The 68,067-nt window shown below is 33.9% G+C and overlaps 1 protein-coding gene across 1 annotated transcript; it reads right to left on the reverse strand.

The window, feature by feature from the left end:
- Positions 1–16,072: 16,072 nt before the first annotated feature.
- On the reverse strand, positions 16,073–60,301 carry LOC129808307 (protein bowel). Its single transcript, XM_055858146.1, has 3 exons — positions 59,851–60,301; positions 46,635–47,441; positions 16,073–18,275 (listed from the first exon to the last, which is right to left on the reverse strand). Exons 2-3 carry the CDS (start codon positions 47,429–47,431, stop codon positions 17,168–17,170), a joined length of 1,905 nt encoding a protein of 634 aa, XP_055714121.1. The 5' UTR covers positions 47,432–47,441; positions 59,851–60,301; the 3' UTR covers positions 16,073–17,167.
- Between the last annotated feature and the right edge of the window lie 7,766 nt (positions 60,302–68,067).

The raw sequence follows: 68,067 nt of genomic DNA on the forward strand, positions 1-68,067 counted from the left end.
ATTAAAGGCACGAAGGCTACGAATTTTTCATCCGAAATAGCTTTCACTGATCCCTTGCACATCCAAGTTCTAAAGGATTTTATAGAAAGATATATAGATAGATAGATAGATAGATAAATAAAATAAAAAAAATATTAAAAAATATTGTAATGAATATTAAAAAAAAAAATTAAGAAAATATTGTAAAAAATATAGTTCTCTTTTTAAAATATTTTCTGTATAGAAAATAACATTACTTTTTAGCAACTTGTTTTCTGTTGGAAATTATTCTATTGAGCCCAAACATAAGTAGATTTTGATTCTGCAATAGTGTCTTGGATAAAAGCAAAAAGAACAGTTTTAGAACGAAAAATGTTTAGAATATCCTAAGACCGACAATCTTTCCGTACAAAAGTAGATCTTGAAAAAATCGAAAATCTATTTGAAGATCCAAAAAAGAGACTTTCTTACATCTTAATACTTTCGCAAGGTAGCTGCAGTACATCCTGTTCGAATTTCGAAGTGCTCAAGTGTCAAAATGTGACGGTCTTCACATTGTTTGTGAGGAAAAAACAGAACAACGACGTTTAATGTTCTTGTCCCAGTATTTAATCACTCCATAATCACTGAGTAACTCTTTTGCCAGCTATTTAGTGTGATATGTGATAAATTTTCCTCACCTTGTTCGAAAATTAAGTATGAAAATTCGAAATTGAATTTGAATTCTTTGAACATCACCGAACTTTTTTGCAAATAGAGTTTTATTTACCTTGTATCCAAGACACTATTGGAGGATCAAAATCTACTTCTGTTTGGGCTCACTCAGCGATTACGGAGTGATTAAATAAATGGGACAGAATCTATAAATGTCGTTGCTTTGTGTTTTTCCTCACAACAAAGTGAATACCAACACATTTTGACAATTGAGCACTTCGAAATTCGAACAGGATCAGGAAGTAAGAATGTCTCTTTTTTTGGTTCATAAAATAGATCGTCGAATTTTTCAAGATCTACTTCTGAATGATATCATTCAAACTCTTCCACCATTTTTCGGGTGAAAGGCATTTTGGAACATTTGAGACACAAACCATTTTTCGGATGAAAGCTTTACGGGTACGCTCATATACCTCTTTTGAATGGATTTCAGATTGCTTCTGGGCAGTTGATGGGAAATGAGTCTCCTATGAGCCTACAAAAGACAAAATATCCGTGTTTCATATTAATATTTAGGATAGGTTTCCTTTTAATAGAAAACTTCTTCAAACGTTGCGATAAGAATAAAGAAAAGTTTTGTAGAAATATTGTTTTCGCATTTTTTTTTTCAATTTTTGGTCATTCTTGATCCACTTTTATTCATTTACTAAAATCACTTTTGTTATGAATTATCTGTTTAGAATTAATCTGTGTTAAGAAAAGCGTCCTGTGATAACTTCTGAGAGAATATCCAAACCAGATACTGGAATATAAAGACTGAGAATTAATATATCCGGCGAAAAAGGATCCTTTTTCCTGATATCACTTCTTTATTCACGAGATAATTAACTAATTCTTCTTTTACACAATTTATAAAAGCAAATAATAACTAAATTAAAAAGATAATTGTAGATTTTTTAGATACCAACTTCAATTGATGTTCGCACGAGGTCTTGACAATGAATGACTTCTAATGACTTGACTTGTGATGATTGACTAACTGTCAACTCGATTGACAGCGACTATACAGTAGAGCCTCGCTATAGGCCATATTAGGTTCCAGATTTGACACTTGGGTCGAAATATTAGTCCATGTAATTTTTTAAAATTATCAACGACTTTTAGAATTGAAATTGCTAGACGGCTTCCACTTTCTTTGCGGTTGTGGTACTTGTCCTCGCTCTCTTCATTATGGATCACAATTATCACAACTACTCAATAAAGTTTGCCAAAAATAATAAAATAATTATGAAAACATTGCATGCCGCGTACTAAAAAACATAACCTAACTTAAAATCAGTGTTTTGAAATCAACGATCGATAAATTGTGGGCTATAGAGCGATGGCCTATAGCGGGGTTCTACTGTACTAAAATTTAGTACCAAATTCCAGCAGATGCGTATGATGTTCGTCACCACACTTTTTAAATGAAATAATCAATCTTTTAATTATTCAAAATGTTTTTAAAATTATATTCCTTTCTTACACTTATATTGCTAATTAATAGGTTTTCTATCTACCATATCCATCATATCCATCTACATGTACTAAAAATATTATACATGAACTTTAGGAATTAGACTTTTTTCTTAATTAATTGAAGCACTCTAAATAGATCAAAAATACAAAAGAACTTGAAAACAATTTTTATTTGGATCAATAATGCTATTACAATGAATAATGAGCATGTTTTTTTTAGCAGTTCACTGTTCTCAAGTGTTTCTGCATTATCGATTTTTCTTTGAGTTGGTTCCTGTCTTGACTGTTTTCTTCAATCCACGTCATCACAATCACAAGAAAGAAAAGTCAATTTTGCAGAAGCACTTGAAAGCAGTGAAGTGCTAAATAAGCTCGATAATTTTTCATTTGAATAGCACCATTTAAATGTTTTAAAGAAACTTAAATTTGAGAAAAATAGTTAAATGAAGGTTCAAGGAATGGATGATGACTATGCTTGGGTGAAGTCCTTAAGATCTATCTTTCCCCAAACGTACGTTTTTTCCGGTTCATAGAGAGAAATAATAAAATTAAAACAAAAATATTGTATATATATCTCGCATTAGTAGTATATTATTTAATTAAAATTAGAAAAATTGTCTATTGCGTAATCAAATAAAAATTACCTTATTATTTTACGAAGTTCTAATAATTTTAATATTATATACAAAAAGTAGTTTTTTTTAATCAGTACATTTTCTGAAGGAAAAGAAGAACATTGAATATTGAGTTGGGAGTATAATTCTCTCTTTGTACTAAATCCCAGAATAGGTTCATTTTTTTTTAGTACTCGTTATTTTAAAATACTCATTTAGCAAGTGTCCGAATATGCTCTATGCCAAATTTAGATAAATCTTGCACTGTATTGGGACTTAATTTTTTTATAGTACATGTATGTACTAAATAAAGTACTACTATTTTTATAATCCCCACAGTTGCCTAATCAGTATTTCAAATATTTCATCACTTCTTGCTCTACGAGTACTAAAAAATCACTACAAGTCTGACGTTTAGTACAAATAAAATCTACATATTACAAAAATATATTTAGTACTGTACTCAACGTATAATTTTATTTCGATGTACTCACTCTACTGTAGCATTTCTTGCTTCTTTTTTTTTTAATAATATTAATGCTGAGACGCACTTGCTTTGCTCTAGGATAGACATTTCTTGATCTATTCGCTTAGCTATTCATGGCGTGATTTTTTCCATGACAATCCACCAGAAGATCTTGATAGAAATATATTAATATGGGTTTTTTTTCGTTCTATCCTCCCGGAGTCATATTCTCATCGAAATACTTAAGATAAGTGATCTAGAAGAGTTCCGAGATGACTCCATGTGAAAGAAGTGATCTGGACAGCGCGAGTCCGAGGGAAGATCGATTGGAGATTGATGGGGTCAAAGTATTGGAAGCCACCTCATGAGATAGCGCTGGCACTTCAAAGACGCCCCAAGAGATGCCTGGCAGATGAATAATTGCCAATTGAATTGCAGAGCGTTTGTCAATGTTGCCCATGTTGGGAGATTCATGAGTAGATTTCCCAAACACTTTATAAGTTCCTCCAAAAAAAGCTATTCCCGCGACTCAATTAGTCAACTCTTGACACACTCTCCCGTCTTATTTGCTATGCAAAGTGGCATCTGGGGAAGTTTCATTGCTGCGGACTAAGGTGGAGTTCTTAGAAATATTGCTCTCCCTCTGATTTCGGCGCTGACCACAACAATAGCGCAAACAAAAGTGTTAAGCACGTCGCTCTTGATTGCTCATCATGATTGTCTTTATTATCGGCCCAGTGCGTGATTATTGCTAGGTTTTTGGGAGTGTTGATGGTTTATTTTTGGGTGAAATTCTTCAGAAGTTGCAGCTTTTTGTGGTGCTATGGGTTTATCCAAAAAAGCAGAAATTATTGCAATGACACGGAAATTTAGCCATTTGTTGCTAAAAAATAAAGAAATTTTTCATTTTTAAAATAAACCATAAAAACAAATATTACGGAACTTTCAATTAAAGTTTAAAAGGAAAATACATTTGAGGCACAAAAACAGTTGAATATAACCAAAAATTCTGGGCAAACAGCTTTCTTTGGAATGTATATCACAATTTGATAATAAAAAAAATATTTAGAGAAATTAAGAAAATAGTATATATGTTATATTAAATATTATTACAAATTTATGTACTCCATAAAAAAAATAAAAAAATAATAAAATATTTTTAAAATTAATAACTCAGAACTATTAAAATCAATACAGAACTTTAGAATTTCAGTTTTCTAGGAATTTTCGGAATTCATGACCAAAATTCTAGATTTAAATTTTTTTTATTTTGCAATCCTAAATTCTCCGAAAAAAACTTAGAATGTTTCCAAAAGGTCTCTTTACAGTTCTAGATTTTGAAATTTTTGAATTTAGAAATCCGTAAATTCTACATTTTTAAATCTAAAAATTTTTAAATTCTCAAAACTCAATAACTCTCAAAAACCTCTCAAAACTCTCAATTCCTTATTTAGAAATATTGGAATCCAGAATTTTAAAACTAAAGAAATATATTAATTTTGTAGTATAGGATTTGAAATTCTTCAAATTCTTAAAATTTACTAAGATTTGCAGTGGACAGAAAAACTTAGACCTTCCAGTTACATCTCATCAGACCGAAATTCTTTCAAAATTTACTGTAAGATGTCGATGGCCGCATGTGAAGGGCGGTAAAACGAAAACATGAAATTAAAATAAACTAAATAAACTGAACTGAGATAAAATTCATCATCATCATCATAATTCTTAACCGCTTATCCCTATTGGGGTCACGGGCTTAGGATATCTAGGTTATCAGCCCACGTCAGCCGATCCTCCATTACTTCACGAAGGTGCTAACGGTCAATCCCAAGGCGCCCCAAGCCCCAAGGCAAGATCCTGAATTTGATTCAGTCACCTTGGACTAGGTCTGCCCAGAGGTAAGCGCCTCCCTACAATGGCTTGCATAGCTTTTCTGGGGAATCCATCGAACTAAAATTCTTAACACCTAATATTTAGAATATTAAATTTTGGAATCAACAAATTATAAAAATCTAGATTTTGGAATTTAAAAATCTAGAAGGTCTTAAATCCGAAATTTAGTAATCTTGAATTTCTAAAAGTTTTAAATACGGAATTTAATAATTAAAATTTTAAAATATCAAAATTTGATTTGAAAATTTAGAAAAAAAATGAGATTTGTTATTCAGAAATCTGTAAAATTCAAAATACGAAATTTAGAATACTTGAAATTCTAAAATAGTCTCATACATTTTTTTTCATAGATAGATGCAGAATTGATTTCATAGATGCAGAATTGAAAATTCAAAAAAAGATATTTTTTAATTTAGTAAGTAATTCCAAAATCAAAAATAAGAAATCTAAAAGTTCTAAAATTCGAAATTTAGTAATCTTAATATTCTAAAATTGGAAAATTCTGAGTTTAAAGTAAAAAAAAATTAATTGAAAAATACAGGATTAAAAATTTTGAAAATAATGAAATTTGGAATTTACAAATCTTGTAATTCCAAATTCCTATGTTTAGAAATATTGTAAATCTAATTTTGATATCTTAATTTTTGAAATCTAGAAATTCTACAATAAAAAATTTAGAAATCGTAAATTTCAAAATATTGAATTCTATATGAATTCCAAAATCGGAATTTTAGAAATCTTGAAATTCTAAAATTGGAAAATTCTGAATTTAAAGTTAAAAAACATTAAAATTTAAAAATATAGGATTAAAATTTAAAAATAATGAAATTTGGAAGTTACAGATCTTCTAATTCCAAATTTCTATGTTTGGAAATATTCTAAGTCGAATTTTGATATCGTAATTTTCGAAATCTAGAAATTCTACAATGAAGAATTTAGAAATCGTAAATTTGAAAATATTGAATTCTATATGAATTCCAAAATCGGGATTTTACAAATTTTCAAATTCTAAAATTCATAACCTGGAAATTATACATTCTAAAATCAGGAATTTAGGAATCTAGAAATCTGATATGGTATTCTACATGTGGTAAAATTAATTAAAAACGTATATCATAAGCAATAAACATATTTTTCTGATTAGACATTCAATATAAAAGAATTGTACCCATTTTATTCCTTTGCAAATTATTTAATTATCCCAAAAGAGATTACCAGTCAATGGCCTTTCTACACAACCAAGAAAATGAGTGAGATCTCTCTGTCTTGAAATATAATTCTCAAGAGAGATCATTTGTCTAAATCTAACTCTTTAGTGTAAGAAGTTCAATATTTCTCATATGCCATTGGGCCAGGGAAAATTGATCATAATTTCCTCCACATGAATAACACAAAATACCCCTCTAGAGCTACACTAATCTCAGCATTATTGAGAAATGATTCCGATATTGGAGTTTTGAGGAACAGCGTGAAACTTGTAATTCGAAGTGTGGCTATTATTTTTCCCTCCTGAACTTCTTGAATGCGGGCGCGGGAGCTTTGTGGAATTGAATCGTGGGATATAGAACAGCGGGTGTAATTTGATTGGGAGAGCTGATGTGCGGTTAATAATTTTCATTCCAATATTAAAAAAAAACCAGATGTTTGTTTGAGGAATTAGCTGAGAAGACAATTAAAAATCTATTTCGATCACTTTCATCGATATCATGCGGTGAGTATCTCGCAGGTTTTTTCCTTTGGAGTGTTTAGCATTAAATTTTAAACACCTCTTGAGACAGGTATTTCTCCCCAAAACTAACTGTGCGGAATTTGGCAGAAAAGAGGTTGAAATTTGTCTCAGGAGGTCGACCACCCAAAATGACCCCAAAGAGACAAAATGACAAGATATTAGTCTTTTTCTTGCACTTGAGAGAAATCCACCCGGAGTGTCCTAAGACTAATGGATGGGCATTTATTAAGAAACTGGTTCAATTCTTCAAGGCATTAAACTCCGCCTGAGATAGAGATTCAATCAAAATCACACGCTGAGGGGGCAAAAAATGTGATTAATGCTTCGCTGTACGCGCTTTTCAAACCGCGATATCTTCGACTCTGTCTTTCAAGTTCTGTCACGATTACCAAAAGTTAAGTTAAAGCCAATGATAGTTGTTGATTAGCTTATTGTGGGTGAGATTCTTAATGTGTGCCATAGATGGTACGTGCTTAAGATGTGCTGTACTACTCTGACTTAAAAATGCTGATTCAAATTTGAGAAAAAATTCAATAAAATAACTTAAATTCAGTTCAGTTCAAAACCGATTGGAACCAGTTCTGTTTTATCAGAAAATCCAAGACCTTTCTAATGAGCCAAAACGTGACCCCATTCGCTTGATAAATGCGCTCTCTAGAGGCTTTTTAACCGTTGTCCTTGAACAACCGTTATTGCACACTGATTCAACGGTATTTTCGCACATGGTCAAATGGTTTTGGTGGTGAAGACGAGGTGTAGGGGGAAATTAGGGACGTGTTAACGATCCTTGAGTCGACTTATGGGGGGCTCACCCGAAGGTCCCAAGTCGCTATCTCTAACCGTTTGGCCTCTAGAGCTGGCGACAGCCGGACGAAAAAACACACATACGGGCATTTCTCAGAAATCGTCTGTTACGAGAAGATATGTTGAGAAAAGTAGTTCCCAGGGGGTGGAAGGTGGAAGTTTTGGAGGGTGAAAAAATGGATGGATTGTACGTACTGCTCTCTCCATGGAGTTCGAGCAGTAAAAAAACTACAATAATAAAAAATTAAATAAATTATACATTAGAGCAGAAGTGTGCAAGAATCGTTTGAAACTGAACAAACGTCAAATGAAACTTGTACGTCAATGGTCAAAACGCTACCTGAACAAACTTATTTTGACATTTATTCGGTTTTGACGGTTCTTGCACACCTCTGGATTAGACCGTTCAGTGCTTTTCTAAACGGTTAAATCTCATGAGAAATAAGTCTGTGTAAATATTCAAATTTCTGATTTTTTGGGATCATTACAGTTTAATATCGATTTAGATTAGTTCATATAACATTAAAAAAAACTATCTCGGAAGTGAAAAATTATAAGGAGTGGGTTATGTCAATGTTTTAAGTTTCGACTTTACATAATTCAAGACGGCATTTAACCGTTTACATGTGTTTATGGACAAAATGTTTAGCTGGACATGGACAATCGGAAAATAATTAAAAAGGATTAGGCAAATTAGGCAAACAGGAACGTTGAAGGGGAGGGAGAAAAGATATTTGACTTGAGATTATGGGATTTTAGTAGAGGTCATTGAAGTCCGGAAGTTAATATCTATTACCGTTTGAATTTTATATCGCAAGACTAGGAAATCGAGAAAGACATTATTTTTAAAGTAAATATATTTCCGATATTTTAGCGATTCATTACCGATAGTGATCGATGTATTCGGGTTTGAAATTTCAAGAGCTTTAAAATAAATCAAAATTTGACCAAATTGATTGAAAAATAGGCTCTCTCTCTCTAGGACAGTTAGACTTTGACACTTTGATCTTGCATAATTCAAAATGGGGGCTTAATCAGTTAAAGGTATCTATGGAAGAAATTGCCAGCATAGGAGTAACTACCAAACATATCCTAAAATCTATAAAAAAAAAGCTTTGACAAATTTTGAGATAAATCGAAAAAACATGTTTTTGGAAGACTTGGATAGGGTAATGGGTGGTTTAGATAAGTTAGTCCGCTGGGAAACATTCACTTGTATGGGTTAGTGACAGGGGTTGCAAAAGTCTGGAAGTCGATATCTCTTATCATTTGGAATCCAGCATACAACAGCGAAGGGATCTTCCATTGATTTATTTTTGTTGGTAAACGATAAGACGGTAGTGGCTGAAATGTAGAATTGGTTGATCAAGAATGATTGTCGATGTAAAAATAATATGTAAATTTATAATACACAAATTATATAATATTACAAAAAATTGAAAAAAAAATCATTTGAAATTTTTAGAATATTAAAAATTCAGTTGAGATATTAAATACAAAATTTTTAAGATATCAATAAGTGTGGTGAATCTTTTCACAAAAATCCAAAACTATCCTAACTGGTATCATCCTAAATTAAAAATATCAACATTAAAAGTCTAAATAAAATGCATAGGGTTTAAAGATAAATTTTCAGAATGTTTTAGCTCAATCACACGACGCAAAGATTACAATATAGATGAAATAATAAGAATCTCACCTAAAATATCTCTTGGCTAATGTAGTTCTCAATCAAAGTCAATTCTTGGCTATGACATTACACATCAAGAGCCACTCTTACCATACCAGACATCCTCCTTTTTCCACCCAAAATCCCTCAAACCAAAACTTTCCTTCCATCAAGTCTTGGTGCTCGAGACTGATATTTGCCGATCCAATAAAGAATTTTTTTTACCTACCTATACGCAGCTCCTACGAGCTTTAACAATAATTACTGACTCATACAAGATACAAGGCGTAGAGTGCTGAAGAAGAAATAGCGAAAAAAATTAATTACAGCCTCTCAGAAATGCAAGAAAAATCCAAAAGAATTCCCACGCAGCAAATTCTGTGGCAGAAGAAAAGTTTTATTGCTACATTTATTGGAATTTGATTCGTGCGATGATTGATGGAAGTCTTGGACTCATTCTCATTGTTGAGGTTGGGTGGTCAATGGTTTAGTTGTGGGTGGAAATGTTTATTCGTCAATTGTTCACTACTCTTTTCGCCTCCGGGATTGAGGCTTTCACTCCACCAAAACTCTTCATGTCAGACTCTTGAAGGAAATAGCACAGATTTCTGGTTTGAAATAAGAGAAGTCACTTAGCCATCATTACCTTTACCATGATGTTAATGTGATTCTAAATGGAAGGTGTTAGATTCTTGAGAAGCCATCTTCAAATGGAATTTTACGCTGAATGAGTTTGTAAGAGATAAAACCAAAGATTTTCATTGGGTTGGTTGAGTTAAATCTTGATTGATTTTACTATATATATTGTCGTTTATATTATCAAATGTCGTAAGATTATTTTCAGGGTTATTTTAATGGATGGTGAGGCAATAAAGACCTTATGCGCTCTTTTTAATTTTTATTCTGTACAACAAATAAAATATTCTCTACATTAAATCTCATATAAAAGGTTTTTGAGAAATTTTGGTACATATTAAAGGATTTTTTCATGCAAAAGAAACTTACATGAAATAATGAAGGAAGATACACGTAATGTTATATCATTGCACTTGACTTGCAATGGAATGAATGGCTCCTGGACATACTCCTGAAAGCCAAAATTCCGAACATCAAAATTCCGAAAGTCGAAATCCCGTACGAAAAAATGCCGAGAGCCAAAATACCGAATTATTAGAAGTGTTATGGTTAGGCTTATTTGTTGTACCCGTGCTACCTGAAGACAAAAGGAAATTATCTTAGCTTTAAGAAAATATTGCACACCTTCCGCATAACTTCGTCCCTTTCATGATTTTGACTGTTCGGAATTTTGATCCGTTTGGGATTTTGGGTTTTCATGCCTTCGCCACACCTTTTAGCTCGGTATAATTTCATGAAATCGAAATTCGCGTCCTTTTCCTTCTCAGAATATTTGCATAAGTCTATCCTACTCTTTCGGTCTCGAAATTAAATTAAACTAAATTTAATTTGATGTGATGTTCAAAATAAGAAGAAGAGTGTGAAAGAGTTGGATAGACATATGCAAAGTTTTTAAGAAAGAAAGAGATATGAATTTGAACTTTGTGAAATTTTCCTGATCTAAAAGGTGTGCTGGAGCCATCAAGAATTTGATTCATTCGGAATTTTGGTTTTCGAGATTTATATTTACCATTTAGGATTTTGGCTTACGGTGTTTTTGCTCACATCAAGAATAAATAGCTCGGGTGTTTCTTGATTGTTCTCTGCAATATTCTTTTGCAGATTGCCAAAATCCTAAGAAACAAAATATTTCCAAAATCGTTTTAGAGATCTGATGAAGGGATAATCGTATTCCCAAAGCATTGTACCGAATTACAGCAATATATCTTGCTGTAATTCTAAGTTCTAGCTCATCTCTTACCTTGAAACTTAGTTCATCTTTCCTGAAGTAATTACGTTATAACACCTCAAAAGCGTTTTTAAATTAAAGTAAGTACATATTTTTATACTATATTCAATTAACGAAAGAAATTCGATTTCCCTCTTCAATATTAAACAGGTTTATGGTCTTAAAAACTCCAAAATATTTCGAAGCTTCCAAAGTATTTCAAAAGTTTGAAGTTAGTCAGAAAAATTAGAGTTCTGATCCTTTTCAAGTCCTTATCATTCTTACTTTTAGGTTCTCTTAATCAGGAGTATAAGTTTTAGTTCATAGTTTCCAAAAAAAAAAATAATAATAATCCTAAATTTAAACCGTTAATTGAAATAAATTTATCAAATCAAGAGTTATTTTGATTATTGCAAGAATATTTTTTTCAAAGCAGTCTTCAAAAATCGAGTCCTTACAACTAATTCAAAAAAATAAAGAACAGATTTAGAACATATATATCAAACGTTTTTGTATCCTTGCATGGTTAAATGAAATAACTCTTTGATTTATATTAAAAATGGTTCTCTAAAAATTATATTTTCTATTCCTTATCGTTTGGACTATCGGAATTAAAATTTTGGTAGAACGAATCGAAAATAGAAACCGCAGAAAACTGAAAGGTTCCGGCATTGGTCAGTAATAAATTTACTAAACGAATTCGATTTAAGTGAAAAATATTCTTCGAAAAGATCAAGCTTAAGAACTTACTAAATTGTAGTACTGTATTAAACACTTGCGAATTTATACTTACCGACAAATAAGAACTAGGGGAAACTGGGGCACCACCAAACACGGGGTAACACCAAACACTAATTTTTATTTTTAAACTACTTGGACTATCTCGACCATTTCTTCAGTGGACATGGACAAGCATCCCTGTAATGCCTAGAAATTTCTGTAAGTCTTGTCCTCTGAAGTCGAATATCTGATTAAAAAATCGCAGTGTTTGGTGCTACCCCGTGTTTGGTGGTGCTCCAGTTTCCCCTATATTTCTCAATAAAACTTTAAATTAAATATTTCGTTCTACTGATCATTTTATATACCTACAATTCATTTAGTTTTCTAATCAATGTTACTGACGTATGTGTACTCACCTTTTAGAAAGAAAAGTATTACAATAAATGATACTTATCTCTGAGCTGCCTTTTCTTGAACTTGATACCTTCTTCGCTCAGGTAGAAGTGTGATCATTGGTATCTTAGTATACATAGTCAACTGCTTGCAAAAAGAATAATAAACTATAAAATTATTCTGCATTTGACGTGGAGAAATGACCAGCCTCTGGCTCTAACCAATTTTTTGGCAAATCGACTGACATCTCAGTTTTTGTCGCCCTGACTCCATCCGCCTAATTAATGACTACCATTGATGGCGGAATTGTGGACGATTTGTAATTTTTTTAACCTCTACCTGGATGTCGTATTTTATGGGCAGAAGTTAATCTGGATGAAACGGACGATGTGCCAAAGAGATTTTTGCAGTAAATACCCCAGAGATTTCCCACTCGATTCACTCCATAATCCCCGCTGTTACCAAATTAATCCATTCCATAAATTATGGGATCTTATGCAGATGTGGGGGACGTCAGTGAAGAAAATTCCCAGGAGATACTTTTCTCAGAATGGACACTTTTCTTTTTGCTGGATTGGGGCTGTCCAAGTCTCTCTTAGAGTTAATTTATCATCTTTAGGGTCTGCCGAGGGTCTTTTTGTTTGGATTTTTCACCTCCTTCAAATAACAAAAAAATCTCATCCCTGGATGCTGGTTGTCGCGCCTTGGCGTAATACTCTGGTGGCTGAACTTTGAGGTATTTTGAAATCTGGCTGAGGCATCTCCCAAATCGACTTTCGAGGTAAGATGCCAGAGACAGAGGAAGAAAAAAACAAAGATAATCCGATTATGGTAATAAAAAAACCTGTTGGGTCAGGTGAAGTCGTCATCCTCAGTGTTTTCGGGCGAAGAAGAGTCCCCGAGACTCGATTAATACTCCAATGGTTAGGTGAGACACATCTTAGGGCTCTGCTAGCTTGGCCGGGAAAACCATCCCAAGTAGCAAATATCATGTAGAAGACTTTCATAAATTGGGGATTCTTAGAGTTCTCAAACTATTTTTTTAAATTTAGCCATAGCTCCCATTCGACCAAACCGATTTTATTCTTCGTACAGAAGGAGTTAAATTCCTTGACATGTCCAATTCTCAAGAACTAGTGAGGTTTGTAGAACCATCTGGGTAACACATGGTCAGATATACTCATATTGGCTTAATTCGATACATTTGGTAAGTACATTTGGCTGTTCTACAAGATCTTAAATTAAGTACTTCTTAAGTGCTTAAAACTGCTACAGTAGAACCCCGCTATAGATCATCGCTGTATAGTCCACAATTTATCGACCGTTGATTTCAAAGCACTGATTTTAAGTTAGGTTATGTTTTTTAGTACGCAACATGCAATGTTGTCATTTGGCAAACTTAATTGAGTAATTGTGATAATTGTGACCGATAATGAAGAGAGCGAGGACAAGTACCACAATCGCAAAGAAAGTAAAAGCCGTCGAGCAATTTCAATACTAAAAATCATTGACAAAAAAATGACATGGACTATAGTTCAACCCAAGTGTCAAATCTAGAACCAAATATGGCCTATAGCGAGGCTCTACTGTAGGTACTTTTAGCAGAAATTCTCATTTTAATTTCAGGTACCATCCCCATAAGTACTGACCCAGAAAATAAGACCTTAAAAATATTCTACGAAAATTAGGCCCTTTTAGAGAGGCTAAGGGAATCACTCATAAAGATTGACTGATAAACGTTCTGGTTTACATAAAGCTACTTCAAAGTTTTTGGAAACAATACCTTAGGTATAGTCATATTCAGGCCATGAGAGGGAAACTTCTTAGAGAGGATTTGAATTCATAAAAGAAGAGCGTCAAACACGGAACGGACTTATACGAGCTTCAGACCTAAGGCTTAGCCATATGGCTTAACTGCTTTAATTTCTTATCAATCACGACTTTTTGGAAAAATTTAACTTAAGATTGGAATTATTAAAAATAATGATCTATTATCTTCTCAAAACCAATACAATTGCTCGCTATTTAAGATTTTGAGACCTTTGGGAACTGTGCTAAACCTTCTAGTCTGAAGACCGCTTTAGTTAAAGATGGTAGATTTTTATTCAAAATTTTATTTGTAAACGTCGCGTCGCATAACCAATCCTGAATAACTTCCTATGTATTCCGGAATAGTGAAGATTAAGTCAAACCTACGCCTAAGTCGGAAATCATTTAGGCAATAAGTGCTCACAAATGAATAAAGGGACCCTGGTCAAAATTCAGATGGTCAGATTCCCGAAAGCCAAAATTTCGGAAAGGCCAAAGTCCCGAACGCCAAAATTCCGAATGCTAAAATCACAAAAAAAAACAACCGTAAACCCGAATAGCCAAAATACCCAATGCGCCAAAATCCTAAAATTTAATATCCCAAATGGTCCACAATCTTTCAATCCAAAATTTTAAATTGCCAAAATCTTGAATGGGCCAAAAATCCTAAAAGCCAAAATACTGCTATATTCTGAATGGGTCAGTTATGAACAGCCACCGTTCCAAAGAGTTACATTTCACCCTAGCTTTGGCTATTCGTGATTTTGACCAATTAGGAATTTTGGCTTTGCAGGAGGACTTTGATTTTTCGGAATCTTGTGTTTCCGGGATTTTAGTCCATTCGGTATTTTGGTTTTTTGAGATTTTGACCCATTCGGGATTTTGACTTATTGGGTTTTGACCGGCACCGGTATAAAAGTTACCAAAACCGATAAACCAGTAATCGTTGGATAGGAGAGTTCAGCCCAAAATAAAACACTAAATATTCATTAAATCTTTCGGTTCCCTTAACTCTGAAAAGATTTTTATTTTATTCTTGGCTGAAATTTCTCATCCGACGATCACCGGATTATCTTTTTTGATAAATTGTTTCTTAGGTGTCTAACCTTAGAATAAAAGTACTGCCCTCTTTTTAAATCTAAATCCAGGTGGAAAAGGGGTATTTTCGAGGTGGGATATTTTTGAAAAGGTCCCGATCAAAATCTCAAAACCCAAAATCCCGAAAGGTCATAGCAACTCCCACGATTGCACCCACGCTTCCTGGAAGCAAAGGGAAATCTTCTGTGTCTTGGAAAATTATTCTACACATCTACATTCTACATTCTATTTCATAATTTTGGCTTTCGGGATTTTGGCGTTCGGGATTTTGGCTTTCGGGATTTTGGCCTTTTCGGGATTTTGGCGTTCAGGATTTATACTTTCGAGATTTTAGCTGGTACCACTTTGAAATAACGCTTTCCTCTGCCATTAAATGGAACTGACGATTTGTGGAGCTAAATTATGTCAATATAAGGTGCAGTTTCAAATAAAAATAATAGAAATACCTTAACTCAAAGGTGTTCCAATTCAATGCTATCCCGCTTTTCTTGAAAACTACTAAAAAAAAGTGTACTTTTCAGTAGTGATTGACGATTGGTGAATATCGCTCTTAAGGGGGCGTGGCCAAAATTTTCTATGATAGAACAGTGTTAGTGAAGAACCCACAGTCAAATATTATATATAGGTTTTTCTTATATTAGGATTTCCATATTGAAAACATTGGAAATATTTAAACTCAAACTTACCCAGAAATTCCAATGATACCATCCGGAAAAAGATTTAATATTTTCAGAAAAGAAATGCTCTTCACTGGAGTTCCCATAACTTTTTGCCGCGACCTGCTACTTGGGCTTCCATCCCAGAAAAAAAGATACACACCTCTTTTTTCTTGGTTTTTGGGGACAGATAGCCGGAGGACAGATGAGAGAAAAAAAACTGTCACTGAGAATCAAATTTATATTTATTAGCTTTTTTTTGCCTGCCTTAATACATTAATATATGAGATAAGTAATCACATAATAACCTTAATGATCTTATAGCGTTACACTTGGGATAAAAACAAATTGTACATTAAAATAAATCTAGAAATTCTTCCTCACAATAACGAGAAAAAAATCTCAGGCCTTAATCTTAATTTTTTCACCTAAAGCAAAAAGTGAATTTTGTAAAAAAAAGAGAATCATCGAGATTTAAATTAGATTGTGTAGCTGTCTTATGTACACTATCGTCTTAACTCATTTGCCTTATCTTAAATAATTCTGCTGCAGGTGATTTGAGAAAACAAAGGTATACAATTAAATCTTATCGACTTTTGCAATTAAAATAAATGTTCTCTTACCCACTAAGTACATAACAATACTTATTAATCTTCCAACAGTGCGATGGAAGAAGAAATTGAACATTAATTATACAAATATCTTAATGTGTCTCTATCGACATTAAAAAAAACATGCTGCAAAAAAATTCTTTTTTTTTACGTTCTCAGGAGTTAAGAATGCCTTGTCCATGGAAAAGAGATGGACATTAAGAAGGAAATTGAGAGGTTCACAAAATAATAATAAAAAAATAAGCCATTTGCAGTTTCTTATGCGTGATGTTTCTTAATGGCTTTTTGATGCCATTTCCCATTCTCCAGCCCCTCTCCCTGGACATTGAATTCAAGTAGCCAATAAATAATGCTAAATGGCATCACAACTCGATATTTCCATCTCCATTTAGATACTTTATCATATCACGTTGATAGCAGGGGTCTCTGTGCTTAAGGAAAGGCGTTGAAAATATTGCTGATTCTCACAGAGTTTTGTTCAAGAATTTCAAAAAATCAATGGAATAATTTTATAAAAAAAAAATAGCTCCAGAAATATTTTGCAAAGAAACTCCTTTATTCCAGAGAAGAACCAGACTCTTGTTATCCTAAGTGTCCCCTATAGAAAAATAATTAAATACCTGCCACAGGTCTCGGAAGAGAGATTAAGTCTTGGAGCTAGAGGTTAGATTTGTCCACTTGGTGGGTTCGTCGCCTCGCGCAAGTCTTTCGTTAGCGCCTCATGATGTCTTCGATGCTGAAGCCAGTCTTTCGGGGCGGAGCAGCTGGGACTTGAGGCGGCGGTGGAGCTGCTGGTGGTGGAGCTGCAGGATCAGGAGCCACCACAGGTGGAGGCAGCAGGAGTTCTTCAGGTGGCTTAAGCAGAGGAGCATGACGGGGCATCGACAGAGGATGTCCCAGGTGGTGCGGATTGAGGATGTGTCGTGGTGGGAGTAAGGGTATGGGTTCCCCATCGGGTCCGAGGGGTCGTTTCCGTATAGGGATATGCCCTAGGAAAGCTGCTCCTGGATCCAAGAGGCCACTGGTCACCGTTGCAGTAGGGGGCACACTTGGAGCCTTGTGATGGAGATCTCGCCGAACATGGAGCATGGGAACGTAGGGCTCAGGCTTGGGCTGCTGCCGAGGAATGTTGGTGCGATGCTGTGGCTGCAGGATATCCAAAGGTGGACCTCGAGATGGAAATGAGGGATCAGAGTTTGAAGGTCTCATGGTGTACTGATGAGATCCTTCATGGTGACAATGAGTCACTTCAGCATGTTCTGCCTCTGAGGTCATTGGCTGAGGAGGGAGCGTATGTGTTTCCTTGCCTTCATCTACCTCAGGATCTTCGTCTTCCTCTTCATCATCAGGTTCATCTTCAGGATTGACACAGTCGCGATCTTCTTCTGCGGGCGGGCCCTTTGACGGAGATCTAGCACGAGAGGTCGAAGGCTCAGGTCGTCTGACAGGGGAATGATCAGGAGAATCAACTTCCAGAACCGTGTCCTCTTCATCTCCCGTCAAGTGCCTCTCCTCCTCTCCGACATCCAGCACTTCTCCCGGAACATCCCCAACAGCGTGCGTCAGGGCATGTCGCCGGAGATCGCAGTTCCTCCTGAAGACCTTCCCGCAGGATGAGCATTCGTATGGCTTGTGATCCGTGTGCGTAAGCAGATGGGTTTTGAGATTGGATCTCTGATTGAAACTCCTGCTGCAGACAGGGCATTTGTGCGGAGACTCTTCCATGTGGAGAATCTTGTGGACAGCCAGCGTGCGTGACTGGCAGAAGCCCTTGCCACACTCCATGCATTTGAAAGGCTTCTCCTTGGAATGTATGTACCTGTGCAAAAGGAATGGCAAGAGATTAACATTCCTCCTTTAATTAGATCTTACATCGCGTCTCCTCATGCCCAAGTACTATATTCTATTTTCTATACCAATTTCATTGCCATGGCTCAAAAGAATGTGAAATAATTGACTTCAACCGCGCAGTGCAATGCACTTGCACAGTGAAGACTTCTATCTTGTGGTCTGGGACAGGCCAGAGAAAAAGAAGCCCAAGACAGAGGGAGCTAAATTGTGGTGTTGCCGACGATCATGATGGAAAGAAGATGAAGAAAACGGCAAGAAGATGAGGTGAACACTGAGGTCTTTTTTGCCGTGTTTTTTTGGGATCTCTCTTGGATGTTGGAGAAGACGGGTGAAAACAAGGCAAAGAATCGAGTCTCTCTGCCATGGCAAACACGAGTGAAAGAGCAGAAAAAAACGTTGAGAGATTCCATAAAAGATTCTAATCTCTTGTGCCTCTGTGAAGCACAAAAGTGGCTGGAGTGAAATGGATTCTATTCCCCTCACATGGGTACTCTTTCACTTGGATGTTTTTTTTTTTTCAAACCAAAATTTAATCCATGAGAACAGATGAGGAGTCAAAGTACTTAAACTATATACAATAGTTTGTTTTGATTTTTCATTTGAATTTTCTTGTTCAAACTTTTTTCTTTCATTTCAAAAGTGTGTACTATTTGTTTAATTTTAATTTTAAATAGTACCTTATTCACATTAAAATTCCTTTGAACTTTGCAAATCGTTTTCAGTAATAATGATAAAGGCAGTGGATTACGTATATGGAAAAAGGAAAGCATTGGCAATTACCTGAGAAATGCTTTATTAAATCCGAATAACTCGGGAAAGTAAACTAAAATCGGGAGACCAAGGAAGACAGAGCCGTAGCCAGAGTTGAATTCAAGGTAGGGCATCAGTAGTTAAAGGTAGGGTATTAGTCAAAATTTTGGTTGATCTGTTTTGGTTAATCGATTTCCATCCCACTTCATTTCAATGTAAGTGAATAAAGTAAAACAAAAAATAATTCAAAAATACAAATTTTAAAAATAAAAAATATTATTCTGATTCTTCGAAACACTTAAGGGGTTGCATGTGTCAAAACCGACAAAAGAAACAGCAACATTCAAACTGTATATCCTGAAATTTTCATTTAAAAAGTTATACTGAGGGACAAAATTTTTGGAGAGATTTTTGAAAAAGAAAAAAAACATACTTTTCGGTGAACAAGAAGATTTCTCGGAATTGGTTCATCTGAAAACCGAAAACCAAAAACCAAATATTTCCTGTTACCTGATAAGTTGAACCAGTATTTGAACGAGGGATTTTTCAAAAAATGAAATTTGAATTTTGAAGAAAATTTCATACACAAAAATACCAGTTTTGATGTTTTTTACACTACGTTTCGTCTTGTAGAATGTAGAATAAGTTTTGATCAAGTAATCATAAAATCTCGAAAAATCAGGTTTTAATGAGTAATTTTTTAAAACTTTTAAATGAAAAAATTAGAAAATATAGTTGTGTTAATGTTGTACTGTTGTATGCCTAAGAGTTTAAATTAAAAATTTTTATTTATGCTGAAATAGAATAGAAAATATTATATTTTTATAGTCTCCTTGACACTGAATTATTTTATTTAATTAATCATCAAATAATTCCAATTTCAACTCGTTAATATTTAATAATTCCAAATTAATTTACATATTTATATTCTATTATTAAGATGTTTGAGAAAATATTTAATTTAAATTTTTCACAAAATTATCGTTTAACTTTCCATACGATTTTAACCAATTGCACTAAGAACTTCAATCGATCATTCTTGAGGTTACAAGATTTAGAAGCGTTATGGTACGTGAATACTAATGGACATGGCATTTTATTGTTTTTTTTTACCAATAATTGAAGTCAAACTTCAATTAAATTTATTTAAGTAATGGTCCTAATTTTGTTGTTCATGGTTATGTATAATAAAAATTTTGTATGATCATGATCTCTTATGTTTCTGGGCTTAGATTAGGCTATAATTTAGAATGATTTAACTTGTAAATGAATTAAACTTCAAGCTTTCTGTAGAAGCTCTTTTAGTAGTCACAGAGATGTGGAAATATAGCACAATAAGCAAATTATAAGAATTTTGGTTCTATAACGCCTTACTTGGGCAATATCAAATCAAAATGACTTAACCCTGTAACGACGAGACACTTTTTACGGACTGAAAATCAACAATAAAAATTAAACTGAAAAATATAATCAATGATAAGTGTTTCTAACCTTGGAAAATCCAACAGAGTCTGATTCGGTGTATTTTGTGCCTATATGAACGATGAATATTTTTCGCTTTAATGAAAAATATTATATTACGTATGAGTATTGTAGTTTTTATCGCCAAAAGGATTTTGCTTAAAAAAAATTTGAAGTATAAAAAAATCAAGTCAATTTTATTAATTTGAGAATTTAAAAATTCGCCATTTTTGAGCTTAAATATTTACTACATAGGAAATAGCTAGAGATTTGCATAATATATTCTAGATTCCTTAAACCTTCTACTTTACAATTATGTACAGACATAAGAAAAAAATAACTTTGGGTAGTCTAGAAAAATTATATTCTTTATGAGACACCGGTGTTCCAATCGTCCTTAGAGGGTTAAACAAATTTACTAGTAGTTCTTGTATTATTTTGGGGAACATAATGAAATATGTATTTTTAGATAACTTTTAATGCACGATATCGAAATATATCAGACTAATACGTCAATTTTCTTTAGGAAAAAGCTTATCAATAGCTTTCAGTGCATCTGTGCAAAAACGTATGGAAATATGAAATGTCGAGAGGCCCCTGCTATGTCCGAAAACCATTTGGATATCGAATTTTCGAAGGACAAAGTTGAACTACTTCGGATGGACTATTTTTCAACCGATTTGATTAAATTTGGGCTTTTTCAAAAGATCTGAAAATTTCCTACCCGGCTACATAGAATTTAATCAGTAATGAATCGGTAAAGTATCCGTAAACTATATACTTTTTTCAAATTTACTTTTTTACTTCTTCGAATGCTTGTTAATCATTCTAAATATTTTTAAATGTGCTTTTCTTAAGCATTTTTTTTATTTAGGAATGTTCTTTTTTTTATTAAAGAATGAATAAATTTAATCGATAGTAAACCGGTATGTACCCGAAAATCATGTGAAAAGATGATACACACAGCACAGCTCTTTCTAATGAGTTCGAACTCCTCAATCAATGATGAGACGTTTTGCCATTTCTTTAATGTCTCAATCTTATTTAACTGCAGATCGAAGCTTCTGACGTCAGTAGGTGAAGAACCACATGAGGAAATCTAATCAAGGGACTCCGTATATTGCAAAAGCACCTTGCTCAAAATAAAATTTTCGAGTTGAAAACGTTCAAGAGTCCAATGAAATATTTTAATTACACCTGGATCTGATCAAATTTCAATAAAACTCCTTACATTTATCGTTTCAATCGCCAACAATAAAATTACATATCGAAAAATATCATCGAGGTGGGTTTAACACTCTTATGGCATTTAAGAGGTAAAAAAAAATAATAAAATGTACTCAATAACAATAAAATGTATTAAAAGACACTTTCAATACTAAATGTGGAAGGAGTGAAGCATTTCAATTTCCATCTCAGTTGGATTTTCATGCTCCTTTCATATTTTCTGCTGTACACTTTAATTAATACTTGTGGAAGTATTTCTGGTGGATTTATTCGCATGCAAAATGAAATCGATTTTTACCATCAGCTCACAGGATGATTCTGTTTTCGCGTCTCTTCTTGACAATCCAATTAAGGAGGATTGTGAAGATTCATCTTTATATTCTTTAGGTTGTGCTTTCCCCCCTCTATGGATTGATTCCAAGTGGTAGATAAGGCACCAAAGATTTGCGTGACAATCCTAACCATGGCAAACCTCGTGCGTCTCTTAATGATGAAAAATATCTTTTGCTTTGCCATGTCGTTAATGTTAATTAATTTAATTGTCCAAGTGGACGCAGCCAATCGATTTTCGTACACGAAATTCCTCAAAATCCATAGACTCATGAGGCGTGTGAGAAAGTCTCGCACTTCATTGGACTTCACATTGAGCCTATGGTATCAGGTAATCAAAAAAAATTTTGAACTGAAAGTCGGAATTTACTGTACAACAGATGGACTTTGCGGTAAAATCACGATTTTTCTCATGATGCTTCATTGAATTCTTACAATTTAATCCGCATTACTCTCAATCAGCCATTAAATTTTTCGGAAGAATGTAGAAAGAATTTCTAGACATGCTGAGGAGAATATGACTCATAGGGGCTTTTGTTTTTTGTAATTAAAAAAAAAAACTTACAAATCAATCCACAGTACAGCAGCAATGGTAAACTTCTGATTTTTTAAAGGTAATGAGTAACGTACATTTAGTTTGGTTTTGTTTGTAAATATATTTTTAAAACAGTTTAAAATGAATCAATTGATCTTAAAGCACTTCAGAGCTGCATAGATACTAATAAATTTGCTAGATTAACAAATACCGCACTTCAAGACTGGCTCGTCCAGAATTCTGAGTTGAAACATGTTTTTCAAGCTGCGTATTATTCCCAACACTCAATAACTATTAAATCTATTTAATTCTTGCTTTATGTTACATCTTAATTTCTTAAGCAGAATTATTATAGCTTCTAATTAATTGAAGCAACTTCATAAATAATTTTTATTTGATCACAGTGTCGTTTAAATCTTTAAGTCCAAACTATAATGAACATAACCTCAAAGCTATTAAAAATGTCTCTGCGTCCATTGGATTTATTTATTAGATAAGTTACGGACGTAAAACATTAAAATTAGTTAAATGCAATAATTCTAGATGCAAGGAATATTCGTCATGAAAGACCTTAGGACGATAGAGATGATAATATTCCAGAAAGTAAATAAACATAACCTCATATGTGTGTAATAATTTAGGAGGATCGCGTCAAACCATCTGATTTGGACATTAAAATGATTGAATGCTATTGAATAATATTTCAAAATAAATGAATTTCAGAGGAATTGCGAAATTCATCTGGAAGCAATTGAATTACTCCAGTATTCCTGACCTAACCTCAAAAGTTTTTAAGAATCATTCTTCTTATTGATTTAATTACTTATTTAATTATACTTTGAATAAAGAACTTTGATATAGAAATTTTAGAAATATATAACACTTGTCAGATGCTTTTTATAGCGCTAGAAGCTCTGAATTCATTACAATATACTGAACATAACCTCAATTTTTTTTCTATTTGACCAGTATAACATTCAGATGATTTTAGCTGGTTTTTAATTACGAACATGATGAAAGAAGGAAAGATCCTTCAAAATAAGGAAATTTATAAGCATTCCAGATTCTAAAGCTAAACGGACGAAAGAATCGTCAACATGCATCAAACATCGAACTTAACCTCAAAATCGGCTATCCCTGGATGAACGTACATCTTAATTTTGGTTTACGCATTTAGAATGGTTTAAAAGCCACTTAAGTGTTTTAGTAACGTGAAAATTTAATGAATCGTCCTGAACATAACCTTAAAAGTCTTTATAACTATAAGACAAGGTTTAGATAAAAGTAAAAGTAAAGTAATTGGTAGGCATCGAATGAAAGTCTCAAAAAATATTTAGAATTTTAAATACGTGAGTCTATTAAACTTCTATCAGTAGTCCTAAAGACGATAAAGTGAATAAATACCTTGGGCATAACCTCAAAGTTTGTCTAAATTAGAAGTTCCTTCGTAACTTATTGGGCAAATGAATTTAAAGTTAATTAATTAATAATCATAAAGTGAAAGATCTAGAAAACACTAAAGTTTAGAAATATAATAGCTGTAATATACTTTAAATTGTTGGACTTACAATGAGTAATATATCCTAAACATAACTTAACAGCTGTTTTCAATTTAATATGTTTACGTCTTTATAATGAAATAAATGTAAATGGTAAAGTAATTGATCAATATTAAACGAAATATCTTAATAATGCTAAAATTTAGAAGTATAGGTTTTTCGGACTTTTACCACTAGCTGTCTAGGCTCGACAATGCCTGAAATATTCTTAATATAACATCAATGCTGTTTAAAGTATCATTACTTAATGCTCTAAATAATAAAAGTTATTCAAACACAGTAGTAGGACATAATTTAATTTTTAATACAGGATTCTCATGAGGGAACATTATGAATATTGTTTTTTTTTTTTTTGTATTTCCCGCCGTATTAAATATGATACCTAACCTCAAAGACCCCGAAGATGTATATCAAGCACACCTTTCGTTCATTTCACTTGATTTCGCATATTTTAGTATCAAGTGAAAGCCTTATTGCACTTTTGTTTAATTCTTTTATTAACTCTCTTATTATTCTGCGACTAAATGAATATTCTGTTATACAATTTAAATTACATGTAAAAAAAGAATTCAATGTAATTTAACATCTCTGGATTCTGCGACATGACAAAAAAAATCGCACTAAAATCGAACTCTTCACTAAAGGCAATTGTGAAAGCTTTCGACCCGATTTCTTGCGTCCATCGAAATGGAAATATTTGGCACCTCATTGAAAGGTGTTTAAATACTTTTTTTCATGCAATTCTGCACAGTGAATTAATTTGCAATTAAGCCCAGTGAAATGATTTACTGCAAAAAGGAGTCCTTATCTTCAATCTTGGTAGACTTAAAGTTGCACTGCATTCATTTTAACTTGTTCAGTAGTTATTTATTGGAATTGTGCAAGGCGCAATATTAATATTTTTTCTCAATTTGGCATGGTCACCTCTTACTCTTTCTTTGAGAGAAAGAAAAAACTGTCTGGGTGCTCCATGTGAACAATTAAAGGTAAATTTGGGCCTCGATGACTGACAATCCTCGTGAGTTGAAATTAGCTTTTTTGTCTTGAAATGCACCGTGAAAGATGAGAAAATTATTTAAATATGTTGAAATCTATTGAGTTTAAGAAAAAAAACTCTCTGCGTGGAAAGCCTTAATATCACTTTGATTGTAGATTTTCGTGACTGGTATTTGTGAGTTAGAGGAGATACAATTTTGAGGCGCCTTCAGGCAATGCGACCCAAGAGATTAAAATCTTTTTAACATTTTTACCCATTTGGAGGCTGTCTTTTATTCTTTTTAATTTGTCAAATAGTCTCTCTCTTGGATGGAAGATTCCAAACTCGGAAGAGATTTATGCACCTGAGAATGTAAACTTGTCTCTTCTTACAACGAAAGTCCCCTCTTTTCAAAATAGAAAAATTCAAGAAGAAAAGCTCACATGGATTTGGAAGGGAATGTGCAATCAAAAGCAAATTACACTGTTTGTATTTAAAGTCATTAGTTCATTAAAGTTCGTCCAGTAAAAATCATAAATGTGGCTATTAAGTTTGGAATTGTGTTTAGCCACAAAAGAAGGAGACTATTGCCATAAATAAATAACACATAATAGCAAAAGAGCTAATATTAATAAAAATAGACGCGAAAAAAAGTGGACACCAATCACTCTTGTTTCTCTCGTGCAGCATTTTCGACTTCTTTTACGATGGAGTGTGAGGCGAATAATTTTAACCGGCTGTGCCTGATCATTCGAATTTAATAACTCCACCAAGTTTTTAGTAAATCAGAAGAACTAGAGATTACTTATCTAACAATTGATACTAACTCGAAGTGATTTTTCACTTTGTCCCAAAAAGGATCGCTACTATTATTCATTTTGTGATCATCCCTTTATCCTAAAAAATAAAATAAAGTCAAGGGGTAACTGTGCCGCTCACGGTTCACTTGAGGACCGATCTGCCGATATTTTGTATTGTTCCGATTTACCGACTTCGTACGTAATTTGTCGATCTCGTGCCGGTCCGCAGAGTAAGTCTTGAAAGTTAGTGTTTCCGGTGCAGTACATTAAAGTTTACCACTGGAATTGACTGTTGGAAATTTGTGATGTTACACGAGTTTAAACGAACGCTATACTTCATTTAGATCTACCGATTCTTCGCTAAATTAGTCCCGATCTGCCGATTTCTGCTAATGAACATATTGATCTGTCACTTTCTGGCCAATTTGTGCCGATCTGTAGATTTCAGTTTTACCGATTGTCGCTCACGGTGCACTTTGAGAACCACTTATTCATCCCTTGAATAAAATGTAAAATAAGGTAATCGTCGGTTGCGTCTACCTCTGTCGTATCTGCATTTGTTTTGTATCTGCATTCGGTGCCCTCTTGCGTGAAATGCTGACACAAAAGAAATGCAGATACGACAGAGGTAGACACAACCGACGTAATTTGGAAACAGTTACAATTTGGGACACTTGAGATTTTGTAACTGTTTCAGATTAGCAAGGAGAGAACGATGACCGCGAAATAAAAGAAAGAGACGTTTAAAAAGAAAAGGAATAGCTTTTCTTGGTCATTCTTTTCTCTTGCATCTCTAAAATAGTGAGGAAATCTCAAAATTACAAATTGTAAATGGTTCCAGATTACCTCATTTTACCCTATATTCGATTTAAAAGGCACGATATATTCAATTGAAATTGCTTCTCCGAAACCGACTTTCCTGTCTTTAACTTAAATATAAAGTAAGTTGTCTAGCTAGATCAGTGAGTTGAGTATAGGGTCTAAAGGGTGAGTCAACTGAACTGCAGCTTTTGAAAGTGCTGTATTTTTTTAATTTGAAAATGTAATTCATTGCCGTAAACGAAAAAAGTCAGAAAATAGTCAACATTTGAGAAACTATTTAAAATTTTTAATAAAATGACCTTTGGAATGGATAATAACCCTGTGTTCAATGGACGCATCACACACTGCCTAATGGCTTCGTGCCCAATGGCTTCGTGCCCAACGGCAGGATGCCCGAGAGCCCATTCGAGACGAAGGGCTGCCTTCAGCGGATTGACATCCTGGTATTATTTGGTCACGATATTGACCAATAAAATGTCCTTTTTGAAAACTCGAGAGAATTTGCATTCGCTGATCGTGACGGCCAACGTGCGCTCGAAATCAATAACGAAACGTTGTTTTTTAGTCAATCTTCTTTGACGCGCGATTTCTCTGATGGTTCCCAGGCTTATTGTAATCTCCACTATTTCTAACTGATTTTTTGTGTACTCACGGCTTCAGAGCTTCTTCTAGGACAATTTTCCGATATTCATTTTGACCCCATAGTTCAAAAATACCAAAGAAGAACGATAATTTGACATCGCGAAAGTCCATATCCATACCATAGAAAACGATGGTCCTTGACTTTCGGTGAACGTTCAAATGTTGAAATTATAGTATGACCTTTCCCTTAGGTAGACACAACCATTTTACTTGTTCACGGATTGCTCAATTTGATAATTTAGCCCAGCAAACAGGCTGATCTTCGGCAATTGGCCTCTAACGGCCAAGAGAAGCAACTCATTCACCCAATCGAGCATAACTTTCTTGAACATTGATAAAATCTTATGCTTTTTGGAATTTTTAAGGCTTCAGATAAAGGTCCTTTTCAGATATTTGTCTCTTGGTTATTTGCGACATGTGTATCTCAAGGACCATTCGTCTACAGCTATGAAACGGATTTCGTTCAATTTGTTTCTTCACCTTAAGGACAATGTTTGACAATGATGGAATTTTTTTCGACATCCACCATAGTGTTTTATAATGCTGGCAATATCCCTGTATCGAGTTATATTTCAAAATTCAAAACACATAATCCCATTCAGGTTTTGAAGGTACCTAAAGATATAATCATTGGCTCCTTTCGAGTCAAATATAGAGCAATCGCGCCATCACATTTGAGTGCCTTTACAAATAAACAAATCAAGAAAAAAAATTCCATAAATGCTTTTGAGGGCTTGTAACCAATAAAATAAACCAACTTTATGCAAAATTTGAGCATGTTGTCCCGAACGGTTTCAAAGTTATAACGATCTAAATTTAGTTGCAGTTCAATTGACTCACCCTGTATTTCACTCTCTTATATTGGATATGCGTTGCCAACAAGAATTACAACACAAAATCAAAAATTGCTTTCTTCAGAAAAATCGCATATAAAACAATAACGACAAATTTCTCGATGTTAAAAGAAATAAAACATTGTTTTATAAAATACTGCAACAAAAAAAATATTGTGGTTCAAGTACGATTGAATTATATAAAAAAGCGGAAGGATGTAATGAACGTTTGTAATGAACGAAACTTACGTTTTATTGACGGAAATTTTCTCCAAATAAAATTTGCTTAAGTACTCTAAACTTAACTTCTTTTTATACCTTATTTACTTGGTAATTCTGTGGTAATATAAAGGTCAGATAAACTCTAGAACACAAAACTTTCCGAAGTTATTTTAATTACGATGGAATTACGTTTTCCTGACCACAAATTTATATTTTAGCAAAAAAATTCTATTCTTGAAATAATTTATTAGTAATTGTTATTCAAATGAGAAAATGATCAAATAGATGTTAGCCAGAAGTCATAAATCCCAAAAGTTATTTTAGGCCTTCTGGTACACTCTTAAGCCGCCTAATATTGTGCTGGCGCACACCCCGACTTTTTCCTACTTCTATGGTCATTTTGAATGGAAACTGGAGCCAAAGCCAAAGCTGAGGAATTGGCCCTTGAGGCAATTTCTTGTCATACACACATCTATCGTGCTTGGAACTCTTTTTTTGAGCTCTGTCCATAGTTGATGTCGTGTTCCAAAGCCATTACATTAAATTAAACATTCCGGACTCCGGAGTTAATCGAATGGTGTTTGAAAGAGAAGAAATTTTTATATTGATTTTTCCTCTTTGACTCACACACAGATCACTGTTTTTTTTACGTTATTCCATCTTCTTTCAGGTATATTATGAGAAGATTTCTTTGAGACAACATTAATTAGAGTGTTCCCGTCAGATTCAACACTTTTCCTCTAATGAATGCTGTAAATATGCGCCGTTGTGGTCATTTTTTTCACTCTATACAGCCACATCTCAATGCTAATTATATTTTTGGGTGAAAAAAAGGAGTTCTTTACTATAATGTTTCTCTTCCATCTAATTCTTATTCTTTGCAGAGTTTCTTTTTTTTCCTACCATCATCTCTATCTTCATCATGTCGCTTAAATCTTACTTTTAACTGTGCGATCTTCAGGTTGGGGAATATTACTAAGATCGTGGAATAATGAAGGTGCGGGATTTTGTGCTCTCTTCGCCTTGACATCGTACTGGACTGATCAATGAGATTCTAGAGAATTTTCTACATGAAATAAAATCTGATGAAATTTGCATAATGTCCGGTGAAAAAATGTTTCTCACATTATATTGTAACCAGCATGTGAGATGGAGGAACGTGAAAGAATTCTTTTAGCTTCTTATGGAAAAATTGAACAAGATGTCACGCTTGGATTTTGCTCTCACAGCTTTTGTCCCCAACCTCTTCTCCTCTTGCCTTCATTAGCAATCTGATTATTTTCCAGGGAGATAGAGTGCAGCAATGAAAAATCACGAAAGAACCAGCTCTTCAGTGCCTCGGAGCAGAATGACAGTAAGAACATAATCGCTGATATAATTTTCTTCATACCACAAATTTATGCCTTTTAATAACAATCCCCGCGTTTGGTACTTCACTCCACAAATGCTCTTATAAACCTGAGATTTTTTTCTTCATTTACCAAGAATATACCCAAGAAACAAAAACTAACCCTTGATATTCTATTCTTTTTCTTATTTTTTTTTAATATCCCATATTTCCAAAAGTTTTAATGAAAACTTTGAGAACAGGGGGCAATCAGTGGATCAAGTGGTAGAGCACTTGTTCTATAATGCAAGTGTTTCGGGTTCGAATACCCTTTAGGTCACCAGGAATTTTTCTAGCGTTGAAGGTGTTCGGATTGCATCCAGTGAGCTTCATTGTATTTGATTCCATGAGACATGGGACTGACAATCTTATTGCGTATAAGACAAAACAATAATGCGTGTCATATTTGTAAGTGCTCATTATTTAAAAACAGGGTTGTGCCTTTACATATTAAAAAATATTTTTTTACATTTTACATGTAAAAAATATGTAATATGTAAAAAAGGAAAATTGAGCATTCTTGAATCTTTGAAACATTTCCTGTAAGCAATATCAATATTGATATTGCTTACGAGGAATATCAAGAAAACATTCTTGGGAAACCCATAAACAAAATTTTTGTTATGAATACCTATTGATGTGAAGTAAGTCAACGATTTTGTACACATAAAACATACTCTCTGTGGTAAAATAACGTCACTATTTTCTAATTAATCGTTCTTCTTCCAGAGATAGGTATTTCAGAATATTTTCTGTATTAAATCTTCAACATGATGATTTTTTTATCTTTATTGTATAACAGAACCAAAATTAATATTGTTTGTAAATATGTAAAACAATGAGACATACAGTGGGTGTCAATAGTTTGTTGCCTAATGCATGTCTGAGAAATCAAGTGAAAAAAATTATAGAAAAAATTACTTTTACAAATTTTGCTTTTTGCAGATGAGTTCCCTATAATCCGTAGATATTATTTATATTTTTCAAAAAGAATAATTAATTTTATTTCATATCAAAAGTAATTGTTTTCCAAAAGTTGGTCGTTTTTGAAAAATCAAAAGTTTGTTGCTTCATTTAAAAAACTAATTTGAGATGATCAAAAAATGCAACCAACTTAATGTAAACCGGTTACATTTTGGGTTTATGCCATTTGAGAGGCAAATGGTGGGTTTGTACATTTTTAAAGCTGTCAATGGTAAATTATGTATATAAAAGTGATTATAGAAAACAAGAAATAATCTGTTTTTTGATAATTTATAATTTAGGTTAAAAATGGCAAATTACAAAAAGTTAAAAATTGGGAAATCATCCAGAGATACTGCCGGAATGAATCTGCGTCGTTAATTGCCAAATTTAATAGAAAATTACGAAAGGTTAGACATAAAATATTCAAATATTATATTAATGAGGTACGAGTACATCTAAAAAACGTTACTGGAAGACCTAGGGTATCGACTCAGAGGGGTGATAACAGCATTGTAAGTATCTATGATAGTGACCCAATGATGTCTGCTTCATAAATTAAAAGATAGTTGGTTACTGGAGGAACACAGGTCCCTACAGTTACAAAAACCAGCACATTTTGAAAGAAAATGTTAAGAATGTTTGGGTGGCTCTCAATATTCCATTGGTTAGCTAGTTTAATCTGGATAAAATATTGTAGTTTTACTTGTTTAACATGTCTCAAGTAAATTTACAACTTTTTATTCAGATTGGTCTTGCTTACCAATGGAATATTGAGAGCCACCCAAACATTCTTACCATTTTCTTTCAATATGAGCTCGTTTTTGTAACTGTAGGGACCTGTGTTCCTTCAGTAACCAACTATCTTTTAATTTATGAAGCAGACATCATTGGGTCACTATCAGATATACTTACAATGCTGTTATCACCCCTCTGAGTCGATACCCTAGGTCTGCCAGTAATGTTTTTCAGATGTACTCGTACCTCATTAATATAATATTTGAATATTTTATGTCTAACCTTTCGTAATTTTCTATAAAATTTGGCAATTAATGACGCAGATTCATTCCGGCAGTATCTCTGGATGATTTCCCACCTTTTAACTCCGTCTAACATGCCATTTTAACCTAATTTATGAATTATCAAAAAACAGATTATTTCTTGTTATTTATTATCACTTTTAAACACATGTATTTATCATATACAACTTTAGAAATGTCCAAACACACCATTGGCCTCTCAAATGACATAAACTCAAAATATGGTCGGTTTATTTTAAGTTAGTTGCATGTTTTTGACCCTTTTGATTAACTTTTCAAATGAGGCAACAAACTTTTGATTTTTCAAAAATGAACAACTTTTGTAAAACAATAATTTTTTATATGAAATAAAATGCAATAATTTTTTCGAAATATATAAATAAGATCTACGGATAACAGGCTAACTAATTTGCAAAAAGAAAAATTTTAAAAAGTAATTTTTTCTATCATTTTTTGCACCTGGTTTCCCGAACATAAATTAGGCAACAAACTTTTGACACCCACTGTAAATATACAAATTTCTGCAAATTTGGAAATAGTATGACTTGATCGATCAATTTTTAAAATTAAAAAAAAAAACTTTTTTAATAATTTCTTATAAAACGTTTGGTATTATATTCAAATCCGGCACAACTTAAGCTTAAAATGATTTTACGTGTATCTAATACACTCATAGCTTTACCACGAAAAAGTTAAAATTGCAAATAATGACCACACAGTTTCAGTACACAACGGTTAAAATTGAATATAAAATCCTCACGGCTTTCGAACGAAACGTTTAGCAATTTAGATTGTTTTTACTCGGATTCTATGCAGATTTTATTAAAGATCGATATAATATCATAATTTCTGTGTGAATTTTTGGTTAATACGTTAGTCTCACTTTAATAACGATGGTTTTTAGAATATTGTCACAGAAACATTCATTACTACAGAATCAGTGTTAACAAGAATTAATTCAACAAGGTAGTACAAAATTTGAATTGAGATTGCCAGTAAATTTCATCATGCATTTTAGACGACAAGCTTTACAGCAAACAGCCACAAAAAATTTTACTGATTGCAGCGAAATCTTTGATTGATTAAAAATAGAAAATTTGAACTTGATATTAGAAGGGTAGCAATCAATTTTACATTTTTTTACATTTTAACTTTACATGTAAAAAGCTTTTTTTACTATGTAAAAAATGATGTAAAATGTAAAAAATTCGTCAACCCTGTTTCAAAATTAAATGGTTCATTCAAAGAAAAAAATTAACAAATATTTTCTTTTCTAATGATGAGAAAAAATAATAATAATTCTGGCACAATATTCTATGAAGGAACAAGGCCTCCCCGCAAGGGGATTTCTAGACATGCATTATTATTTTTTCTTGTACAGGATGAGGTTGTCAGTCCCATGCCCGTGGAATCAAATGCAGTAAAGCTCACTGGATTCATTCCGAACACCTTTAACGCCAGAAAAATTCCTGGTGACCTAAAGAGGACTCGAATCCGAGACACTTGCATCATAGAGCGGGTGCTCTACCACTTGAACCATTGAGTGCCCGTAAGTGTTCAAACTAGTGAATTAATACGGGACTGCATAAAAACTGGAGATCAAATTATACATAAATTACCTTAAGAGGAATTTTATTGCAGTTTAACAATGTTATATGACAAATCTTCGTAGTAAATTCAGGGGCAGAACAACAGTAGGTCTTGATAGGTCTCGTGGTAGGTCTTGGTAGGTTTAGTGGTAAGGACGATTGAGTCATCGGTGACTCAAAAATGAAATTTTTCCTGCGGTCATCTAAAGTTGTGTATTGCTTTAAAAGTAAGAAAAAGTGATTTTTTCTTACCCCGGATTTTTGACCCCCTTATCCTTAAAGGGTTAAAGCTCTGTGAGTATCGAATGGCCATTCCAAAGAGCTTTATGAAGCTTTTAGTAACTAATATCAATCAGATTTCCGATCATTTCTTTCGACTTCAGTACACAAAAAAAATTAAAATTGCCATATGACATTGTCATACTGTTACAGAACTCCACTACCTGTACCTAAAATTTTACACTTAACTCTAAACTTCAGCAGAATAGCGCTAAATGATTTTTGAATCTTTAATTTCTGAGGAATGTCTGAGAACGTTTCAGGATAGATTCCGAATGCTTTTTTCAAGTAGGAAAGGACAAAGATTCATAAAGCGGCCTACAGGATATAAATTTAGCCCAGTTCCCTAAGGTCTCAAAATCCTAGATAGCAATTAATGTTATTGGTTTGCCCTTCCAATCTGCAGTCCAAATTTTACAAAAATTCTTTACTGATAAGAATTAAAGATGTTTAGCTATATATGGATAAGCCTTAGGTCTGAAGCCCGTATAATACATTACTTAAGTCTAACAATGGAAAAACAGTTGAAAATGAATTAACAATCCAGCGAGCATAATTAAATGAAAAAAATAGCGCTTTCAGCATATTTTTTGCTAAATCGATCAGCAAAAATATACTGATCGGTGAGCAGTTCTTGAACAAAAAGTGCTAACCAATAATATAGGGGAAACTGGGGCACCACCAAACACGGGGCAGAACCAAACTTAATAGACTATAAGACTTATAGACATTTATAGGTATTATAGGGATGCTTGTCCACTTAAGAAATGCTCGAGATAGTCCAAGTACTTTAGAAATAAAAATTAGTGTTTGGTGCTACCCCGTGTTTGGTGGTGACCCAGTTTCCCCTATATGGAAATGGAATTGCTTTGCGAGTGTCTTAAGGTAAGCAGAATTCAGCTGAATTGAAATCGGTTAGCAATTGATAGCAATTGGTTCTCCCCAGGAAATGAAAAATAACGGTAAATTTACCTTTTTCTTACTTTTTAAAGTGTTTAGTTTGGTAATAAAATATTGATGCATAGTGTTCAACTGTTACAAATAAGAATCACTGTATTTAGATGAGAGTCTCATAAACTACTTCAAGTACAGCTACAGTTCCGTAATATTTTCACAACAGACGACTCATTGTACATGGACAAAACATGTTTCTTGGGTATATCTCTCAAGGGCTTTCCTTTTTCTTGCATCCTTATTACTTTGAACATTGGCAAGAGGCGTCTTTGGTAAGATTTTGTGCAAGTTCTTCAAGATTTTCTTCTTCCATTCTCCCTGGTTACAAGGTTGGCATCTTCATTGGAAACAAGATAGAAGACGAAGAGGTAGAAAAAGAGCCCAACAACCAAGACACTGCATCCGCGTGCAGAATAATTTTCTGCATCACCTGCATTTTTGATTTATGGAGAATCACTCGGGGCTAGTTGGTAATTAGAGATTCATTGTGGCAATCGCCGCCAGCATAGAGTTTTGTCCTCGCACATGCATCATCTCCAACAGCCTAAGCCCAAAAAGAGCCCATCTCTTCAACAATTCCCATTTGCATCACATCGCATGAATGAGAATTGGTTCCATCTGCTGTGTGAGAGCTCAGCAGATAGAACAATTGCTGATCAAGCCAACTATCTTATGCGACTGAAGCATTTTCAAACAGCAACAAAAAAAAGACTGGTAAAATCACTTGCAGAGACTCCAAGAGGTGTCACACTGTGTTTATGGTGTTGCTGCATGAGAAATTTTATAGTTTTGCTTAATTAAAAGTGAAGCCAAAACGACAGTCTGGATGCTAAACTCGGTTTTTGCGTCCCAGTAGTCAAAAGTCATTAAATGCAACATTAAATTTTTCATATTTATATTTTTTTTACTGCACTGAATTCCCAAGAATCTGCCGTTTGTGATTAAAGATCTGCTAAAGCGCCGAGAATTGGCCAAAGAGGCAAGTCAAATAAAAAAAAAATATTGTGTACAAATCGCGTTTTTTTTCTGCTTTTCTCACGTTAAAGCGCTAAATTGAATTTTCTTCCTAGAACTTCTAAATGGTAAATTAGGAAAAAAGAACTCTGCGTGTCTGAGAATCATATATTTTTGCTTATTGGATTCTCAGAAGAATATTAATTTGGTTTTGAGACTTTGGAAAATAATCCTAAAATTTGATGCACGAAAGTTTTCGGTAGTGACATTATAGTACATCAAGGCTGTATTTAAATATATTTAGTTACGTGTAATTTACATAAATTACGTAAGAAAATATTTAGTAAAATAATAAATAAATAATGGCACTACTGGTTTGTAAATTATGATAATTTTAAAACATTGACGTCTTCTGCTGAATTTGCAAACAGTTTAATGAGTTTTTTAAAAATTAATCGACTGGTAATTTGTAATCAAGATTTTGCCAATGAACAATTGAAATATCTAGATTCGTCAAATTTCACATTTTAAAAAAAAAGCCACGCCCCTTAACCCTCTTACGGTGTTTTCTTTAATATGCGAAAAAAAAAGTTCTAAAACAATGTTTTCTAGGATAATTATGATCCAATAAAGTCGAAAAAATCATCCATTCTTCATTTTCTTTTTTAGTTTAGGCGCTAGGTGAGAAAACATAAAAATTTTTTGAAAATCTTTTTGCTTCTAAAATTCAAATTTTTAGTTTTTTCAAATTTTTTAAATAAAATATACAAAGTAGATTGACATATCTTTCAGTAAAAAATAAATTTATTTTAGTCAGATAACTTTAAATCGGTATTTTTATGGAAATTGGATATCAGTTTTTTTGCACAAATATTTTTTGTTTTTTTTTCTCTGACCTGTCACACAAAACTGGGAATAGCAACCAAACGAAGAGTCAAAATGAGTTCAATCAAACTATCAAGAGATGTTTATAAGACTATTACCGAGGACACTATAGCACTTTTAAATAAATAAAACCTTTATTGTCGCTATATATGTGATTTTTGTGAAGACCGCCTGGAGACGGTCTTACCCGTTAGAGAGTTAACTGCCAATAGGCTAAGTATTCTAGAAGATGAGCCTGAGTCTCCATAAACCTAAGGGCTCTAAGAGCACAAAAAGACGCAGTCTGGTCCTTCAAAAATTTTGGCAGTAAATATTTATACCAAATTGTCATACATTGAGGGCTTGGGGACAATCGATTAGAGGTTCTTTTCTTAAATGTTTATTTCCAAATTTTATAGCATAAATATTTTTGAGGATCAGTGTCAGTCTATTTGAGCCCTCACGCTCGCTGAATTCAAATAATTCAAATTCCTGCTACATTTGAATATTGGCGATTATATTCAAAATTAGTAGCTTCTGCACTATCTAATGCTTAAGATAGCAAGTTCAATAAATTTATAAATTTATATTAGACGTCAAAGTTATCAAGTTCGATATTAACAAGTAAAAATATAAAGCTAAATATTGAAAATTCATATTCCATGTTGAGGCATTCTCAACAGATTAAATTTTGAATAAATTATGTTTAATTAATTACTACAAATGATTAGTTTAATAAGATAATGAGATATATACGACATTTCTTACAACCATAAGTGACTGAAATGCAATAAAAACAGATAAATACCAAAAATTTAAAATCTCTAGCAATAAATACTTAACATTTTTAAACTTCTTAATATTTTATTATTCTCTATCTCCCCTATTAAGTCCTACAAAATGTTTAAATCAAATTCCTAGGGATTATTTTAATCAGGGAAAATCTGACATATGAGAGATATACGATGCTAATCTTCAAGAGTGCTTTTCTCAAGAATTCTAAGAAGTGCTATACAAAGAACGTACACCATTTATTAGCTAATATCTTCCCCTTGCTTCGCTCTCAAAGGGTACCGACAGCTACGTGACGTAACGTCCATCATAATTTTTATTCCTATGTGTGAGGAATTTATCTGATTTTTATTTTCACTGAGGAATTAGCTGAAGAATGCCAAAAGATTTTTTTTCACTTGGTTAATTTCGTTAGAGGTTTTGCATTCTTCAGCACTCTTCAATCCTCATCTCTTTTTTGGCTGAAGAATTTTATTGGATATAGTGGTGTATCTTTTGTTAATCTGCTGGTTGTCTTGGCGGAATCAAAGAAGATCCAACAAAAGTGCTTAAGATGAAATCTTTGGTGAGATTGGGTTTGGTTTACATGGTTTACAATAAATAAAATGCAAAAGGTGCAATTAAAGTGAAATTATTGGTAATTGCAGAGTCGCTATAAGAACATTCCTTGCGGGAAATGAGCGTTTTAGGCCTTCGAGGAATAGCCATTATGTTGCAGTTTAATTGAAATTTATTCAAATACCGCGATAGTTGACCGATTCTTGTTCTTTTGCGCGCCAACTCTTTGGGCTTGTATCTTCCATCGCGAACGTGGACCTGAGAACCGGTCTGTATTCCATTCTTAAGGTTGATTTAGCACTCACACCCAGCTGACCAGTGGTGATCGTTTTATTGCCTATTAGTTACTTTGAAAACTAATTTTATGAATTTATTATATTTTGCTAATATTTTATTATATAATCAAATTATTCGTATCAGTCGATCGAAAATCATTTTTAGTGTCCATCATATCAGATTAAATTTGTATTTCAGTAGTATATATTCTCTAATTCTTTAATACTTTTAATTTTTGGAAACTCTTACACAAATGTTTTTCAATTTATTTAAAAAAAAGGTGATTAATTAATCTGCTTTCACCATTCAAACAAAGGTAATATAATTAGCTGTCATTTATAATACGTTAATTTAGTAATATTATTGTTGTAATAATTGATTGATTTGAGAAATTGTACCATCTGGATTTATTAAAAGAGGATAAAAAAATTGTTGTAAGGTATTATATATTGAAATAATTTTTTTTAAAACTTTTTTCGGAAGGTGCCAAGTGTGAATTGAAAATATTTAAAAGGGATTAAATCAAGGATTCAAATTATAAGTGCATAAGTCAAATAATTTAAACAAAATTGAATTTATAATCAATTCATATTTTAAATAAAGAATTTCAATTAAAATATTCGACAATGGTTTTAATTCTGAGACCAAGACGGAGAATATGTAAGATCAAGATTCTTTTTTTTATTTAGTATACTGACGATAAAATATTAAGAATAAAAATGAAAATAATTAGAATTCTTAAATTATAAAACCAAACAAAAATTATTCGAAAGTTTTGATATTATAAAATACATATTTCGGGATATCAAAATGTCAAATTCTTGTTTATTTTAAAATATTTCTGAAACCTTTTCTTCATTTATATTTAAAAATATCTGAGAATTTCAAGATTTCAATAGAAAATTTATATCCACAATAAGAATGTCTATATAATACGTCTATATAAAAATATGCTTTTCTCTAGAAAGGATTGTATTAAAATAATAGAAAATGTTCTTCTTTATTTTTATGAATTAACAGGGAACATTACATAGGTCTGCATATTTTAAGATATCTATTTAATCCAGATGCAAAAGATTGAGATTTCTCGCAAAAAAAAAAGAAATATTTTGCATACAAATTTCAGGATTAATGGTTACATCTCTTTTTTCATTTATACCATCACTATGTAGAGTAAAATTTAAAATTCTTGATAAGGTGGGATTTTGAACAAACCAATTTGGAGTTTGACAACTAGGGTAAAGCGGAGTAATTTGGAATCATGTCTATTTCGGAACAGTTAGATTTCCTAACAGTTTTAGACGGCAAAAGGAAAAAAGAAAACAACTAGAAAGTATTCTCGAATGTAAAGTCTTGTACTTCTTCATGGTTTTCCTTTTCTCTTTGACCATCTGAAACAGTGAGAAAATTTCAAAATTTCCAAATAGTCATGATTCCACATTACCCCACCTATACTCTTAAAATTTTGCTAAAAATCAATTCATTAATAAAAAGGGAACTCTGGAATTGCATAATTATAAAATTTGGACTTAGATAATCGAAGACCGATTTTCTAAATTAGTTTATTCAAAATTTCGCGTTATTCAGAATTTTGAATCTTACCCTATTATTTATACAATTTTGATAAATATTATATTTTGTGAGTGACATTTTACAAATTCTGCATGAAAATATGCTAAAAAATTAATTAAAAAAACAACACTGCATCGTGTTATAAAAATTTTGAAATCTTTATAACTAAGATCTTTTAAATTTAGCATGAGTATAGTGCCAGAATAAAAAATGGTTGATTAAATTTAATAAAATTTACTAATAGTTGTACTCGACTCCAAATTTGTAAGACAGTATATTCAGAATTGCTTTATTCACAGCTGGATTTCAAAAAATAAGAGGATTCGTCTCGAAAGCTAAAGAAAAGGGATTTCTACTTCTCGTTTTGTCCGCGTGGTCGTTAAAATCCTCTCGTTCAGTAATAACCTTCCCGATTTGAGAGCTCTCTCCGGTTGAGGTTTTTCCTTTACCGATTCGAAGGTATATCAGAGAGAACTTACTTAAAACCCGTTGGAAGTTCGTAAGTTTAAACTGCCGAGTGACAGAAAAGTGAGCAAAATCACGAAAAGGACATTTATCCTTATAAAATTGCAATTTAAACGTTTTGCCATCCTCAAATTCCACAAAACTGCACAAAAATTCACTCGAAAATCGAAATCGAAATTCTTATCGAAATTAGAAATGGCACAATAATCAGCGCTAAAGCGGCGAGTATGTGAACTTGTACTTTAGGCTTCCGGTAGATTTTCGAATAGGTTTGGCTTGGCTTTGGAGTGGCTTTGTCTCTTCGAAAGGTTATTACTGAATGGAACCTAGAATTTTTCGAGTGCACCTTATTTATTTTCACTTTATTTTGAGGAAAAATAATGCATTAATGTTCATAATATTCTTGTTCCAATATTAATTGCCTAATTCTTCAAATATCTTTTTATCAGAATGTTCCACTACATTTTCATATCACAGAGAATGCAACAATATTCTATATCATTCTTTAATTGATATTTACTGGTCGTTCTACTAATCTGCTTTAGTTTTATTAAAATTAAGCTGTCGAGTAAAATTCTTATAAAATTTCCTATCTTCTCACGGAAAGTGATGACGAATAGTAAATTGCCTGAATCACTTTTTGATCAACTTACAATAAATTTATTGGTCAGCTGGGTTGTTGACTTTTCTCTCAGATTTTATGTTTGTACGTTTATATTGTGTTCCTAATGCCTTTTTCAGCCTCTCAACGGTCTTTCTAGCGAGAACGGAAATTTTCCCAATAAATTTTGCCCAAAATACTAAAACGAGAGATAGAAAAAGAGGTTACGTTTCTTTTTTCTCTCTTAATGGTTTAAATAACTTTCCAATCAAGCGATGGTGTCATTCTAAATTGTTGGAATAAGAACGTGTCAATTAAGATATACCATCCGGACAATTTATTGTATCTTCTGTTTTTTTCTGGACAATTTATGCGGCAGGAGTCGGAAATGGTGGGCCTGAAATATTGGGTCTGTCTTGAGCAATTTTCGGAGAACAACTTAAGATCAATTCAGGTGATAATGCAAGTCAATGGTGCCTCGAGAGTAAGTGAAATCCTGTTCTGTGGTGTGGCCCAAGTTGATCTTCTATTTGTACTTCGATCGATATTCTCTTTTTTTATTAATTTTTTTTTGTACCTCGCGGTCCTCCGGAGCAAAAGAAAGGCGAAGAAGCAATTGTGGATGCCGGAGTCTTTTTTTTTCTTTTCAACAAAATAAAACACACATCGCTGAGGTATATAGCGTAAAACCCGCTGAGCGCAAAACACAAACCGTGTTTCCAATAAAAGCACGTCGATTGCAACTATTTTGCATTTTCAATGGATCTTTGGGGCAGTTTTTCGCGTTTCTTGTAAACTTCTCGGGCGATCTCGCTGTTTGCAATGTTTACAGCTTGTTGAATGAAATTCAACAGTCTCCATGCGACCAGACACCGCTGCACGATTTTATTGCATTTATGCAAAATAACCAAAATGATCGCTGAAAAACTATATTCGAGAACACATACCAATGGACCCGTCCTAAGAATGAAAAAGAGAGTGATCTTAGAGCGACCATTTGCGGTTTACTGAGGAAAAAAACACATCATTCTCTACCTCTTGCATTGTTATTCTAGAGTTTTGGGCCATAAAGAGGTTTGACACTCAGAGAAACGTGTGGATAGATAGGTAAGGAAATGAGGCTAGTAGTATAGATAGTAATTATGCGATTCTAGAGTACTTTAAAGATAATTTAATTGTTTTTTTTAAGTTTAAGGAGATTAGTCGGATCAGTCCGAATTATAAATATTTTTTCGAAATTTCGTGTTATTCGGAATATTAAATTTGACGCTGATGGTTCATTGAATAAAAACTCCAATTCCTTTTAAAGGCTATATTGTTCCAGATCTGGGGTGGAATGATGACTTTTCGACACTATCGAATCGATATTATCGATAAGCCGCTGCTTAAGAATTGGTCAAGAGTTGAACTTTGGACAAAGGGAACTTGGATTTTGACCTGGACTTATCCTCCTTTATTACAACACAAATGACGTTTCGGAACTAAAGTTAAATTAGAATAAAGTTCCGAAACGTCGTTTGTGTAGTAATAAAGGAGAATAAGTCCAGGTCAAAATCCGTGTTCCCTTTGTCCAAAGTATCGATAAGTCTACATCTGTTAGATGAAGTGGATGTTGACTTTTTACGCATTGTTGGGCCATATATTGAGGCATTCTTAAAACAATGTTAAATTGTTAAATCTTAAAAAAAATTGATAAATCTACATTTGTTATAAGAAGAGAAGCTATCCCTTACATGTTTCTAAATCGATAGTCGATACTATCGATAATAAGTTATCATGTCACCTCTGGTTTTCGAAGTTGAGAAAAAATTAAGAAATGATATTAAGATATTACAAGGCTAAGCTCAAGAGGTTTTTGGAACACCTTAAACCTTTAACGACGAGACAGTTTTTGCAGACCGAAAATACGAAATAAAAATGAAACCGATAGACAAAATCAATAAAAAGTCTTATATCTAACCTTAGAAAATCAGAGTCTAATTCGGTGTATTTTTTTCATCTAGCGGAGGGACAAAAATAGCCTAAAAATTTAAGTAATTTTTCTGACAATACCAATGAATGATAATTATCACTCTAATAAAAAATATTATAGTTGAGTATTGTAATTTCTTTTTCTAAAACGGTTTGGCTTAAAAAAAATTAAAATTATAAAAAATAATTAAAATTAGTTATCATTATGAGAATTTAAAAATTCGTCATTTTTGAGCTTAAAAAATTACTATATAGCAAATAGCTAGAGACTTGCAAAAAATATTCTAGATTCCCTCAACCTTCTACTTTACAATTACGAACAAACATAAGGAAAAACTAAATTTAGGTAGTCAGGAAAAAAATGTCTTTATGGGACATCTGTGTTCCGATCGTCCTTAAAGGGTTAAACATTTAAATATTGAAAATTATTATGTGATCTTGTAGTACATAGGGCGAAATTAATCTTTTGTAGAGAATAATAGGACATTTTGAATTTCGATACAAAATATTTAATTTAAAAATATAAGGGGAGGGGGGTAGAATTGAAATAAATCAAAGATTTATTAAATATTTTAAGAAATTAGAATCTCTAAAATTTACTATCTTTATTGGAGAATATTAACGTATATTCAAAAAGAAATTCCCAGCAAGACACAAGACGAAGAAGAAAACACAAAAATTGTGCCAAATATTACAAAAGAGTAAAAAAGACAGTGTAAGAATACTGCCTCCGTTCCCTCTCATACCCTGTTGTAATCCTGACCAAAACCCTGAACGAGTCTCAGAAGTTTTGAGAGGGTTTTGGTCAGGATTACAACAGGGCATGAGAAACAATTTTCGGATCTTCTTCTTCGTCTTAGGTCTTGCTGGGAATTTCTCTTTGTTAGCCTCTTTGTTAGACTTGACCACTGATGAAGGCTTAGAGACCGAGCCGAAAGCTCTGGAGATAGTTGATGTGTTTCCCTGAGTGATTGTCTCTTCCCGATGACTTCCAGATTTCCCCATTATTGATTGTAATTAACGTCGGCTTCTTCCAACAATGAAGGATTGTACCCATTGTACCTGTTCCAAATTTTATAACCGTTTTTATCTTACGTGTTTTTTTGTTGTAGGGCTCCCTCACTTCGCAAGAAGCATTCCATATTTTAATAATATGGATTGCAAAGTGAAGGTTTAGCCTATTCCCTGAAGGTCCAGAAATACTAAATAATTAGAAATTTTGGTGGTTTTTAAAAAATTTAATCAATCATTTGAAAGAAATCGTCTGTTCTGTTGTAAGTGTTAACGTCAAAATTTTGTAAAAATTGCAATATTTGACGAAAATTGCTCCCAATTGTGTAGAAGCTCTTAGATCCGAAGTTCTTATAAGGCATTATTAAGCAACTAAATATTTCTAAAGTCTTGCTTGTATTTCTCTTGATTAAAGAGAACTTAAGAACTTAAGGGCTTCTACAAATATTAAGGCTAAGACCCAAAATTCTAACCAATTCTAGCAATGAACCTTTCAAAGGTCACTTGAAAGACCCTGCTACCAATGCCTTCAATCGGGTCCCGGTCAAAATTCCGAAAGCCAAAATCTCGAGAGTCAAAATCCCGAACGTCAAAATCCCGAAATCCGAAATCCCGAACTCGCCAAAATTTCGAAAGCCAAAATACTGAATTCTTAAAAGTATCATACCTACTTCCACGATTGCACCCGTGCTTGCTGGAAGAAAAGGGAAATTTTCTGTGTCTTGGGAAATTATTCTACACATTTTCCTCCATATAATTTGATCCCTTTCAGGATTTTGAACGTTCAGGATTTTCGCTTTCGGGATTTTGACTTTCGGGATTTTGGTCCTTTCGGGACTTTGGCTGCCTCTCCTTCAATGTACTGTAACAAAACCATTTTACTCCTCGTTTGATAAGGTTTAAAACCTCGTGTGAATTCTCTAAATTGTTTCTAACCACTCAACATAAATTGGTCTGAGTGTATCGGCTGTGATAGGTTATTAAGGCAAATGGTGGTGGAATAATGTTAAGTAATGGTCATCGAGAGAATGCTGCCTAATCTATCTGGGAGATCTATATTTTTCTTTTCATCCAAATGAGATTGAACAGAGGAAAAAGTGGAAGATTATGAGGGAGAAAAGTCTTCCTACAGATCACAAGATTGATCGACAATCGGGGCCTAAGTAATGATGAACGCGCCGTTGTAAGACTCAAATAGGTTTATGCTCTCAAAAAAATATGTATATAGAAAATTTCTCACTCGTCGAATGATATTAAAGCACACAAAAAGCTCTAAACTGAAGATTTTGTATCCATGTGTGAGTGTGAGTATTCTTGGAGGCTGATGGAAAAATTGTAATTATTTTAGCCTTGTCCGTATACTCCCCAAGCTCTATAATTTATGTTGGAAATTATATAGAGATCGACACACCTTCCAAGCTCACACTGCACTACACAATCATCCTCCAAGACAACAAATATCAAATCAAATGGAATAAGAGTCATGGAGATGGAAAATGCTCATTAATCACGTGAATATTCTAACTGAATCATTTAATTGTGTCTTAAAATGCTCATTCTAAGTTTCCATTTGAGCATCTCTATTTGTTTCTTTCACTACATGGACTTTTTGTTGTTTGCTGATGCAGTTCAATCAACTCTCAGCAATCTTTCTCCTGGGCTCAAACTTCTTGATCAAACAGAATGTGCGCCAGGTGCAAAATTTCTGTTGTTACCTTTTATCAAAGGGAGAGAGGGTTTTGCTTTTGAAAAGCGCACCGAATCCGTTGAGATCATTTCTTGGCGGCACTATAAAAGACTCAAGAAAGACCTGAAAAAGTCCGCGAATGCATGGTTCAATAGCAATAATATAGAGGGTGGGAAAGAGACGAAGCTTTGCCGAATGCTGGAAACTTGCGACTTTAGTTGTAAATGCAATTCTTTTTCACAAAGATGACTTAAGTGAGGGTCCCTTAAAGAGCAAGAATCGATATCTCTAACTGTTTAACCTCTAGTTGTCATAACAGCTCAATAGAGGGAGAAAAGTGTCATGTCCATTTCGATCAAACTTCAGAACTTCACAAACGAATCGGAACAAAAAGAAATTAACTTAAATATACTACTCAAAATTGATTGATTATATACATAGCTTTCTCTACGAATTCCGAGCAAAATAAAAAATTGCGAAAAACGCATAAAATAAAATGCTTTTTACGCAAATTCACAAACACCAGTAAAAATGCCGCCCGCTGCCATACCAAGTCTGTTAATTAAAAAGTCTTTATTTTGACACCAAAACAACTCTTTGATTGTCGCTCTTTCCTCCATACACATCTTCTCCTCGCCACTAAACACTCCCTGGGATCGATGCTACGATCCCATTTATGAAGATGAAACAGCATTTCTTTCAATGAGACACGAGTTGTGAAGATCACAACGACCCGGATAGAGGCCTCACGATGGAGGAGATTCCACGGAGTCTACAGCGCAAAATTGACTTGACTCTGTTTGGTGAGAGGTGAGTACTCAGAGATGAAGCACTCATACAGTGATGGACATAAGGTGAGCAAGACCCAACAATAAGTCTAGATTATCTCAATGTAGGTGAGATTCTTTGAGTGATCCAACTCGAAAAACTTGCAAATGATGTCTGAAGTTCAAGTTAAAAGATAGGAAGTTATACCACACTGAGTGAAAGAAATCCGAAAAAGTTAAAATAACGTTCCGAAAATGTTTGTTTTACCCTACAGTCTTGATCCGAAATCGGTGTAAATATTACCCATTTTAGGTGTATTGGGGGTTAAAGTTACCCTGTTCATTTGGATCAAAAAGAATGTTTTGTAAAACGTTAGAGACAATTTGGGGCATGAGAAACGCTGATGTCGCATAATCAGATATAAAACAAAAGAACTTACCTATGATCTCTAAGATGATCCTGTCTCCGGAAAGCCTTGCCGCAGATGTCACAGGAGTAGGGTCTCTCATCCGTGTGGGTCCGTTCGTGAATCAGGAGATTGTAAGACTTGGTAAACTGGCGATTGCAGAATTTGCAGATGAACTGCTTTTTGGGCCTAGATGCCCTACCAGGTGCTCGGAGGAGTCGCCTATCCAGACCAGAGTGCAAACCTGGAGGGACTCCGGGCGGAAAGAGGCCACTAGCGGTGGGTGGGAATGTGAAAGTATTAGCAGCCGTTGGGGATGGACTTGGTCCAGCAAGGAAAGCTGCTGCAGGTGGATAGAGTCCTGGTGGAGGAGCTGGTCCCTGTCCGGGATTGCCCCTTGGCATTAGCATGGCCGCTGCTGCCTCTCTCAGTGCCAATTCTTTTCTCTTGTCCGCCATCATGGCAATCAATTCATACCCTGAGCCCCTTTTGCCATCTTTGGGCAATTGGTCAGGTCCATCCAATAGACCGGGGTACATGGAAGCTCTGAGGGATCGAGAGGGCAGGACGGGTACAAAAGCCGAGGATTCTCGGTGGTGATGATGTTGAGCTGCTGGACTGAGCATTCCTGTTGCCAGGTGATGCTGATAAGCCAATTGAGCTTCATAGTTGGCAGATCCCGGAGCTGAGGATGGGTTTCTACCACCTGAGGAACTCCTCAGCAAAGTGGGAGTACCTGAACTGCTGCCAGGTGATGATTGCAGAAATTGATCAACCCTAGAGGACCGTATAGAACGATCCTCCACGGCTTCAGCGCCTCCCGTTGGCATTTTACATCAACTGCAAAAGAAAAAATCTCGGTTACGAATTTAGGTTCTCGCTAAAGCAATATTTTGTAAAAACCTAACGTAACTGTGTTATCACACTTGCATATTAAAATTTTAATATGATTCACATTAATTGTCGCTGGTGAGAGTCCAAATGTGTAATTTGTGTGTTTGAATCATTTTATATTCAAAATTTGATTATTTGTTGATAAATAGGTAGACTTGGCCCGCAAAATTTGACATAAATTGATTTATAGCATTAATGCGAAAAATTAATGCGATTTTCTCTTTAATTTTTTAATGTGAAAAATATTTGTGCTTTAGGTAAATTTAAACTTATTTTTGCAGGCCAAGTCCACTTATTTATCAATAAATAGAAAAACCCCAAATATTAAGTAACTCAAAGACACAAATAACATATTTGGACGCTCACAAGCGACAATTAATGTGAATCACATTAAAATTTTAATGTGCAAGTGTGATAACGCCGTAAGGAAGGGATAATTTTTACGTCATACGAATTAAATTATTAAAATCTAATACCAAACGCACATATTTAGGGTCAGTAATATTTACAAATTCTTTCAAGAATAAACTTCAAAACCTAAAACGTCGGTTTCAACCTATTTTGCACAATCGAATGAGTTAACGAATTAAGTTTAATCAATTTACTAAGTTATATTAATTATATTAATTAACTAATTAAGTTTATCAATTCTAATTAATATAGATTGTTGTTAAAAAATATTCATACAGGGGAAAGCGCGCTAACTTCTTGTAAAACACAAACCGACGTAATATAGTTAACTAGATGGGGATTCCGGAAATCGTCGGGAAATGCAATTCACTCAGGGAAAACTCATCAACTTATCGCAGAGCTTTCGGCTCGGTCTCCAAGCCTCCTTACCCAGTTAATGAACGAATCTCAGAGAACAATTGAAAGACTTGACCACTGATGAAGGCTTGGAGACCGAGTCGAAAGCTCTGCGATAAGTTGATGAGTTTTCCCTGAGTCAATTGCATGTCGCGCTAAGTTCGGATGATTCAAGCAGGGGCCTCTCGACGTTTCATTTTTCCATATGTTTTCGCATAGAGACACTGAAGACTATTGGCAAGTCTCTTCCTAAAGAGAATTGACTTATCAGTCTGATATATTTCGAAATTGTGCATTAAAAGCTGTCTAAAAATACATATTTCATAATGCTGGCCGAAATAATACAAGAACTACGAGGAAATTTGTTTAAGTCGCGGTGCAATATCTGCAAAATTTTTACAAGGAAAAGTGAAAAATATCTTCACTTTTATTAGGGATGATGGGCCCCTGATTCAAGCTTCGCACGCCTCATTTTTTTCAATATGTTTTTAAAGAATTTTACCAATTATAATACTATATTTTAATAGGTATCTAGTCCAACGCCTGAAATTTCCAGAAAACAACCATAGGTCAAATCTACTAAAAACTTATGAAAAAACGAGTTGTTCGAAGCTTGAGTCGTACAAAGGTAGCACGCTTTCCCCTAATATTTAGTAATAAGACTATAATACACAAAATTACTTATTCTAAGCATTTAAGTACCTTTATAATAATAATAACAATACTGAAATAATAATGCTAAAGTATTACAATTAGTGCTTATAAATCCATTAAGAGGAAAACTTTTACTGAGCTTCCACTCCTTAATCTAATTTATTCTTTTAATTGCACTTATTTAAGATTATTAATTATACTAAGCAATTTGGCTTCTTGGCCTGACTTATCAGATTCATACTTAATTGAATTTGAACGCATATATCGTGCCTGAGATAGAGATCATTACTTAATAACTAGCCCAGAATACAAATTGTACCGAGAGTTCGGACCATAAGATTAAGTCTTTCGCAAATATCTTAATTGTAAGGGACCTTTTGACTTTCAAAATTAAGCACTTGTTTACTCGATAGCTGATTTCGTCTGAAAGTGATTGTAAACTACCAGAGCGTAAACAGTGAGAGTTTCTCGCACGAAAATTGTACATTCTCAGCAATAATTTCTGGATTTATAGCATGCATTCAGCGACAATTGTCGAGATAAAGTCGCACCGAATTTCTCCTCAACCGAGCACATATCACCCGAAAAAAAAGTTAGTCTCTACTGAAATTTATACATATTATCTCAGGCTTCTTTCCCCTCATTTATCATACGGTTTATGAGCTGGGAATGTGGTGTGCGTATTTCAGAAGTATTTGAAGTAGATAAGAAAGCATCTATTTTTCCAGCAGAGTCTCACATGCATGACAACTTGCGTCCCACAGAGAAGTGCTGAAGACTCTTAGTTAATTAGGGAAGAGTAGGGCAATTTAGGCTTGAATTTCGAGTTAGAATTTTGGCAATTAATAATGCTGGCAAATGTCTCAGATTTCTACAAATGGCTTATTGTCTTAAATCAGAAAGAACCCCTGGTGTTATAAAAATATTTGAAGTCAGGACACCTACATCACAGAGCAAGTACTCTAGTGCTTAATTCATTAAGTGACTAAATAACTAAATTTCAACTTAACAAAAATATTAAAAATAGTACATTAATTTATTATACTAGTCGATACCGAGAAAGATAATTTTAATTAAATTATAGAATACATGAAAATTACTCTACTTAAAAATGAGGTAATTTATTAACGTCCAAAGAAAGGGTCCCGGTCAAAATTCCGAAAGTCAAAATTTCGAACGCGAAAATCCCTAAATCAATGTCCAGAATGGGTCGAAATCCCGAATAATCAAAACTCCGAAAAACAAAAATCTCGAAAAGCTAAACTCCCAAATCGGTCAAAATCCTGAAAGTCTAAATTTCTAACGTCAAAATTTAGCTTTCGGAATTTTTCTTTTTCTGGATTTTGATTTTTCGAAATCTTGGTTCATTCGGGATTTTGGCTTTTCGGAATTTTGACCAATGCGGTATTTTGTCTATTTGGGATTCCGAATCATTCGGGATTACGTCTCTTTGGAATTTGGGCGTTCGTTATTTTGGCTTTTCGGAATTTTGACCAATGCGGTATTTTGTCTATTCGGGATTACGAACCATTCGGGATTACGTCTCTTCGGAATTTTGACCAAAGCGGTATTTTGCATATTCGGGATTACGTCTCTTCGGGATTTGGGCGTTCGTGATTTTGGTTTTTTGGGATTTTGACTTTTCGAGATCTTGGACCAATCGGGATTTTAGCTTTTCGGAATTTTGACCAATGCGGTATTTTGTCTATTCAGTATTACGAACCATTCGGGATTACGTCTCTTCGGAATTTTGACCAATGCGGTATTTTGCATATTCGGGATTACGTCTCTTCGGGATTTGGGCGTTCGTGATTTTGGTTTTTTGGGATTTTGACTTTTCGAGATCTTGGACCAATCGGGATTTTAGCTTTTCGGAATTTTGACCAATGCGGTATTTTGTCTATTTAGTATTTCGAATCATTTGGGATTACGTTTCTTTAGAATTTGGGCATTCGTGATTTTGGCTTTTCGGGATTTTGACTTTTCGAGATATTGGACCATTCGGAACTTTGGCTTTTCGGAATTTTGACCAATGAGGTATTTTGTCTATTCGGGATTACGAACCATTCGGGATTACGTCTCTTCGGAATTTGGGCGTTCGTTATTTTAGCTTTTCGGAATTTTGACCAATGCGGTACTTTGTCTATTTGGGATTTCGAATCATTCGGGATTACGTCTCTTCGGAATTTGGGCGTTCGTGATTTTAGTTTTTCGGGATTTCTACTTTCCGAGATCTTGGACCATTCGTGATTTTGGCTTTCCGGGATTTTGACTTTTCGCAATCTTGAACCAATCAGGTTTTTAACTTTTCGGAATTTGGACCAATGCGATGTTTTGTCTATTCGGGATTTCGAACCATTCGGGATTACGTCTCTTCGGGATTTGGGCGTTCGTGATTTTGGCTTTCGGGATTTTGGCTTGCACCGGAAGGAACACCTGTTAACACTTTAAGAACTTGTGTCGTGACTTATTAGCACTATGAAGAGAAGATACTTCTCTATGAAGAGAAGTATCTTATGATTCATAATTTTTAAAGTCCTTCAGTAAATTTTGAACTCTTAAGGATGCTGGTAAAGACTATCTTATGGTGAAACTTTGCATTCTCTTTCTCTTTTATATTGGAAACCATCAAATTTTAATATTTCTAACCAATTATATTTTTCCCTAGGTTAGGTTTCCCTGTTACCGTATGGGAAGTGGAAGTATATCCGTGCATTAAATTATGGTAACTTTAAATTAATTTTACTGGACAAGGATTTGATGTGAGAATCAAATCCAGAACTTCTGCACCTTAAAGTCAGTACTTTGTCTACTCGGCTTTTAAGACACTACGAACAATTTAGTTGAAATGGGTTGGATACTGTCTAGCTGTGACGGTTTAAATTATCACTTTTCTGAAATTGAAATTGCACCTTATTGAAAGTGCCCCACACTCCCCTATACACTTCTGAAGATTGAGGATTTCAACATCCGTGTTTTTCTCTGTTTGTTCAGTCTCAGAGACCTTTTTCTCTGGACGACTCTCCGGAATGATGGTTTCGAGGGAATTCCAAAGGGAATGGCTAAAAAGTGATAAAAAGTCAAATGGAACATGGACAAGAGTCCTAGGAGAAGATTCATTATTGGTCGTTTTCTGTAGTGGGTTCGTTCACTAAAGCAATATACGATCTCATAGAGATAAATTGCCACTTGCGATGCAATAAATGCAAACAGGAGGCCCTACTATAGTGATTTGCGGTGCTCCATCCTAACAACGAACAAAGAGACAATGGGTAGATATTAAACAGTCGCGAAATAGCTCTTTTACATGTTACTTTTATTAACTCCCCACAGCTGCCTCATCCTATCCACTTAACTTTGCTGGCGAATTATGCAGAAAATGTTCCTTCATTGTTTGTGACTCTCTTTAGAAATTCTTTTAGGATGTCGCTTTTTCTTCTCTTTTTTTTACTTGTATCCATTCTCTGTCGCTTTGGTCACAATGCCATAACTCCTTGGTTGCATTCAATAGCATTTGCCACGGGGAGACATAAATATTCCAAGACTCTGGCCATTGTATTTGGGATGTTTGCGGGGAGCAGAGGAGTGAGTTCTTTCAGACATGATTTCGTGGTTTTACACATGGTTTTTCCATGGAAGACCAAACTTCCTTCATACTGGAGAATTTGCCCCCAACAAGGGAAACAATGAAAATGCGCTCAACAGACGACAAAACTGAACTTTGCGCACCGATCGAGCGTCTCAGAGAAACTTTTATGGCTAATCATTGTTGAAAAAGTTACAGCTAGTGTTATCCATTTAGAAAATGACCTAGGGTGGGTTTCAAAATAGCAAGGACTTCCCTCAAACAAACACATAAACCGTTATGATTTACCCATACGGAAGTGATAATCGTATGTTGTCATTCCTTAACAATCCTATTTGGGTTTATTCTTGATTGACGCTTTTGGCATACTAAGAACTACCCCTGAAAATACTTAATTACTTAATCAAAACTAAAGGAATCACATGTTACAACCGTTGAAAAGGATTTAACTATAAGAGTTCTTCAAACTGTGCTATTAAAGCTTTTCGGTTTAATAAGGATCTGTCTTAAAGCTACCTAACTTGCCTATGGAGCTTATATCAATGACGAGGTTATACGTATTTGAAAGTATGTCTTCCAATTTACGTAAGTAAATAAATAAAGATACAAATACTGCGACTTATGCCCTAGACACACTTACGACTTAAGCCGAGAGACGACTTAATGGAAAATGATGGAAATGAAGTTTTACCATGCTACAACTTCTCTGAAAGGTATATCAAGATACTACCGGTCTGGATTAACCTAACAGCAGTTTTCCTTTCTTTTTTTAAATTTTTTTCTTTTATTTAATTTTCTTTTCTTTTATAATTTCTTGTATTAGGTGAGATTCTTAACAATCTCACCCACTTTTCTCTATATCTTGTTACATTTCTTTTCTCCCGCAATCAAAAAGTGTAACAGGGGTGGACCCTATCTGTTTTGATTAAAGTTTTGATTTATTAAACAAATATCACATTAATGAGAATTTAGATATTTGACTTGAAAGTCTTTTACGAATTAAATGGTTAAATTAACGCTTTTCAAAAATAAAAGGGGCTAGCTTTAAATCTTGTAATTGTGAAAGCTTCCGTAAGCTAAAATTGTAAGCTTCTGTAAGATTCCGAAATAATGTAGTGTTTCACATTATCGTAGCCTTTCTTCTAATCAGCGTTTATTTAACCCTTCAAAAAATTCTAATTCGAAAGCTTGACCTGACCTTAGCAATACATTTTTAGTTTATATCAAGATTTAAGGACAGGTTTTAAAGTAAATAGTAGGACAGGTATTAAGCATACTTAATATTCATAAAGCAAGGTTTTATCAAGGAAGTCCTAATGCTTGAAGACTTTTCCTTTATTCCATATTTGTTTTTTCTTAAAAAGTAATAAGGTTCTGCATTTTGCACAGTTACTTGCTTTAAAAATTCAGAATACTTTAAAAATGGAAAATTGTATTATTCAGTACGTTCTGGAATGTTTGGAAAATTCTTCTTTAAAACCTTCTAATTAAGAATCACGGATATAAATGCGATCGTTTATTTAGTGCTTCAGTTTCAAATAACTAAGGTTTACACGGGTTTCCGACTGATGACTCAGTCGACTTCCCGAATGCTTCGAAGTCCTAAATAACAATCAATGTTAATGTTTATACAAAATCAATGGGTCATTTGTACTTAGTGTCCAATCCCAAGTTCAAATTTTCCCAAAAATCTAGACCGATTGAAATTAGAGCATTTAAATCATTCTTAGTTCAATTTAAATTTTATATAGCCCTCAGTGCAACTTAATTCGTAAAATCGTAACTAAGGCAGTCAGCCGAATGGGTTTCGTTTGTAAGGGCCTTGACAGCCCTGAGGATTAGTCGAGAGACGGCTTAGCGTAATTATATTAGAAATAATGGTCAAACTACATTTTCATCATTTTCCACTAAGTCGTCTCTCGGCTTAAGTCGTAAGTGTATCTAGGGCATAAACTTGTTAGCAAGGATATCATCTAGTATAAAATCTTCATCCCTTCTTAAGATTTGATCTGTCGAAAGATGTGATGCCCACATTAAATACTCTCTTAAAAAAAACAGTCTTCAGACTAAAGATTTAGACCAGTTTCCGAAAGTCAGGAATTTCTAAACAACAAACAATTTTAGGAATTTTTCAAAACCTGATAGATCATTATTTATCCGTAATATAATAATACAAATAATTCAAGAAATCAACTAACCATGTTGAGCCCTTAGTTTTTATCCAAAACGTTTTGCCAAATTTCACTTTCGAATTTGGACAAGGTAAGAATCCCATTAGGACTCAACATCTTTGGCATTTGTAACTGATTTTCTACAGTGTACGCGATCTTTTGCCCATGTTATGTTGACTTATCGTCCACAGAGTAGGGGGAGAGAAAAGTTCTCTATATGGTAATGGGATTGTGTACCAGCGGTAAATATTTAATTTACGTGTACCAAAAGAGTCAAATACACTGAGAATCACTCACACAAATGTCCAAATGAGGCAACAACTCTGAAGATTTGCTAGTTACTCAGTTCTCTCGGAGATTTACAATTGAGATTGGAAAAACATAAGATAGTTGGTGGAAAAAAAAGGAAAAAGATTGGGATAATTTGCCTTATTTGTTTTTCTTTCTACGTCGCTTTTTTCCTAGTCTTTCTGGGTCCAAAACACTCTGGTGTGTGCATTGAACTAAACAAATAATTGTTGTAGAAAAAAAAATGGCTTCATCACCGAATTGATTTCTGCTGAGTCTTTGGGATTTTTCCTCCACTCTGGGCCACTCAAAAGAAAAATAATCTCTGAGTGGCTATTTGAAAACTGGAGTTTGCCGTATGGTTGTCTTTAAAATGACCATCGTCAGACATTGCGGCATCTTTGTTTGAAATTGATTTTATAAATCATAAAAGTTAGTAAATATTAACCCGCAATCAATGGTTTTTAGCGCTATGTATCCTCTCTCACTTGAGATCTTTCGACTTAAAGAAGAATCTTTGGATGGAGAATAGAAAAAAAAGTACCCAACCAGCATTAGGGAGAAGATGGAGAGAAAAAAAGCTCTTATGATCATAATTTTAATTGAATTATTGCGCACAGAGAGGCCACAGATATGACGAAGAACGAGAGAATACAAAAAGACTTTGTGAACATTTTGTGGAACAAAATACCTGACGAGACCAGATACTGTGCGTGGAGATTCTTTGCGATGCTATATACAAAATACTCAATCTTCCGAAGCAAAGATCGAGCGAAAAAAATGTGATGAGGCAGCTTAAGATGGCCGACAATGAACTGTTAACTCAAAATCTTACAATCACGCTGGATTTAAAAGTCCCTAGATGCTGTGGAGTAACAACAGACACGTGAAGCAATTGATATTGCAATTTTTCTAACATTTCGATATTTTTAACGTTTCAAATAAGGCTATTATTTTTATTTAAAATTAAAGTTCTAGCTCTTGTTTTTTCTAAGGCTCACGCCCTCTAGTGCAATTGTGCTAAAAATGTATCAAAAATAGAAAAATACCTTTAGTAGATCCATAATTAAGAAATATTATTTAATTTTTTAGTATTTAATAAAACAAGTGAATAGTAATTTTAATAAATTACATATAATTTAGTCTAAATATCAGTGAAAAAAAAGTTCTGAAGCGTGAAACTGTCTTGCCTTCCTTAATATAATTCAATTATTTCTTTTAATAGGGGTCCATCTGGAAGATTATTTGCTCCGAATTCAATTATTGTATAAAGAAACCTGTGGCAAAATATGGTTGTATAAATGGGTATTTTATTTATTTTTTGAGCTCTCAAAAATCATGAGAAATTTCTAAATTATAGCTTTTACACACTTCTGAAAAAAGTTTTCGTCAATTTTGGAATATTGAAGCAAATTTCTTACATAGAAAGTACCCTCACTCGACCGGGTTCTCCGATTCAACCGGTGCCATGGGTCAATTTTTGAATGCTTGATGGTCAATTTCGCCAATTTCTATGAATTTGTCACTGGTTCGTATTATTCATGGAATAATTAACCTACTAATGTTAGATCATACGCAAAATATTATAGGACATATAAAAAAAATTGAATAAATAAATCTACTTGGCAAAACGAGGAACCGGTCGAGCGAGGGCACTTTATCTTATGTTAAGACAAATATTAAAAATTCTTTAAAACTGCCAAATTTGGACATAAGGGCAGAATCACATTGACAGTAAAATGCGCACCGTCACCGTCAAAGCCCTCACCGTATTTCGTTGATTTACGCATTTTCATTGCAATTCTTACGCAAATTTTCCATTACGATATTACCTTGTCTCATACTCGGTGGCACTAGGTGAAAATAGTATAAGAAAATTGAATAAATAAAGCGAAAATGCGATAAACGGTAAGCAAAACAAAAAACTGTAGGATTTTTTTGCTACAGTTTTTCGTACAGTTTTATTGCTCACCGTTTATCGCATTTTCGCTTTATTTATTCAATTTTCTTATACTATTTTCACCTAGAGCCACCGAGTATGAGATAAGGCAATACGGTAATTGAGAATTTGCGTAAGAATTGCAATGAAAATGCGTAAATTAACGAAATACGGTGAGGGCTTTGACGGTGATGGTGAGCATTTTACTGTCAATGTGATTCTGCCCTAAACATCTTTAGTAGTAGAGTACAAGAACTTTTTTTTGGAAATTTTCAAAAATTCTGTGTAAATAGTATCGATAGAAATAACGTAATTTGTGATGTTTTTATTCAGATTATTATGAAATAATATACGAAACAATTTCTGGAGAGTTAGCTCTTCAGAAAAGTCTAGAACGTTTCATGTTCAGGGGATTTCATTTTATTTTGGAAACACTTAGCAGATGTCTATTCTAGTTTTCCTCTTATTTTTAATAGGAATAGGACCTTAATATGATATTATATAATTTAGTTATACAAAACCATTGTAAAACTAAAAAACATTATAATAAGCCTTGATGCTTTTAAAAATAGGAGAGAAAGCATGTTTTTTTCTTAAAGATACCCCGCTAATCAAAGGTGCACTACTTCCCCCTGCCAATGCATCTTTGTAAAATAATTGGTTAAAATTATTCTGATTTCTACAAAGAAGATTTTTCAAATATTTTTAGATATTTTATTATTTTTTCTTTAAATAGTTTTTCTTATAAATCCCTTTAAAACTAGGACATTTTGGAGGAGTTATGAAGGCTATCTATGTCAAAAAATGAAACTTTAGTCTGATCAACCTAAAAAAAATAACAAATTTCAAACTTTTATAAATAAGGTAAAGTGCCCTCGAGGCGAACGGTTCCACGACTCGACCGGTGGTCAATATTTGAATGTTTTAATAGTCAATTTCTATAAAATTAACACTGATTCGTATTATTTATAGAATAATTCACCTAGATCATACGCTAAATATTAGTGAAAATATAAATAAATCGAATAAATAACTCTATCGATCGAATTGAGGAACCGGTCGACTTGAGGGCACTTTACCTTAGAAGCAAAATTGCAGTACAAATGCTAAGGTTTTGAACTCTGTTTTTTTCGTAGATATGAGCCAGTCAAGGAAAGTCCTCCAGTTCGAAATTGAACTTTTAAATGAAACTTATTAAACTTAGTAAATCAGGACCTAAAAAATTGATTCGAATATACTCTAAATTCTAAATAGTAGGGAGAGATAACGGGGTGGAAGGTTATACAGATCCCCTATTAAGTTAATTCAGAGGATAAAAATGTGATACTATTTTTCCCCCTAAACCTTTCCTACTCTTCAAGAAATGAAGTAGTTTCATGAGTATATATTTTCGAATTTGGCTAAATATGGCTAAATTTGGCTGAATTACTTCGTTTCTTTTTACAGTCAAAGGTATAACTCTTTAAGCTTGTCGTACGGGGTGAATAATTTTTTTTTTTAATCTAGGATTATAACCAAAAACTTCCTTGGGTCAGAATAAGGGTTATACGCACGGGATATACGAAGTTTTATTTAGAAATTCGATTTCGAATTGGTAGGCTTTAATTGTGAGAATAGTTTTAATAGGTGAATCGGGAAATAACAAACATAAAATACTGCAAGTACTTATGGTGCTATTACAATGAAAAATTAAAAACGGAAATATTTCTCTTAAATATTTTTTTTAGTTCATGACTGTTCCCAATCGATTTTACACAATCGACTTTTATTTGTATTGGGCGACGAAACACGACGTTTTGAAACACGACGAGAACTGATAAAAACAGTCGAAACAGTAATATACACAAAGAAAAGTCGATAATGCAGAGCACTTGAGAAAAGTCATGTGCAAAAAATAACTATTCAGGACAAAGATATTTCCGTTACATTTTTCATTGGAATGGCACCATTGTACGTTAAAATAATTTACACTATTGGTTGTGGAGAATGGGGCAGCTTAAAGCAGCTAAACTTTTTCAAGACTTATTTGCTAAACGAATATGAACTAATAATTATTTTGTGCCCTAAAAATCTTGATTTTCAAAAGAATTGCATACGTGAGACTACCCCACCTTCCCTTATACGCTATTTTCCAGTAATGGCTAGTGGCCAATAGTGGGACTGTGGCCGGTCATAAGAGGTGCCACCGGCGTATGTCAAAGTCTATGCCCTGTATTATTGAAGATGTATAGCTATTTCTTGCACAGTTCTGTGGAATCACGACAAAATCCGAGTACACATGGAGGTGTCTTTCTGAGGATTAGCATCTTCCATGGAAAGCACCCACCATGGTGCACATATGTCGGAGGTGCTCGTGAACCGCCTAGTCAAACTGTTTAATTATTCATTAACGAAAAAAAAGCAGAGTGAGAGAGTGACTAAAAAGTAGCGTCTTTACCACTTCTCCTTCTCTTTTTGCCACCATTTAATTAATTATGAAAATTCACAGCTCCATACAGAAGCCCACCAGAAGCGGCTCAACAGTGGCGGTTACAGTCATGGTTAGCTGAATCGCGCGCGCGAAAGGAAATGCTCAGAGATTGTTATGTTTTTGCACACTTGGCATAGCACTTGGGACCTGGGATCAGTGCAGTGGAATGTGGGTGTTGTTGCTATGACTTGGGCCACATACGATCACGGGCCCGGTCACACAGGTAGGTGCAGATAAGACGATGGTTCTGCTGAGGTAGCAGAGAAGACAGTGAGTGAATTCATTATCAATAAATTTCAGTTCTGACACGTTGTTGTCGCACAACGAGCCTCCCATTTGTCGCCCCCGCATTTCAACCGAATTTATAATGGCTTTTTAATGCGATCTTTTGGCATTCATCTCGATACGATCGCTATTTCTCATGATTGATGATGTCTTACCTGTATTTTGAATTTTTTTTCACCTTCCACCAAATCCGTCAACGTGTAATCCAAAAATAATCCCAGAGATTAGAGATAATCCAATGCTGAGAGAAAAACTTGGAGAAATTGTATCAAAAAGCACTTTTAAATCATTTTACTGATAGAGATCATCGATCTCTTTGTAGTTTCACAGTTGAACTATTCTTAAAATGCGTCACTTAGCACTATTCATCGTGTACTTGAAATTGAAGATTTTTTCATTAAATTTTGGGCACTTGTTCACATTTTTTTTTCACCTTTTCGACGATCACTAGGGTTCACAGAGATCGTTCAGGAACGATCATTCAACACTTGATAATCAGTTCAAAGGGTTAGGGAACGAGTTGTTAGACAAGGATAAACCATTGTAGCTACCAAAACGCAACCGAAGTGCTACAGGTGCTTCCTGTTCGGTATTCTCACTAAAACTGAAGATCGATCGCGGCATAAATCCGACTTGAGTCCACGAACTAAAATGCTGAAGAGAGATGAATATGCTTAAGTGAGCGGGAGAGAGATGAAAAGAAGCCAGTTCTGTGGCGTGGTTTCTTCTGGAGATTGTCGCTGTTCAGGGCCAGATTGGGCATAACTCGATAAGTTTTACCTTATTCAATTATTAATTTGTGTTAATTTAAATGTATTATATAAACTGTATTTTAATGATCAAACTACACACAGATGAAAATTTAAAAAATCCGTAGATTTTATTTTGTTACAAGTGAAAAAATCACTCCCTATAGCTTGTGACTTTCCTTAGTGTCTTAATCAGAGCAGAATATCTCAGCGTTAAATATCTAAATTCCTGTAGGCGTAGTTAAGGGTTGATGACCCCAAGAAGAAAACCATTAAATTCTAGTGGTTCCGTTCCCATTTGAGCACTCTCCCTGGCTGTTCGCAGTCAGAATCCACTAATCCTCAGGACCCATATGATTCTCATGTACCGTTCAGTAGCAGGAATAGTTTAGCTTCTCGTATTCTATAACAACACGGTTTGGCTTTGCCTGGAAAAGAGGGATTCACGTAACCTGGAAAGGGTTGAGACGGCACTTGCATCCCCAAAAGTTTTCCCATTCATACAGCTGCCGCATATTTCATCAGGCACTGTGGATTATACGATAAGCGAGAATTGTAGGTAAATAAGGTTCTCTCCTTCTCACCCTCATAAACCGAAGCACCGGGTCCCATAGAGGCAAACTCAAATAATGGATAATAAAAAATGCCAATACTCTAATAATGCTAAGAAAAAATGCCAGTACTCAAATAATGCTAATAAAAATGTCTAAAAATCATATTTACGTCAGTATACCTGGAATCTTCACTCCAAAAGGATATTAGGGGCTATGAAACCCTAGAATGCATTTTGGAGATAAGAAAGGGTATTTGTCTAACCTGAGGTTAAATTCTTGAACGTAACCAGTCACAACTGGTTATTGTCTATTTCGTTTGTTGATTGCCTGCTTAATCAGGAACTTAGCCATAGCTAAAACCAATTATAGTAAGGGATCATTATTTTGGACAGGGTGCCCATAAGCATCAATGTTCCAAATTTGAAGTGCGATATTTTCAATACTAATTTTTTTGTTACTCTCTTTTCAGAAGGGTTGTTTAGAAACTTGGCAAGGGTTTATTGTCTTTGTTTCTATTAAAATTAGTCTTAATACGTTTAAAAATGATTTGATATGTAGAGGTGAATTTGACTCTTATTTTGGATAACTTGGTTATAAATTTGGACAACTTGGCTGTAAATTTGGGCAGCTAATCCGCCTCAACAGGATGCCCATTGTTCTTCATTTCATGAACCAATCTTACCAAGACCTCTTCCTGTTCATGTAAGGGAAACGTAGAATGTTACTAGAAGCCAAGAAACTTTCCATATCATTCATTAAAGTGAGTTGACTTCGATATTCCAAGTACGCGAGGATTCGCGCGTTCCCTGGCCTTTCCGGGAGCCTTTTAAGGCTTTTCTCGCTACTTATCGTTCGTAGATATGATGCTCTTTTGTTTCTCCAGGCATTTGTCCAACCTAGTCATCAGAAAAGCTAAAACTTTACGAAATTTCGTGAGAAAAACACCTGTCCAAAATAAGGACTATCACCTCACTGCTGAATGTCTTAAAAAATTGTCCATTTTTCACACGAAAAATCTAATTACCAAGGCAAATCTCACTTCATGTCAAATTTACAAATCACCATTAATGTGAATCAACACAATATTCAATATATATTTAATAATATCACTTAAAAAAGGCGAAAAAACATTGTTAGTACCGTCGTTGCGGGTGACTTTGCACTCGGGGGGTGACTTTGCACTCTGCTGTCCGTAAGACTTTCATAAATTCTAGCACTTATTGATAGTGTTCGCCAATCCGGTCTACCATGTCAAAGTATATAGGGATATGTTATGTACCAAGTAAGGTACAATGATCCTCAAAAGGATACTTGTAGTTTCAGTAACAGTCAATGAAATGCAAATATAGGTATTTTGTCAAAAACCGACTCCGTGAAAAAGTTATCTGAAGGTGCAATTCCAAAATCGATTTCAAAGTAGCAAATTGCCCAAATCCAATCTAAATTTATCTGGCTAGAATAATCCACTTCGATTTTGTTGATTATTTTTATTAAAATATTTTTTTCCCTATTATCTTCATAAGACCGCATGATTTATGTTATAACATTGCATATAATGGTCTTTCTAAAACTTTATTATTGAAGTATTTGGCTAAAAATTATCCAATTTTGTGGGAACTTAAGATAAAATGACCGAGATCTACAAGATGGTATGGTTGCCATCTTGATTTGACGTTTCTGTCCGCCATTTTGAATAACTGTCAAAACAAAAGTCTCATCTGATTGAGCTGAAATTTTAGTATGTTGTAGCTGATGCCAAGGCCTTTTCAGAACATATATAAAATCCGACCTAGGTCAAGTGGTTGTCTGGATATAGGAGCTCAAAGTTCAAAATTTTGACATTTTCATGAATACAGAACTACAGGAAGCTTCTTTTATCAAAACCATCACAAAAAAAGACAGCGCTATCGTTAGGCGATGAGATCTAACAAACAAATAAAAAGAAAAGTAATGTTTTTGTTTATAACAGCGCATTATTTGAGAATCTTAAAAACTGTTTTCGCAAAGATGAAAAATAAAAAAATATATTAAATGCACTTTTCGTTTATTTTTTTTAAATTACGTAAGAGTAAATAAATAAATATATAAAATTAAAGACTCAACTATTTTTAATGGTTACTGATGCATTTCGTTTAGGTTTCAAATATTGAAGATTAAAAAATAAAGACCGCCAAAATATGAGTATTACAAAATTTTAAACTTTGAGCCTCTGTATCAAGGTAAATACCTGACGTAGACTGGAACATAGATACGTTTTAGAAAGGTCTTGACATCAGCTAGAACATACTAAAATTTCAACCAAATCGGACCAGTTTTAGGGTTTGACAGTTATTCAAAATGGCGGACAGAAACGTCAAATCAAGATGGCGACCACGCCAACTTGTAGATCTCGTGCATCTTACTCTTAGATGTGCAGATCTTCATTGTCGTTTATTATCAGAAATTGTTGATTTTTTAAAATTTATTAAAAAGTGCAAAGTCACCCGCACCTTATCCCCAGTGCAAGCCTTTTTTCTTGATTTTTTTTAACATAGTAAAATTTTATAAAATTAATGTTAGTGGCACAAAATCCATTCATTAACAACTGAATACAAATAATTTTATCCATTCACCCCCCTCCCTTCACTTTAACTGTCTATTTTTAGAGGGCAAAGTTGAAAAATAGCGAAAAAACGTGCAAAGTCACCCGCAACGACGGTACTTCACCACAGCTAAATAAGACTGAAGTAAGCCACGAAGTTCTGTCACACTCAACTTTCAACAAAGCAATTTTAACTCAAATCATATTCAAAATTTCACAATTTTGGTGTTAAAATCTTCCAAAAAGAACAAATATTTAGATAGAATTCATTATTCATCAAATATTGGAATAAAAATCCATCATTTTAATCAATTTATTTTTAGTGTCCAATTTTACCCTAAAGTGTCCAAAATAAGAAACTGGACAAAATTATGAGACTTTCCCCTATATCATCCGCATCGGTGGTAGCCAAAATCTCGAAAGCCAAAATCCTGAAATTCATGAAATTATATGGAGGAAAATGTTTAGAATAATTTCCTAAATAACAGAAGATTTCCCTTTGCCTCCAGCAAGCGCGGGTGCAATCGTGGGAGTAGCTATGACACTTTTAAGAATTCGGGATTTTGGTTTTCGGGATTTTGGCCCATTCAGGATTTTGGCTTTCGGGATTTTGGCATTCGGGATTTTGGCTTTCGGGATTTTGACTGGAACCCGAAAGATAATTATTTTCAAAGTCATAGAGATTTTAAATCTGAAAAATCCTATACTCTGCATGTAAAATCTGCTTCAAATCGCACTCATGTAAAATTTACCTACTGTCAGTTGTTCGTTTCTTATTCTGGGCGATCGGTATGATTCTATGTCAAATGAGGGCGTGGCCAAAAATATTTCAAGATTCGAAACGTAAAGTTTTCTCACGAGACGGATTTCAGATTTTCAAAATAAAATATTTTTACTTCTCGAATTCAAAGAGTGAGTCACCATACCATTATTTAGGACTCTAGGACAGTATCTTTTTTTTCTTTTTTCCGTCATCCCCTCCTATACCCTGCAAAACCATGTTTTTGGTTTATTTGGAAGGGTCCTAGAATTTTTTTCATTTTCGAATATGTTTTGGAGGTCGCCAAGTTGAATATTTAGTCCTCAAGTACTCATATTAGAAAAACATTTCGATATCGAATTTTCGAATATCAAAGTTAAACCATTGTGAACCTATTTTTCAAACAATTTGCTTAAATGTAAGGTAAGTATGGCCCTTAATACGGCCCTGGTTCCTCAACCTACGCGGCATAATGGTTGATCGGTTGGTAGTAGAAAGAAAGAGAGACTCTGTGCTACCTCAGGAAGTCATGACGCTTGTGGTAAACACTGGAATAAGAGTTCTTCGGCACTCCAATTGTTCCACCACGAAGAGATGCTCTAAAGGTAAGTATGAGGAATATAGCAAGAGATCCCAATGCATAGGTATGGGTTATGCTACAGTTCATTTCTGACCAGACTCTCTCACCTCATGACAAAAGCCACAGTCTTTAACTAACACACACCAGAAGATTGGAGACTATCTCCGGAGCTGCCCTGCGACAGGCACCAATAAATTTAAATTTTATTCAAATGCTAAACGCTTTTACCTGTTGAATCTACTGACTGACACGCTCTCGAAAATTGTGGGTGATTTACACAGCGCCTTGTCTCGTATAACTTTTCCTCGATGGATCTAAATTTTCATTGCATTCCCAACCTCAGAGGTCACATATTTCTCCTTTCAACATTTCATCACCAAATTGAAAAAAAAAACAAGAATTTCTATATAATCTTATCTCCTTCACATTTTATTGCTCGAACTCATAGTGTGAGCAATTTATGGGTAATCCCTTGATTTGTTTGATATCCCTATATTTATTCACTTCTAAGTCAAGAGATTCCTCACCGACTCCTTCCAATACTCGATCATTAGACTCGTTTCCATTCAGCATCTCCTCAAAATAAACAGCCCACAGATCTAAACACTGTTCAGCATACGTCAGGATCTCTCCGGATTCATCCTTGCACATAACCGCTCTTGGTTGAAAGCCAGGTTCAGAAATTTAGTAAAAATTTATTCATTTCAAATCTTGGGATCGTACAAAGCATGGGCACTTGCCCCTACCTTTTAAAACTTGCGATCATGTTACTTTGTCACAATTCTGGAATACTGGAAAACATAACCATATCTATATAAATTTGGAATTTCGGACAACCGAGAATTCCGGACAAAGTAAATCAAAGTTCGGACAACCAAAACTTAATAAAAAAGCAATTAAATAATCTTCAAAGTTCTCAAGAATTACATAACCTGATTAAAATCTGAAGTATTAAATTTAGTTGTCCGGAATTCCACGTTGTCCGAAATTTCAAACTGTACCGTACACCTAAAAAAAAGTTACAAATGAGGAGATTATTTGACTTTATCGATTCGAGCACTCTCCGAATCTTTCTTTGTCACCGTCTTCTTCCCGTTTGAGATTCTTGGATGACAATTCCTTAGAAAAAACTGCAGTGACCCCATACATGTCACCTATCAACAAGTTTTATTGTGACGGAAATAATAAATAAATAATCAAATGAATTTTTGGAAATAAATATTCATGAGGGAAATTAGAGACGATCGTCAATGGAGATTTCTTCTTCCAGTGTTTACTCTGAAGGCAAAATTTTGAGCATCAATTTTTTCAGCTTCTTCAAAATATGCCACCAGTGAACTAATGCTAGAGGCACACACAAAAAAATCTCGAGAACAAAACCAACCATTTAGTGTGGCCTCTAAGCTTTTGTGGCCAAAAAGGCCAAATGCATTAGATGGATGACTTATGGACAAAAGATCTTGGCTGCAACTGACAGGATATTTTTTTTGGCACTACGGGATGCCAAGAAAGGAATTGAGAGCGAACAGCAATAATCGCCTTTTTGGCCACTTTTTCTCTACGGTGAAAATCTCTCAACCATGTAAGTGGTTAAACTCATGAAATACGATACAATTTCACAAGAAAAGGGAGCACAAGAACAAGTAAAGTGCCTTGACGCCTCAATTTACAGGTGAATGATTATTAGGAAAAAATGCAACCACACAGCGCAAAAGGAATGCAAAGAAACATGATTTTGCTAAGCACGCGGTTTAATAAAAAAAGCATACTAAAAATAAATAATAATTTTAAACTCTAATAACCTTTTTTTTCAAAGTTCATATGATCCATATTGTCAATGTAAGAACTACAAGAGTATAATATCTAATAATTGCAAAAATTCCGATTTCTTCCTTGGTAATAGAATTTAGTTATCTATATTAAATTTCACAACAAGTTGTAAAATCTTTAGATTTTAGCAATCGCGAATGAATTTTGTTAAAAATAAACTGCAATTAGATTTCTTAATTCAGCTTGTAACACACAATAATTTCATTTTGTTTCTAAAAATCTTTTAATATGAATTTTATCATGAAATGTAACACTTTTAAAATAAATTCTTTATCAGAAAGTACGAATCAGCTTTCAAAGCCCATTTCAAAATACTAAAACTCAAAGAATTATCTAAGAATTTAAGTAAAAAATACAGTTTTGCAAAAACTAAACCAATGTCAATATGTTAATTTCAAACTTATATTTAAGCTGTCGTTAAGTAATTCTTATTTACTGGAAATTCCATGATGCGATTGTTTTTTTAAGAGTAATAGGGTAAGTGTGCCAAATTTCGGCATAGTTGCATGCAAGCGCCTAAGTTTCAAATTTGAAATGTAACATTTTTAATACAAATTGATTTTTTTGTTACTTCTTTGCTGCTTGGAAACTTGTAGGCAGTTTATCGTCTCTATTTTATCTAAAATCAATCTGAAATATATTTTAAAATTAATAAAAACGTAGACATAGCTTTGGTGGTCTATTTCCGCGACCTTCATTCTCATAGTTCCCTGCCCTTCCGGAATTCTTCCAAAGTCTTTTTCATATCATCTCCTTCATCTAAGCGACATTTTCTGTTATTTTTTTTTGCATTGTACAACAATCTCTAGAATATGCAAAAACGAAAAATTCATGGAAATTTCAAAAGCAAAAAAAGTGTCCGAAATTGCAAGCTGGCCGGAATCTTGTACACTTGCCTGAAGCTTTAGACTCTGAATAAAAATCTTTAATTTTTCCATATGGTTTAAAGTTTAAAATTTATTAAATTAAATTAACTTGTCTAAATTTGAATTAAATTCAATTGAATTTTACTTTCATCTCATTCTTGATATTTACCACTTCCTAATTGATTCCAGGACCAAACGGTGGAAATGTCTTTTCTCTGGTTTTATGTTACGGTTTTACAATATTTTTTTACATTTCAGACAGGTGAAAAAAGAGAATACGAGTTTGTCAAGGTAATCTAATAACCTGTATGGCAATTTTATTTTAACCTACTTTCATAACTTCTCTTAAGCACGACCAACTCAATTTTAATATTAATTTTAGATAAATGTCAGAAATGCTGAGCCTTAGTATTTGAACTACTTAAGAAAATAATTTGGTTTCTAATGATAAT

Source organism: Phlebotomus papatasi, chromosome 3 (assembly GCF_024763615.1).
Source record: "Phlebotomus papatasi isolate M1 chromosome 3, Ppap_2.1, whole genome shotgun sequence".
Classification (NCBI taxonomy): Eukaryota; Metazoa; Arthropoda; class Insecta; order Diptera; family Psychodidae; genus Phlebotomus; species Phlebotomus papatasi.

Coding starts and splice junctions, on each gene's coding strand:
- LOC129808307 (XM_055858146.1), bottom strand. CDS start 47,431: ATGCCAACGGGAGGCGCTGAAGCCGTGGAGGATCGTTCTATACGGTCC. Junction 18,276..46,634: donor GATCATCTTAGAGATCATAG/GTAAGTTCTTTT, acceptor CCTTTTGCACAG/GTACATACATTCCAAGGAGA.